The 72,089-nt window shown below is 37.4% G+C and overlaps 1 protein-coding gene across 3 annotated transcripts; it reads left to right on the forward strand.

Annotated features, from left to right (window-relative positions):
* The first annotated feature begins 3,665 nt into the window (after positions 1–3,665).
* ANKRD10 (ankyrin repeat domain 10) lies at positions 3,666–52,880 on the forward strand. Of its 3 annotated transcripts, none has more exons than XM_072621965.1 (6): positions 3,666–4,194; positions 13,728–13,880; positions 17,283–17,374; positions 30,680–30,915; positions 46,408–46,503; positions 51,167–52,880. In XM_072621965.1, exons 1-6 carry the CDS (start codon positions 3,982–3,984, stop codon positions 51,640–51,642), a joined length of 1,266 nt encoding a protein of 421 aa, XP_072478066.1. In that variant the 5' UTR covers positions 3,666–3,981; the 3' UTR covers positions 51,643–52,880. The 3 variants fall into 3 exon arrangements, with proteins under 3 accessions (XP_072478066.1, XP_072478067.1, XP_072478068.1); XM_072621966.1 differs by lacking the exon at positions 3,666–4,194 and adding an exon at positions 4,430–5,290; XM_072621967.1 differs by lacking the exon at positions 3,666–4,194 and adding an exon at positions 5,302–7,799.
* The last annotated feature ends 19,209 nt before the right edge of the window (positions 52,881–72,089 follow it).

A 72,089-nucleotide genomic window follows, 5' to 3' on the forward strand; every position in this document is an offset into this window, starting at 1 on the left:
TTTGTCTCTCATTCTTTCAAACTCTCCTCCCCCAGCCTAGTTAATGAAGAATAGGTAAATAAACTAATCCTTGCTAATAAGGTAGACAGCTAATATTAGCCAAAATAATTTAACTAACCAATTCACCAGTTTTTCTACAGGTTGTTAAGAGTAAATCTAGTGGTGGAAATTTTAAACATGGTGAGAGGGAAGGAGGCAGAAATGATTAAAGAGAATATACTTTTGAAAGTGCCTTCCAAGTCACAAGATGCATGAGTTAGATGCCCACTTCCATGCGCCATTATAGTTGATTGCTTCCATCAATAGAGTAAGCTGAATTTTGTTTTGGTTGGGAAGAGATCACAGAAGTAACTTGTTGTAGTTTCTATAAACTATATCTAGCTGTCTGTTAATATGGCAATGAACTTATATTGTTTGGTTGGAAATAAACAACCAAGATCTCAGCTGACAGGGTGAGGATTCTTTAAGTAACAGTAACAATTCTCTAAGGAGTTTTCATACAAGGCAATAATAATGGAGTATTAAATCATTTAAAACCAAAGGATTAGGCTCAGCTTCTTTATCTGTAAAATGAGAGAGTTAAACTACATGACCTCTAAGATCTCTTCAAGTTTTAATTCTATGATTCTACAATTAGCTGCTGAAACAGGTTAAAGTATAAAATTATTTTTGAAACAGGCAATGTAAATCCTGAATTAAAGATGTAAAGTCAGTACTTAAAAAACTTAAAAAAACCCAACAGCCTAGCTACATAATTAGTGTGAGTACTCTGCACATGTTCTGTAGATCATGGTCTCTCCACGATATAGTTGTTATGGGGGAATAAAGTATCTAACGTAGGCCATCTTCTCCTCATGCCCATCACTGAATACTTTCTAGCTTCCAGTTCTTTAAGAACCTTGAGTCACCTCAGGGCAACAATGAGGCATCACATAGGTTATTAAACAGCTCATTTGGGGGTTTTCCTATTTTCTTCTTTGTATCTGAATAACTGCTTGGCAATTCACATGATTACATTTTCAAGTGACTTTAGTCAGGTTTGCCTCCAGCAACAGAACCCCCCAAATTACAAATATGTTGGAGAATCACTTAAACAAAAACTCTAAGGAAGGCTCAACATGATATTTAGTAACCTAGAATCATAGAGTTGAATGAGCCTGGAAAACCTTTTAGCTACACTGTAATTAAAGTAAATGTAAGCTAAGTGAGATTCACAGCTGTGGTTTTCCATATTTGTGGTTGGCTGGGTTAGATGTGGCATTTTCAGGACATAGTATGCAGATACATCTGTCTGTACGTCTATATATGTATATGTATTACGTCTCATAACAAGAGTATGCCCAGCAATATTGCTTCTAGGACTGTATCCCAAAGAGGTCATAGATATGGGAAAAGGACCCACATGCACAAAAATGTTTATAGCAGCTCTTTTGTGGTGGCCAAGAACTGGAAACTGAGGGGATGCCTATCAACTGGGGAACGGCTGAACAAGTGGTGGTGTATGAATGCAATGGAATACTATTGTGCTATGAGAAATGATGATTATATGGACTTATAGGAATTGATATATGACCTGATGCTGAGTGAAATGAGCAGAACCAGGAGAACACTGTTCACTTTACTGTGCATCAGTTTATGTAAGTCTTTCCAGGTTTTTCTGAAAGCATACTGCCCATCATTTCCCATAGCACAATAGTGCTATATTCCATCACAATCACATGCCAGAACTTGTTCAGCTGCTCCCCAATCCATGAGCATTCAAATTTCCAATTCTTTGTCACCACAAAAAGAGTTGCTATAAATATTTTTGTACAAATAGGGCCTCCCTTCCACCTTTTTTTTTTTTTTAACAATCTTTTTGGGATACAGACCTAATAGTGATATTGCTGGGTCAAAGGGATGTACAGTTTTACAGCACTTTGGACATAGTTCCAAAGTTCTGCTCACCAGAATGGTTGGACCAGTTTACAACTCCACCATCAGTGCATTAGCATTCCCATTCCCATATCCCCTTCAACATCTGTCATTTTCCTTTTCGGTCATGTAATTCAATCTGACAGGTGAGGTGGTACCTCAGAATTGTTTTAATTTACACTTCTCTAATCAATAGTGATTTAGATCCCTTTTTCCTATCTATAGATAGCTTTAATTTCTTCTGAAAACTGCCCCTTTACATCCTTTGACCACTTATCAATTGAGGAATAACTGGTATTCTTATAAATTTGACTCGGTTCTCTATATATTTGAGAAATGAGGTCTTTATCAGAAACTTGCTGTGAAATTTCCTCCCTTAGCTGCATGGGTTCTGTCTATGTGAGACCTTTTCAATTTCATGTCATCAAAATGATCCATTTTACACCTCTGAGCGCTCTCTATCTCCGATTCTTCCCTTGCCCACAGGTCTGACAGGTGAAGGATCCCCTCCTCCCCCACCTAGTGTCTACACCGTGCGCCTGTCTGGATGTCATGTCGGTTCAGGGCTCAGTGTCTGGCCTATGCCCGGTCTCTGCCAAACTCCTTCCCAGTTTTTGTCCCCGGAGCTGGGGCTCTGGGTTTCTCAGGCACTAGGCTGCGTTTGTGCTCCCTGCTCTAACAGGACCAAAATGCCGAGATGCTTTGGGGGTCCTCAGTCACGGAAGGCATCCTGCGGGGTCCTGCGGGCTTCATCTCTTTCGCCGATCCACTCCAGGACCAGCCTGTTCTGAGGAGCTCTGGGTCCTGGGCCTGTGTTTGCTTCCTCATCTGTAAAAGCAGGGAACTCAGTGAAATGAATAATTCCTTCTTCTGAAGCTCTGCTTCGTCTAGGCAGAAGCGCGCTACTTGAACAACCAAAGGGCACCTTCATGGCTGACTTGATGTACTTTTCTTCAGCAATTCAACGTCATTTTCCCCTTGAAGGCGCATGATGTACTAGGTCCGGGGCCGCTCCTAGGGCTGGAAGGAGCCTTCAAAGGCCTCTGTTCCGTCCGGCCCAGGTCCAGATGGACGGCACTGAGGCCCAGGGAGGTGGCTCGGCCCCGGGCTCTCCCTAGTGGGGCCGGGACAAACCGGGGGATTTACGCCCGCGCGGCCAGGGCCGCCGGGGCCTCCGCGGGGGTTATTTTAACGAGCGGCCTAGCGCCCGCCGGCGCTTCGTGAACACGACACGGAGGAGATAAAGTGCAGTTTGGAAGCCCGGGCGCCACCCAGGTAGCCCGCAAACCTCCTCGGCTGGCGACAAGGTTTCAGGAAAAGCTGGGGCTTTCCGGAAGCCGTTGGGGAAGGGCCAACCAAAACACTAAGCCCGGGAAAGGACGAGCCCAGGAAATCCCCCGGGGGCTTCCCCGGCCGACTCGGCCCCCGGACGCGCCCCCTCCGGGCCTGGGACCGCCGGGGCCAAGGCCGGAACCCTAGCCCACGCGGGCCCGCATCCTCCCCTCCCCCGCCCCCGGCAGCTGGGCCACAGCTGCGGCTCCGGGGCGGGGCGGCTTCCTCAGCCTCCTCCGCCCTCCCGCTCCCTCTATAACCCGCGCTCCTGCGGCCTGCGCCCGCACCGCGGCCCATCCGGAGGGCGGTCGGGGGCTGCGCGCGTGCGTGCCGCGTTCCCCCGGAGGCGGCCAGCGCTCCCGCCCCCCGGCGCTCCCAGCTCCCCCTCCCCCCGGGCTCGGAGGCGGTGCGGCTGCTCTAGGCCCCGCCCCTCGCCCAGGGCCCGCCCCGGCCCCGCTCCCGGCCTCCGCGAGCTGCCGCTCCTCCTCCCGCTCTGAGGTTTCTGGGCTCCGCTCGGCTCCGGGACGCAGCGGCGGCGGCAGCGGCGCTCGCTCGCTCGGCTCGGGTCGCCCCCTTTGTGCTTCGGCGGCGGCGCCGACCCCAACCGCGCCTGCTCAGCCTCCCGCCGCTGCTCTCCCGGGCCTGCGCGGCCGCGATCGATGCCCAGCGGCGGCTCCCGCTGAACCGCATCCCCGCCGCCGCCGCGCCGCCTGCCTTCCCCGTGAGCAGAAGACCATGTCCGCGGCTTCGGGAGCCGGCTCCGCCGTCGAGGCGGGTTTCTCCAGCGAGGAGGTGCTGACGCTCCGCTTCCCGGTGCATCGCGCCTGCCGGGACGGGGACCTGGCGGCCCTCTGCGCCCTCCTCCAGCACACGCCTCGCGCCCACCTGGCCGCGGAGGACTCCTTCTACGGCTGGACGCCCGTGCACTGGGCCGCACACTTCGGGAAGGTAAGCGGGGCGGGCGGCGGCCGGCGGAGCGGCCCGAGGGCTGGCCTGGCGGCCGCGCGTCCCTTCCCGGGCCGAGCGGGCCGTGAGGGGCGGGCGGGGGCGGGGGATATTGCTTTGAGGCGCCATTTTCTACAGTTCTGAGCTTTTTTTTTAAATTGCCCTTGCGTGAGGAGTGATGGGGCCCGAGTTGGAGCTACGGCGCGCGGGCTGATGGAGCCTCCCGGCGCAGGCGCGCACCTCCCCCCCCCCCAGCCCGGGAAGCCCCTGGTGGGAGGGGGCAGTGGCGGTAGCTGGGCCGAGGAGGCGGGCGATGTCGCGCCTTGTCTCGAATGGGAGTCTGGAGCGGATGGACGCTCTGGGGAGGGGGAGGGGATGGCGCCCGCCGGATACCTAAGGATCCGGGGGGAGGGGAGAGCCACTTTCAAACTTGGGGGCGGGCTCCCTTGGAGACCAGCCTTTTGCCCTCTCCTTGACCCTGTTGCGGGGAATGGGGTGACGGTGCGAGTAAGACAGGCTCGCGGGGGCGGGGCCGGTGGCGTGCTCCAACTAATTTCTTTTTGAACTCCTTGGAGGCCCGGAACAAAAGGGACGGGCGGGGGAGGGGAGAGCAGCCTGGTTTTAACGGCTACCCGGGAGGGGGGGGAGCGGCTGGAAGCGGCCGCGGCGCGAGAACGTGCGCGTGGCTTCCGTCACTCAGGCCCTCTGTGCGCGCGCCGGGCTCAGCTACTTAATGGGTCTGGTTTGGTGCAGGCCTTCGGGGAAGGTCTCCGCCGCTAGCCCAGTTAACGGAGGCTCCTCGGGCGGTGGTAGCGGAGCCGGCTCGGCGCTGACGCCCAGCCTTTCTAGTAGTGTGGGTTATTATTGCCCAGTAAATTCTGTGCTAAAGTTTTCCCCCCAGGAAGTAGCCCAAGAAGCTACTTTGGGAGCGCCTGGGGCGATGAAAATAGACCTTTGAGGTGTACTCCTCGTAGTATATACTTTTGTGCCTGGCGCCTGCGCTTCTCTGGAGAAGGCTTTGCCGCGGCCTCGTGTTGACTGTTTATGGCAACAAAGTTGCCATGTGGTGTAATAGACTAGAGTCTGCGGTATGCTCCAGGTACGGCCCCGAACAAGTTGGCATATCTACATAACATTGTAAAGTCATTTACTGGCTTAAGCTTATGGTCTGTTTTTAATATATTAAAACTCCTGTCTAGAACGGTTGTTTATAGTTACCGGGACTAAATCGTAATAAGTATTTGGATAATTACTTAGGATAGTAGTCTCATGTTATTAATGGCACCTACCTTTGTGATGAAATTTTTCCAGTTAATGATAGAAGCCATAATTCAGTTGTGCAATGAATGCAAAACTGTTCTCAGATTTAGAGACGGAGAGGGGACCTTAAGAGCTCATTACTTTTAGGAAAACTTTTGATAAAAGAACTTGAATACATTCCTATTTCGAAAATTTTAATTTAAGGAAAACTTGAAGCTCTCTTGATTTTACCCGTAATGGTGCAGTATAAGACAGGCTTTGAACGAATAAACTCTAATGCTGCTTATACATTCTGATCTAACAGCCATTTATCGTTAATCACAGCAGACTTGATTTTCTCCAGTTAAAGCATGGTGAATGTTATTCTTTTGTGATGTACCCAATTATTGCAGGCGCCAGGTTTAGGATCATAACATTTTTAGTTGGAAGGGACCTTAGAGATCACCTAGGCCCAAAGAGGTTAATTAAGTGACTTTCCCTTGGTCACAGGTAATAAGTAACAAATCCAGTATTTTTTCCATTATACCTGAAGTTCTTAATGATCAGTTAGATAAGATTTGCTGGTATATGTGTGGTAAAGTTTTCTTATAAATCTAGTAGACTAGCAAGAACATTGAATTTGGAATCAGAGACCCTGAGTTAAAAGAAATGTTTCATTTATTTTTCATTCCCAAGGACTAAGGTATTCACGTAATTCAAATTTTCCAGCCAACTAAAACTTAGCTCTCTTAAAAGTGTCACCTTCTTAAAACAATTTTTGAAGAAAAACTCACTCATCTGCCTTTTTTACTAAACAAAATGCTAAACATAACATAACTTACTTGTGTGTGCCTGATTCAGGATCGTTACTTATGAGTACCCTGACTGTTTCTTCCTATCATTATGACCTTGGATATATTTAACCTTTTTAAAAAGAGGGAATTGAAATAGATATTCTACAATGTACCTGCCAATGTTAAGAATGCTATGGTAATATGTACAGAAGCCCTTAGTGTTTGTTTCTTAAACTAGATTGGTGAAAACCCAGATTGTTGTCTTTTTGTAGTTGTATTTTTTATTACTGTATCCTTCTTTTGGTTAGCTGTGGAGCTGATTAAATTCTCTTCATGAATCTAATCTGATATAAATCATTATTAGATGAGTTTTATTATAGCTATTTTCCTCTTCTCAGAAGTCTTTCACTTTTTAATTGGAGACTGATATTATATGTAGGATTCTGGATTCCTAGTACTCTCAAGAGTACGAAGCACTGTTTTTAATTGTAACCTTGGGCAAGTCACTTCATGCTGGGCTGCAGTATATCTGTAAAAATGAGGATGGGGAGTGTGAAGTGGAACAGGTCCCTTTACGTTCTAAAACTCTTTTGAGCTTTACTGTTCAGGCTGACATCTAATTTAGTGGAATATCCAATATGTATATATTTCTGAGGTTTGGTCTGGATCAGTGAATCCCTTCACTGATGGTGATCATTAACCTAACCTCCTGTTACTGTTTACTGATAGTTACCTAGCTAGAGAGAGTCAGTGGCAGCACATGACCCCAGGTGTTTCTGACCTCTGGACTAGCTGAAGTTTTTGCTGCATATTAAATGTAGAAGGGATAGAATTAAGTGTTTTTCTGTTTATATGTTTCCTACTTTAAGCCAACCAGATATTTAATATTCAGCTTTATGAGCAAGAGAAATTATAGGATTCTCTAAGCTTTGCTTTAAAGCTAAGCTCTGAATATAAAAGTGTGAGTATGGGAGTGGTAACATAGACTAGATGATTTCTAAGAGTTCTTAAAGATTATTGATTTTACATAAATTTAGTGTTCAGAATCTCACACCGAGTAGCATAATTAATTTTTATATATTAGTACAAAAGCAAAGAATTTAGACTCAAAACTAGTCAGAGTTGTGATGACTACTTTGCTAAGTGTGAATTATACAGTGATTCTTAAAAAAAATCAAGTTACAACTTTCTGAAACAAATTGTGGTGAAAAGTGATGTGAGTTTGTAACTGAAATGTTTTCTTAGGTGATGAGTAAAGGCAAAACAGAAGATACTTGTTTTAAGTAAATATATAGTATGAAATAGTGTAACCTAGTTTCTTTTCAAGAAGGACTAATATTCCATTATCTCTTTTGTAATGACTTCAGTTATTTTTGTAATGTCTTTGGTTCTTTTTATAATGGCACTATCTTAGTAACTAATTGGCTTATCATTTTTTATGAGGTGAGAGATGATTTGAAGATACCAGAGAGTGTTGAGATTGCAATTAGGAAGGAAGCCAAGTTAGTCTCTTAAGAATGCTATACTGCTGCTTTTTTTCCTCTCCTGCTGCAAGAGGAGCCGGCCGCCACCATGGTGAGTCTTCCTGGGTTCTAGACGCCATCTGTCTGGCATCTGTGCCATCCTTTCACTCTGATCTCAACTCCTCTCTCAGCCCGTCTCCTGGAGGCTTCTTGTCCACTCCGATGTTGAAACTAGCTGGGGAACTGCGCTCCATGAGCAAATGACACGGTAACCATCAGAACCAGGAAGTTCGTGACAAACAGACTTCTTCAGTGTAAACACATGGTAATAGATGTCCTTCATTCTGGAAAGGCCACAGTGCCCAAGACTGAAATTTGAGAAAAACTCGCAAAGATGTACAAGACAACTCCAGACATCATTTTTGTCTTTGGATTCAGAACCCATTTTGGTGGTGGCAAAACAACAGGCTTTGGCATGATTTATGATTCTCTTGACTATGCAAAGAAAAATGAACCAAAGCACAGACTTGCAAGGCATGGCCTGTATGGGAAGAAAAAGACATCAAGAAAGCAGCGAAAGGAACGCAAGAACAGAATGAAGAAAGTCAGGGGTACTGCAAAGGCGAATGTCAGTGCTGGCAAACAGAAGGAATAGTGCCTTTTGCACTACGGATGTTGTTTATCTGTGAAGATAATTTTTCGTCAGAGCATAAATAAACTGTAAAAACTTCAGAAAAAAAAAGGAATGCTATACTGCCTTGTCGAACCCCTGTGGGCATAGATCACTGGAGATGTGCTACAGCAACTCCTGGCAGAGCACAATGAACAGTTTTCAAGAATGTTTAAAGTTTTTGTAGGGCCACTTGTGAAAACTATATTGATGTTTTTTAATAACATGTTTATAAGAGGCCAAGTGGAATATCGAATAGATAGAGCTAGTGCCTCAGTGAGAGACCTACCTGGGCAAGTCAGATAACATTTTGATGTCTCATAACTCTGAAGATTGAAAATGACTGAGCAGGTGTTGATCTTCATCAATAGAGAAAGCTCCTTTCTAGGAGTTTCCAATGCCATTGAAATTGTTAGTCATCCAAAAAAAGTGTCCACTGTGGCTTACCATAGGCGTTCTGACTTCTAGTATTACCTTTAAAGCAGTCTAATAATGTTATAAACAACGTCTGCCTGTCTCAGTGGAAAGAATCCCATGCTGACAAAAGTGCTGCTCCTGGAAGACTACGTGTTTGTCACACAGTGGCGGGGGAGGGGGGCAGAGTGAACCAAAAATTAGTGTATATGTCAAGATCACTGTCCTAGGATAACTGTAGCAAGAGACCAAGTAAGTTGATTTCAGTCAGATTTTTTTTATGATTGCATCATATGTGGAATGTTTCTCATTGGCAGAGCAACTTTTCAAAGTTCATTTTTGCTTTTTTTTATTTTAAAATGACTTTAAAATTTTATTTTAAAATTTTTTATTTTAAAATGATTTTTTGTCATTATGGATTAAAAAAGTGATAAAAACTGTCTTCACAACAAAACCGAGGTAACAGTACTGCAAATCATACAAGAAGTATTCTTCTTACTCATAATTTACTGCTTCCCAGGGTATTTAAAGCATGAACACATTCTATTACTTATGGATTATGTAAGATTTTGAACAGCATATAGAAAAGCATTGCTCTCTAGGTATTAAATAAAAGCTGAAATGTGTAAAATATCCATATATTTGTTCATTTAATGATGAAAAATACACTTTAAAACAAATGTAACCTGTTATGTATGCATCATGTATTAATTTTTCAGATTGGTGATCACTGGTACTTTATAAGAAATTCTTTACATTCAGTGACTCAATATTTTAAGCAGCTAAAATTTTTTTTTTAAACTTTATCTATGCTTGTAAGTATCTGAAAAGTTCTTTTCAGAATTGGCCTTTATAATCCTCTGAAATTTTTTAAAGGTGCTTTTCAAATACTATGTATTTGATATTGTAAAGGGGGCAGCTAGGTGGTGCAGTGGATGAAATGCCAGGCCTGGGGTCAGGAAGACTCAAATTCAGGAGTTCAAATTTAATTTCAGGCACTTATTAGCTGTGTGACCCTGGGCAAGTCATTTATTAACCCTGTTTGCTTTAATTCCTTATCTGTAAAATGATCTGGAGAAGGAAATGGCAAACTATTGTAGTGTCTTTGCCAAGAAAACTCCAAATGGAGTCATAAAGAGTGACACACAACTGAAATGACTGAACAACAAAAATATTGTGAAACTATAAACAAAAGATATAAAATTGGAAAATAATTTTATGAAGAAAAACAGTATATACCATTAAAACTTAGTATTCAATTTTTGTACTTAACATATTGTATAAGCTAACGCTTTTAGGCATGGTGGAAACCTCATCAAGAAATGTCGTCTTGTTACATTCAGACATGTCTGGCTCTTTATGACCCTGTGGACATACTGACTGGGTTTTCTTGGCAAAGATAGTGGAGTAGTTTGCCATTTCCTTCTCCACTGGATTAAGGCAAACAGAGGTTAATTGAATTGCACCATAGCTCATAGCTATACCTAACTCTGCTGTCCATAGGAGTAAGTCTTTGGTGCTTGTATTAATAACAGGCAACTTCTGTGGAACTTAAATGGCGAGAATCCAGGAGACAAACGTTGACTTATGCTTTTATTCTTAGAGACAGTTCTTGAAGGCTTTCCCTTTTTCTCATTTGTTGTATATATTAAGTTGTGATCTGTTCTTACCGTACAGTAGTACATTAGCTATATCCCTCCTATGGAAGAGCTGGAATATTTTCCTATGATTTCATTTGACTGATATAAAAACCTGTGGTTTTTATTTACCCCCCCCCTCCCCCCCAATTGTTAACTGTGGCAGTTAGCCTTTTAAGCATGCAAAATATCATTTCCTCATTTCTGCCTCTTGCCCTCTCTGGCTCCCTTTATGTCACAGCTAAAATTCCACCTTCTACAAGAAGCCTTTTCCAGTTCTTAATGTTAGTCCCTGTATTATAAGACTAAATGGTCTTCTATTCATTATCTCCAATTTATCCTCAATATAGTTTTCATGTTTGTGTGTTTTCTCCCGCCTTACCCTAACATACTGTGAACTCCTTGAGCATTCTCAGCTCCCCCTCACCCCATGCTTAGATTAGTGCCTGGCACTTAGTAGGTGCTAAATAATGCTTGCTGACTCAGTTCATTTCTTGGGCCAGGTATGTTCTCTTGGCAGGAAGACCTGCTTAGAGTCCTCCTTGAGACTGCGCAATGTGATATAGGCTATATGCACGTACAGTCATTAAATACATTTCCACATTAGTCATTTTGTGAAAGAAGAATCAGAACAAGTGGAAAACCACAAGAAAGAAAAAACAAAAAAAGAAAATAGCATGCTTTGATCTACATTCAGACTCCGTGGTTCTCTCTCTGGGTGTGGATAGCGTTTTTCATCAGGAGTCTTTTGGAATTGACTTGGATGTTGCATGGCTGAGAAGAGCTAAGTCCATCAAGGTCGGCAGTGTTGCTGTTAGTGTGTATAATTGTTCTCCTGGTTCTCCTTCACTCTCAGTTCATACAAGTCTTTCCAGGTTTTTCTGAAACCTGCCTGCTCATAATATTTCTTGTGGAACAATAGTACTCCATTACATTCATATACCACAACTTGTTCAGCCATTCCCAATTAACTGATGGGCATCCCCTCAGTTTCCAATTCTTGGCCACCACAAAAAGAACTGCTGTAAATATTTTTGTGTATGTGGGTCCTTTTCCCATTTTTATTATCTCTTTGGTTTATAGACCTAGTAGTGGTTTTTCTGGATCAAAGGATATGCATAGAGATAGCCTTTTCCTAAGGGGAACAGGAGGGGAAAGTGATACCACTTTCTGAATATCTGAATCACACAACACTAGCTAGAGGCTTTAATCCAACCATGTTTTCCTTTTAGCCATTCCCTGCATATAGATTTTAACTAGATGCTATGTAACCATACACTATATAAAAAAAGAGGATTCTCTTCCTGTAAAGAGTAAATTAAGCCAATAATTCCCTCTTCACAGAAAGAGGATAAGACTGTTCAGTATTCCTAGGAAGCTAGTGACTGGCGCTGAGCAGATGATAAAGGAGAATTCATAACCTTTGAGATAATATATAAAACTGTTAATTCAGAAATACTAATAGTGGTATTTTACATTCAAAAGTCCAAGTTTCTTTTTTAAAAAAGGAACTCGTGTCATGTCAAAATTTGTGTAAAGCTTGTATATGCCATTTAACAGAGGGTGGCTTCTAACCACCACTACTTCCATGCAAAGTTTTTCTTTAAAAAAATCAATTAGATTGGTGGAGAGTGAAGTGAAGAAAACCAGGAAAAAATTGTACGTAGTAACAGCAATACTATGCAGTGATCAACTGCAAATGACTTAGCTAGTCTCAGCAGTACAGTGTTCCAGGACAATGCCAAAGAATTCGTGATAAAAAAAATGATATTCACCACCAGAGATGGAACTGATGGAATTGAATGCAGATCAAAGCACATTTTTTAGTGTGTGTGTGTGTGTGTGTATTTTCCTTTAGGTCTACGTCTTTCACAACATGACTAATATGAACACTTATAACCGATATCAGATTGCTTACCATCTCTGGGAGGAAGGGCGAGGTGAGAGGGGGAGGGAGAAAATCTGGAACTCAAAGACTTCTTTTAAATGAGTGTTAAAAATTGTCTTTAGATGTAATTTTTAGGGAAAAGAAAATATTTTGTTAAGATTTAAGTTAAAATCATTGTCCTGTACTATGTGCAAGCACTGGGTACAGTTATTAATATTTATATAAGAGGTTATCCCTGAATCTGGTTGGTGTTATGTTACACATGCATAAATAGCTATCATGCAAGGTAATTCAAGATGTCACATCCATAATTAGTACCTACCAATCTCCCAACAAAGTCCTTTGTAAATTGTAAAGCATTTTGTGATGTGAGTTACCACCAAGTGAAGTTAGGGGAAAATAGGAAAGTTTTCATGATCATGATTGAAACAGTTGAAGTGAGCTTTAAGATGATAGGTTTCACCATGTAAGGTAGAAAGAAGAAAGGCAGTTTAGAAATAGGAAATACTATGAGCAAAGGCATAAGGCAGAGATGGGAGGATGAGAAATAACCCAATTGAGGTGAATGTAGAACGTGATTGTCAGTGATATCAAAATTCTGACATTTTGAGTGGTGAGCCTAGATAATTGAGAGCCTTGAGTGCTGGTAAAAAGGATTTGAACTTTTTATTGTAAACAGTAGGTAGGGAGTCATACAAGAGTGACTTGAGCAGATCTATGCCTGAGGAAGGTTAGTCTGTTGAAGGGCGATTTGTAGTGAGGAAGCAACTGGAAGACCAGTTGGAATGCTAGTGTAGTCCAGATGGTAAGGAAGGCTGCATCTGGGACTGGGTGGTTCCAGTGAGAAAAGTCTGAAAGAGACATACATATGTCCAAGCGATATTGAGGAGAGTAAGAATAAAATGCACAAGACTTTACAACTCTGTGTGGGAGATTTTACAAGTAGGGTGGTACCACTTGAAAATAGTGGTCAGTTAGAAAGTTAAACAAGACTTTCAGGAAATGAAATCTGAATTTGGGATATATTGTGGCAGCAGAGGAAGATGATCTTCTGTAGGCTGTTTAGAGCTTGAGAAGGAGCTCAGAGTTAGAGATACATAGATTAGAGGGGTTTCAGTGCAGAGATTATAGTTGAAGCCTTGGGAGTATATACAGAAAATTTCTAATTTAAGAGTGTACCAGTTAGAATGGAGTGGGATATGAACAGGGTGCTAGACTGAGGGGAAATTTACCCTTCTTTAGAGATGACCATTTGTGAAGGATGTCGTACAGGGGGTTGTTGCTCCAGAACAGGTTAGACCAATGATCTTTGAGATTTCTTCCGAGTAGAATGGGACTCATCGGTAATTTGGGGCAAATGTTTACAGGTATATTTAATAGTACAATTAACGTAAGTGTTTTCTCCCTTTTTCCCCACTGCTTTTCTTTAAGTTGGAGTGCTTAATACAGTTGGTGAGAGCTGGAGCTACTCCGAATATCTGTACAACACGATTTGCCCAAACACCTGCCCATAGTGCTGCTTTTGGAGGACATCCTGAGTGCCTGATCTGGTTGATCCAAGCTGGAGCCAACATTAACAAACAGGTATTGAACATGACTTAACTAATTTTTTTTCTTTTCAGTTATGACCAATTTGCACTCTGGTGTTTAAAAATGATATTCTAACCAGAGTTTGAGTTTTATTCAGAATGCTAACTGGGATTTATTTTAATTGAATTATTTTGGATGAGTGCCATTCATGAATCTATTTGTAAATACAAATACAGATTAGGAAATGGCACGTCTAAGAAACAAGTACTATAAGTTAACATAACCAGATTTACAAAAGAGTATGGAAGAAAATTGGGAATATTCTGTGGCTCATTTAAAAACTGGAGAAGATAAAATGACCAGTGTGTGTGTGTGTGTGTGTGTGTGTGTGTGTGTGTGTGTGTGTGTGTGTGTGTGTGTGTGTGTGTGTGTGTGTGTTATAAATACATACATGCATATCACAAAGACTTGGGTCCTTACTCTTAAGGGCTTTCTTTCATCAAGATAGAAAATAAAAACTTTTGTACCTGTCCAATCCCTACTGTTTGTCTTTTTTTTTTTTTTTGTCATTTAATGTTTAATATTCTTTAAAGCTAATTGAGAAGAAGATATGAAGAGGAAGAATGTTTGCAGAAAAGTAAATGGAGTTATATTCAAGCTAGTGGTTTAAAAGTTTATATCTTGAACTTATTTCTGAGTAGGAAGAAAAACTGTCCTATTTCTGGAGAAATTTAATCCCTGGTTTGACTCTAGTGTTAGCGCTAGTATTTGCCAAGTGGAGGGAATAAGCAGTCTGTCACTTAGTGCAACTGGCTGGCACTCCTCACTAATCTGCTTTCCTTTTTCCTTCCTTCTCCCTTTGTACTTCATTGTTATTTCTTCCTTATTCTCCCCTTTTTCCTTTCTACCTATATTTAGGAAAAGCGTACAAATGTGCCCTCCCCCCAGATGACTCTGGGCAGACTGGAATTGTGAAAAGCAATGTACATCATTTTTTCCCCAGATAAATTGTATATCACTTGAATTTCTGTAAATAAAATTACTTAGATATATGTCATAGCTAGTTAGATAAATGACAGAATTTCCATGGTAGGATGTAAGCCTCCACTTAAAATGCGCTTTAGAATCCATGGAGCCTATCTTCTTTTTCCCCTTATTCCGCCCTTCCAGCAGTGTCTCTGCTTCTTATTCTCCCCGTACTCCAGTTTGTCCTCTCTTGCTTCTCTCATTGCTCCTTCCTTCTCCAAAAGTGAATGCAGGATCTCATCAGGCATGGCTGTTCCATTGCAGGTCCAAATCCGTTCCTGTCCTTCCTCTGTGATTCTGCTGTGTAGTCATTCATAAACTCCCCATAGGATCTGTCAGTGTATAGAGACCTTGTAGGTCTGCTTACATTCCATGAGGGCTGGTGCAGCTACTTTTTGTGGGTAGGTCATTGTTGGAAATTAGCTGCTGCTGCTTTGACCCAGGGTGTGTATCTTCATTATTACCCTTGGAGTCATTTGAGACTTTGATTCTTCACAGATACTGGGATTCAAGATTTGAAGCCACATAATAATGTCAGTCTCTTTTCAGATGACTTCATGCTTCTCATCAAGCTGTAGAAGATTACTAAGCTTCCTTAGTGAGATGCATGGTTATTTAAAAAATTAGCAATCCATCCAAAAAACCCCAAAGTTAATGACAAGTGCTCAGCACCCCCTCCTTTTGCATGTAACTTGTATTTACTTATCTGTGGATGTGTTGAATCTTTTCAGTAGACTGTAAGCACCTTCATGAAAGGCTTGATTGCCCCACTTTTGTGGTCGCAACACCTAGCATAATCCCTAAGAGTTAATCAACAAGTGTTTACTAAGTGCTTATGATGTTCTGGGCTCTGGGGATGTACAGAAAAAGCAAAACAGCCCTGTCTCCAAGAAGTGCACATTCTATTGGAGGGAGAAAATGTACATGATGTAGAGAGGACAGATGGAAGGTTTTAGAAGACAAAGTGCGGTGACAGCTACTAGGATCAAGAAGGGTCTCTTTCACAAGGTTGCATTTAAGCTGAATTTTGAAGGAAGTCCGGGCACTTGTCAGGTGAGAGAATCCCCTGCCAGGGGGACAGCCATTGCCAAGGCACAAGAGGTAACAGGGGGTGTTGGATGTGAGGAACAGCAGGGGGGGCTGGACTGTAGAAGGCAGGAGAGGTGGGGGCTAGACCAAAGGGCTTCAGAATGCCACAACAAAAGGAAAGCAAAAAATACACTTTTTGATAAATGCTTGTCAATTTGTTTTTGATTTTTAAAAGAACCAAAGTTTTTTGTTTTTAATTTCTTTGTTGATTCAGTTGTATTTTTCTTTTGTGGGTTAGTTGCACTTAATCGCTATACCGCAACAAACAACCTCATGCCTGTGCTGTATACTTCCTTGTCTCTTTGAAGATGGTGTATATGGCAGTCTTTTGCTGCTAATGTAGCCCCAGTCTTCATTAAGGATTCAGTTTTCCATTATTGGCATATATGTAGAGTGAATAAATATTGAGAAGTAAAATTCTGTCAGAGAAGGTTTAGAAAGGGTTTTAGTTAGGCATTTGAAGTTGTTAATGCTAAAATCTTGAATATTTTTGGAGTAAGATTGGTTCCTTCTTCTTGGTTTCTGAGGTAGAAAGGCATATTTTTCTTTCTCCATTACATATTTTGGCTTCAGGTTTTTTAACCCAGAGAATTGAGGACTGTGAGAGGGCATTGGCAATTAGAGTAGATGTCCATATTTTAAAGCAGAAACATGATAATTCTAGTTGCCATACAGTAAGTATTTCAGGAGATAATTAACTCACAGAGAGAGGCAGCATGGGACAGTGGTGAGGGAGTTCACCTGGGAGTGACAGATTGTGACCTTGTGACCATGGGCAAGTCACTTAACTGGTCCGCTCTAAATACCTCTCCATTGACTTTATGTTTCAGAGACGGTTCTGACTTGCCTTGTGGAGGCAATTTCCTTATCTGGAGTTCTCTATTGTAGTGCAATCATAGGTGTAGTCCCTGTCCCCTATTTTACTCAAGTTCGTCACAAAAAGCTTCTTCAGAGATTTTGTTTTAGCACATTTTTTTTCCTTATCTGTTACCTGTTTTAAAGAAACTATGGACATTTATACAGTTACTGTTTCTTTCACACTACTGGTGACTCAAATCTTTTTTTTTCGAGGACTATTGACATCTGATAAAATGGGCATTTGGAATTTTTTGTTGTCTTAATTTTTAGAAAGGTTGCTCCTGGGTTCATTTTTCTTCCTTTTTAAAAGATATTTAGAGTAGATGAAGTTTGTATTCCAGCAAAAAGATCCTGTTCTTTCTTTCTCAGACTTACATTTTTGTCTTCTTTAAAATTTGGCTAACAGTATTCTCATTGTGAAAGTCCACTGTTTGTTAGATCAGTATAAGGAATAGTTACTTAAAGTGTTATCTTTATTTGCAGGATTGTGAGGGTGAAACTCCTATTCATAAAGCTGCACGTTCTGGTAGTATGGATTCTATAAGTGCTCTTGTGGCTAATGGAGCTCAGATCGAGTAAGTGCGTTTTATGTTTTTTAACTGTGAAGCGGAACATACTTCAGAGCAGAGTTTATTGAAAGAACACTAGAATACTATGTTTAAAGTTTTCTTTTTTTAAGTTAGATTAATTAATTTTTTTTTACCAATTAACCTCTGACACAGAAGAAGCAAAATTTTCTGTTAAAAATTTTGACTTTGTTTTAACTTCACATACAATTCTGTGGTGAGAGGCAGTGTAGTGCAGTGGAAAATATACTAGATTATAGAGTCCTTAGTTCTGCATGACATGCAGCCTTGCCTCAGCTTTCTTCATCTGTAAGATGAAAAGGCTAGATCTAAGGCCTTTCCATCTCCAAATTTCTAGATTCTAAGTCACATAACCTCTCTTATCTATGTCCTCATCTTATGAAATGAGGATGATTTCTACCTTATGCTTTAGAAAAAGGCTATTGTGAGAGTTTTAATTTTTTTCCCCAGCTACTTAGAGGAGCTGTGTGGACATGTATTTTTACATATATATATATAAACACACTCATAAAACTTAACTGGGGTATTGACACAGTGGTACCATTATGATTTTAAATTTCAACACAAGACCTTATAGGTCTTGGTAGAGAAATTTTGATACTTTAGTGAATCTTAAAATACACTGAGAGCATATGATTTGTACACAAGTACTACTAGGTAACTGCATTTGTTGTGTATTTTAGGTGTTGTATTTGCATTGTATTAATTTTTTAGAAAGTTAATTTTTTTTTAATTAAAATTTTGTACTTCTGCAATTTACAGCATTAACAATGGATACAGCTGTCAACCTTAGTCAAATGTGAGCTATATAGCTTATAATAACCACAATAACTGTATTGGCTTTTCTTTATTATAATTTTCTGAATTAGTTAAAAATGGTTTTTGTAAAGTAAATTTCAAACTTTCCTAATTGGAGACATGAAAATTTGGCCTTTGAGTGAAATAAGTTACATATATGCAACTTCGTTTAACCCTTTGGTTTCCATTTACTGTTGGCTATGCCTCAGTTATAAAGATCTACCTTAAAGTCAATTTTGCTTTGGATGTTGTCAGGAAAGCAAAACTGCATAGTCTAATATGGTTTATGTTCTAATACTAAGATGATATATATGTATGGGATTTTCTTTGATTTAACACTGTTTTACAAAAGCAGGCTATTGAAATGAACTTGGGAATCACAGAAACTTTATTAATTTGTTGTACTGAAATTTGACTTGCAGTTATCTGCTGCATAGAATGGCTACATTGAAAGAAAACGTAATTATTAACAATATCTATGTAATTTTTTTTCCTGAGGCAATACGTTTCCATGAAATCCATTTTTTTAAAATGTCCCCTTTAAAAACAACCATTTAAAAGGGGTTATTTAAAGCCATAGTTCTTAAAAGTTACCTTTTATCAGGAATATCTAAGTTTAAATACAAAAATAATTTATAGAAATCAGCATTTCTGTACTTATTTAATATAATCTCTTCTATTGAAATTATTTTTTATAAAACCGTTCTGATGCCTTTAGCTTTTATTGGAATATTTTCATTCTGTAGCTTTTGGCGTCTCATATTTTAATAGATAATTTAATCATTTGAACCAGTAACAACATTATTTTTTTATTTTCAACAAATATTTATTTTTGTCTATAGATTATTTGCAGTTTTGTCCTTGATTCCAAGATTCTCAGGTGTTTCTTTCCCTTCATTATCAGCATAGTTTGATGGGACGTGGCTTCAGCTGCTAATTTGTGTGTTTTCCTTCTCACTATGAAACCTTCACTATAGTGATTTCCTTGATTAAACTTTTTTAAAAATGAGAAGTATTTAATCCAAATGAGAAACTATCCCAAAATGATTTTTTTCTATAAAAGTTTTATGACATGATGATATTTCTGGGTTTTTAATTCTGCATAGTTCCTTGGAATAAAACTTTGAAATTCCCAAATGATTCTTAAAAATATTTTTATCAATAAGTTAATTAGGAAATTATTTATTGATTTTCATTCCACAAATTTTTGCTTTTTTGTGGTTTTATCTCCCAAACATAGCATACTGAAACTCCTATAATATTTGCTGTAAGTCTACTATTTATATATAATGCTGCTTAAATATATGCAGATTAAAATGGGCAATTCAGTTAAATTTTAAAAGCTTTAGAATAGAATGGATTAACTTGGAAGCCTTTATTTAGCTGTCTTATATTTCCATACATACTGGGCTAAATTATATTTACTCTTTTTCCTTTATTAATATTTAGGGAAGTGTTTTAGGTCTTGTTTGTACATGGAAAAAGTAAGTTTCTTTCGTATTTATTTCATTCCAATTTTGCTTTCTTGTAAATATCCAAGACCTTAAAATTCTGTGCTTTATTGGTTGTCATCAGGTAGATTCCCCTAAGGGCAAGCAGGAAACTTGTGAATAGAATGTTGCTATCTAACTTGCCTGTTAATGTAGGTTGCAACTATAAGGTAACGCATATCAGCTGCCGTGTATCGTATTAAATTTTCTAGCACCACACGTGAGTATGTTCATTGGACTTTATTATTTTTGTATTTGCTTGTTCATTGTAACCTTTGGTGCCATGTTTTCTTTTTCCTTTGAGATAAACCTTCTTCAGGCCTGAAAATGGGCTTATCATAGATACCTTAAATTTATCTGTACAATTTGGCATAAGGAGTTTTCCTCCCTGGGAATTGCCTATATCAAATAAAACACAGAATCACCCCCTTCCTTCCTACCTCCCGGAATATTAGAATGTAACATTTTTTCCTTATAAATTTAGAAATTGAGAATAAATTCAGAATTTGATAATATGATGATTCTGTTTGTACACTTTAAGTTAGACCTCTGCCAGAAATTATCATTTAGGTTTTATGTTTTTTAGTGCTTAGCATTGATATTTGTTTGATTGTGTGTGTAGGGTTACTTCCAGCTTTCTAACACAGCTGCCATTTAAATATTACTTGTTTTACAGACTGTATCCTGTAATAGAGAGACTGACAAAGTCAAAGCATCTTTTTCCTTTGTTCTCTGATCTTTTTCATAAGTTTCCTTCTAAATAACCAACCTCTGGTAATGGAGAGGAAAAAGTTAATAATTTTTGATTATTGGTAGTTTTAATGAAGTACAAGTGTATCTTGATTATCTTTTCTTTTCTCTTCTTCAGGAGGAAACAGTAACCCTACTTGCTCTGTCTGCTGTTTTAGTTTTCTGAATAGAAATGAAATAGGATACAGTTGAACTTATAGGATGTTTACTCATGCATCGTGGCTAGCCTTGCCCATCATAAAGAGTAAAATGCTCAGAATGAGCCATGAGACACATTTTATCCCATCTGAGTCTTGTGAATTACATGTTTGGTGGCTTTGGCCAAGCCATCAAGTACTCCAGTTATAGTGGAGACAGCTAAACTTTGATTGCATAAAGCTAAAATGTATTTTCTTGACACTTGCAGGTGATTGGTTTGGTGCTAAATATTAATGGAATGCATGCATAAACCATTTTGCAAAACAAATACTTTAGAATTATTTTTTCCAGGTGACATGATACAGGTAGAATCCTAGTAAAACAAACTTTAGTGAACTGTGAGAGTTAACTGTTTTAGAAGTTGATTCAAACTTTACTTAAAATAAGTGGACTTTTGGTGAAGTTGGGGAATACAGTGTTTTAACATGATTTGAGAGACCTGTGTTGTAGCACAAAAATCTTGCCCTCTGCATTCGGGTCTTATAAAATGCTATATTGAAAATTTTTTTGACACAATCTGTTCCAAATTTGTATCTCATACTTGCAAATAAAGCAGCTATCATTTAAAGCAAGAATACAAATTATGTCAGCTTCATTTCTCTTCTTCTGCTTGTTTTTTGATTTTCCAGACATTCATTATCTATAGGAAAGTTCACATGGAGTTAAGGAAACAAGCATTTAAGATATTTTATCATTTTAAAAATGTTCCATGTGTTATAAAAAATTGTAGTCTTCACCTTAAGAGACAACACTTTATAACTTCAGATGTATGGGATTTCATTAGATTGGCTGTTTTAAAAAAAAATTACTAATTAACATAGGTATGCCCTATAACAGAAAGGAAAGATTTGAAATTTAACAATTTTTCTATCTGGTGTTAACAAATTACTGTTTCGATTTGGTTCTACCCAAATGGGCTGGGTAATAAAAAATTTTAGATGGCCTACATTATCTAAAAGTTTGAGTACATGGGGTATCACACGCAGCTCATTTGTAAAACAGTCATCTGCTTTACTAGATTTTTCTTCATTATTTTAAATTCTTAACTCTTCAGTGATTGACCTTGGTGGTTTTGAATAAAAGTAATAGCTTTTGTCACAGAACTAAAGAAGCCTGTGCTCCTTTAGAGTCAGTATTTTAGTGATTGGGTTAATTTTTATCTAATACGCAAAGTTCTTGAAGTTTTTGCAGTGATTACTCAGTTAAATTATGTGTTCCTTCAGATTTCTTTTTGGGGGGAGGTGTTACTATTTATCCAGAGCTATGCAAAGGACAATCCTTTATAGAGATTATTGAACCAGTTAGTTGAATCTTCTATTTTTCCTTATTCCTTACAACAAAAATCTAATGTCAACCATTGTTTTCCATTTCTTTGTTTCAGTCTCTATGAAGGAAGTGGTCCTTCTCTTTACAATAAGGCCAACCCCTGTATTTATGTCCTTGGTCCCTTTCACCAGATCTCCAGCATCTTAACTCTTCAGTCTTTTATACCCATCTTCATTGTTTCTTTGTGCTTTAGGTTGCATGAAACTTGAGTTTCAATTCTGCTTAGCAGCTTTGTGACCTGGGCAAGTCATTTTTCTTGTCTGAGCCTCTGTGGTGAAATAGTTCTATACCAGTAGCACATAGCTCAGGGAAGTGTTTGGAGGACCAATTGAGATAATGATTGGAAAGTGCATTTAGAATTTGAAAGCACTACATAGGTGCTACTGTTGTTGGAAATAATAATAAAAGTAGTATCATCAGTGCTGCCTAAAAGCATGTCCAAGGGCTTCCAAAATCATGTGGAGGAAAATTAAACACATTTCACTGAATCTTGCTGTCCCCTCAAGCTGTGGTCCTGTAACCCATGTGTTTTTAACTGATAAACTCTTCGCGCTCTCTGGGCTTGTGCTTCCAGCCCTACTATCCAACTGAAACTGTTCTCTTGATCATTACCGATAATCTCTTAACTGTGACATCTGGGGCCTTCAGTCTTTGTTTTCCTTGACTTCTCAGATTTTGATACTGTTGACCAGCTTCTTGTATGTTCTCTCCTCTGTTGGCCTGTACGACACTGCTGTCTGCCTGCCTATTTAACTATTCCTTTTCCATCTCTTGCCCTCTCTTCTGTTCTTTTAGTACTGTTATTGCTCCCAGGAGTTCAAGTAGAATTTCTCTGCAAATAGTTCCTCAAGTTGTATTAACAGTACATTATGCATATACACACATGTATAAGTTTATATCTATATACATACAAAACCTTAATCTCTTCGCTGAACTCCAGTGATGGCATATCTAGCTACATGCTGGTCATTTTTACTTCTACTTTGTGTTATAGCATCTCACATTTATTTTGTCTACAATCTGTCTTCTCCCCTATCAACTCTTCCTTAACCTAACCCATCCTTATTTCTGTTGAAGGAACCATCCAGTCACTCAGGTTTGCAACCTCAAAACTATGACTCTTGGCTTTCCTGCTCCCTCCCTCCTTTCTCAGGTGTGGTCAGTTGCCAGTTTTTGTTGATTCAGCCTCTGCAGTATCTCTTGTATCTGTCCCCATTTCTGCTCCCATAGCCACCCTTGTAGTTCATCTCTATACTAGATGGTTGTGGTAACCTACTCAATGTTCTGCCTCCTTACAGTCTTCCTTCTCTCTAATCCAACTTCCACATAACTGTCTGGCTGTGTGACCTACACAAGAACATTTAATAGCCTTTAAAAAGGAATTAGAAATTCTGCTTGGCATTTGAAATCTTTATTCTGACCTCCCTTTCTAGAGTTACACACCATCTCTGTGTCTGAATTGTATCGTATCTTCATCTCCACCTGTAGAATCTCTAACTTCCTTTAGAGCTCAACTAAGACACTACATTATACAAGAAGCTTTTTTCCTACCTGTCCCTCTTCATCTCCAGTTTCATGTTCTGTTTTTCAGGTTTCTTGTATTTATATTTCCTGCCCCATGTCTCCCAGTACAATGTAAAGTTCCTTGAAAGTTTGGAGACTGGTATATTTTTGTCTGCGTATCCCTGTACTTGGCCAGATTCTTAAACATAGTAGATGCTTAGATAATATTTGTCTAATTGAACCTGATTGTAATTGTGATTATTTCTAACTTTTCTTCTTTTTAATTCCTTTAGTTGTGATTTCCAGGTGCTTTCAAAATTTTATTAGCTATCAGTGTGAAGGCATGCATGTTAAGGAATTATTTATTTAGGAGTGAAGATAGAATCTGTATTTACATGCAGGTTGTGAGAAAAGGAAGATCTATTCTTAATAGTTCAATCTAGACATTTGACTTGAGGTGGAGGTTTTTCGCCATAATTATCTGGAATCATATGCATGCTTCACTTTGACTGATAAACATTTTTATAAGTCTTGATTCTAAATGAAGCCCATATAACGTAGGTACAGATATTTTCTCTTGGGATTAAAAACTCTGAATTACAAAATAGAAAATGCTACTTTATACCTGTCACCGCTGAAATGATCAATCTAATTGTTCTTTTAATTAAGCAAAATTTTAGTAACTACCAAGGCATACAATGTTGGTAGACAGGGCTTCTGCACTAATGGAATAACAAATCCTTCAAGTTATTTTAATGTAAGCAAACCAAATTTGACTTCAAGTATCTGCATTACAAGATCAACTTCAGTTATCTCAAACTTGAAATGAAAACTTGGCATCAAGCGTCTTTTAGGTAGAAACTTTGTAAATGTTTAGTTTCTTCTTATAAACTGTTACCTACAGAACATGTATGTAAGAAATTCTTCATATCTATTTCAAAATTTTTATTTGGATACCAAAGGGTTAAAAATATATATTTAATATACATGTACTTTTCAAATTATTTTACTGAAAAAATTGACTAGTATGCTAATGTTTGTCTCTGTACATATAGACATAATGTTTTGATCTTTTTTTTAATGATTCCATGTATTTGCTTATTTTTGTCTAGGAATAGTTACTAATGTATTTGAGATACAGCAAACCAAATTATAAAGTTACCAGAATCGTGAGTTGACTAATGGTTTTTAGTCCATACTGTTAAATTTTATCGGAATATTGACAGATTTAAATTGGCTTCATGCTACAAAAAAAAATAACGGTATAAGAAGGCAGTGTCCTGTCACAGTATCTCATGGTTAAGGTGGTCACATGACAATGGCTTAAACGCAGTGAATAATGTGCTCCTGCACCTTATGTATGTATATGTATTTTTTAATCTAAATGTTGCCTGCAAATATGTGATCCCTTATGATATAAGTTTCCTGTTTTATGAACCCTTGCCCGTTTTAAATCAAAGAGAAGATTCTGAAACTGTAAAAACTACACATGTCAATGTTTTACAGCTACGTAATTCGAATTGACTTGATTTTTTCAAGTAATCCTAGAAAGGGGGAGCATTCCATATAGAAACTGCTGAAACTGCCACAGGTGCTTCTCCGAAAACCTTACAGTTGTGGCATTGAATGTTCAGTATCGCTTCCTTTCTCCACACAAGGCATACTGTTGAGGTATTTGTTGCGGTGATTGGTTTTAATGCTAATCTAGGAATTCAGATATAGAATCTTTTAGATTTGCATGCTTTGCTTACCCTAATTTATGATATCTACCTTTATTTGTAAACTAAACTAACAATAGTTAAGTTGAGATCAGTATTTTAACAGAAATATTACATTGATATTCAAAAGATGTGGTTTATTATTTTATATTGTCGCATGGCATTAACAGAAAATGTGACTGAAAGTGATGTGAAACTCAGGTTTTCAAAAAAAGCTTTTTTAGTAATTCCTTGTAAATACTGAGTTTTTTAAAAACTGCTAAAAAAAAAAAACTTGGTTTTATAAAGAAGTCTGTTTATACATTACCTTTATTCCTGTGACACTATAAGTGGAAAATATAAAGAGTTACTGGCAATATATTTCTTTTAAAGGGTTTTTTTTTTAATTACTTAATGCCCTAATACCCAATTTTGAGTCAACATAGCCATGTTTAACTCTTGTTAGATGCTGTATCCAGTATAGACTTTTCCTTGTAAATAATATAAGTCAGTACATAGGGAACATAGTCTGTCCAACAAAGTAAAGAGGGGATCTTTCAGTATATATTTTTTGGTCCTGAAATTGAGCAGTGTAGTTAACCCCCATATAAAGTTAATTCATGGTTTCCCATTCTTTCTACAATAAATTCAGAGAAATCAAGAAAGCAAGGTATAGGGAGAAAATATTTCTTCAAATAGTCCATAATATAGACGCACACACACACCAGTCTTTGTAAAAGTATATACTCACAGTAGTCACAAATTTGGATGATAAAATATACATTTCTATTTGTATCTCAAGCAGCTGTCTCTAAAAGTTACTATTTTGTTCCTATCATTTATCTTAAAAATACTGTAGAACAGTTATCAATCTTAGGTCTAGTAGTTGTAATATTTTCCAGTTGTAATCCAAAATTCAAGACAGCTTATTAAGTAGAGTTTTTAAGTTTTTATTTTAATGCTACGTAAATCCAAGGCAGATTGCTTTTTTTAAAGACATTTCAAGTCTAAGGTGTTTCTTCTCTTTTTAAATGTTTTGTCTTCAGAGATGTAGTCCCAGAATAGTGTATGTCTAATTTCATTATCACTTAAGTTATCATTAAAGACAGTTCTTCGAAACTTTTTTTTTTTTTTAAAGCTTTTGTGTAGGACTGTGGCTCCAATTGCTTTTAATTTCCCTTTGGAGTACCATAATATATACATTCTGAAACAATAACTTAACTAGTAGAGTTAAGACTTAACTCCTCAGACTTAAAAAATATAGACATGAAGATCATCTTGGGATAGTTATAAAAAATTATAAAATTGAAAGAAAGACCTAAGTGCTCTTTTTTTGGATATTAAATTTATTCTGTAATAATAAAAAGCAGAAGTATTAGGAAAGAGTATCTTATTAAGCCAAATTTAAATTTTGTTAAAATGAACGAGTTTTGAGTTACTATTTGTTCTGTTATCAGACATCAGATTCAAAAGGGCCCTTTATTTTCTTGCCAAACTTTCTAAAGTGTGAGTGTTCTAAGTTATGATATATTTTCATAGCAATATTTCTGTTTTAAAGTAACATCTTTTTTATAGAGAAGTTATTAAAATTGGATATAGATTCATTATATAAGAAACACACTGAATACACAAAAAGTATATGCTTTTGTGACTTTTAAGGGAAGAAGAAAAGACAGCACTTTAAGAGACAAGAGAGTAGAAGAGGGATGTGCCAAGTCCTGCTTTCAGCTGTGCTGCTGCCTGTCTTGGTGGCCCTAGGCCATTCATTTCACTTCTTTGGGCCCCAGTTGCCATGCCCATAAAATCAAAAGCATTGGGATGGCAGGTGCAACATTCTGCAGCTTTGGGCACTCATTCGACTGTTTTTCTTTTCGTCCTACGTAAAATGGCGTGTTTGAAAGTAGCTGCTACGGAAGTATCTTAGGAAATGAAACACAAGACAGTTTTTGCCTGGTTTGTTTTAAACCACTGTTACTGCAAAGTGATTTTTAAAGTACATATTAAATCACTTAAAGGTTTTAAAAGAAAAGAACCCCAAAGAAATAGAAATCCTTAGTACTGCCAGTAAGTGTTACTTGTGTTGTCTCTAGACTTCTGGGGTATTAAAGATTACGAGCGTCTGTGACATGATTAAGGATTGAGATTGTAAGTTAGATCTGCAGTTTAACAAAAAAGTCATTACGTAACCTTTATTAAAACACATGGTTAACGTAGTTAATGTTTTTTAACTTCATATTCAATAAATACTTGTGTGCCCAGTCCCTTGGAATACAAAAGACATGCTCTTTTCCAAAGGAGTGTATTACCTAATTGGGAAGACAATACATACAAATGAAGCAATCAGTGAACAAGATATAGTATTCCCAATTAATTACATGCAGATATTATAAAGTGCTAAGTTATGAGAGCAAGCAGTTGAAGAATAGGACATTTTATGATAAGTTCAGTACAGATTAAGGGCAGAGTTAAAAAGTTGCATATAAAAACTAGGTATGTATAAATTGCCAAATACAGACTAATAATTGCTGGCATTTTAAAGTTTACAGAGCACTTTCTATATGTTAGTCTTCTTTGAGCCTCACAAGTCAGTGAGGTAGGTACCACAGTTGGTATTATTCTATTTTGTAGGATATCTGATAGATGAGAAAACCGAGGCCTAGAGAGGTTAAGTTGAGTAGCATGAGAGACGGAAATTTTGGTAGTTCATGACTCCAAGTCCAATACTTTATATACAATACATTATCCATTACATTATATCACACTGCCTTCTGGCCCAAAAGAGGACAAAATAACAAAAACTAACATTACGTTTTATGTTTAGTGATACAAACTTATATCATCACCAGTCATTGCTTCTGAAGTACTAGTGCTGTCCTATCTGTTCTTGGGTTGCAGAAATTTGAATCTTCTAAAGGAAATTTTAACTCTTGTTTCCTGATTCTTGGCTCATATAGCCCATGTGTTTCTGATTAATGTTCTTTTAAGTCTACAAGTAGTTTAGGAATCAGCAGAACTCTGTTTCACCCTATTAATTCCTTTGCATTTTCTCATCTTCTTAAAAGTTGTTTTGTGAGAAATTGGAATGCATTTTAAGCTTTCTAGTTGGACTTAAGTGACTTAATCTTATCCAAAATGAGGGCTAATGCCAAAATTCTGTAAAGGCACGTCCTTTACTTTGAAGGAGGAAGGAGGTTATAGGAAAACAGTTCCAATAATTACAATTGTGCTCTCTCAGGCTCTTAATAACCTTTTTCTTTCTGGCAGTAAACATTCTTTAGGATGTTAAAGACCACAGGAATGACCATACCAGGCAAACTCAGGATCCATCACGCCCACTATTCTGATTGATGAGCACTGAAGGCTATTTTCTAGGAAGATGTTTTAGAATTCCAGCATTACTTCAAATCACTTGAAGTCATTTAAGTCTATATTTTCAACATTAATAATTTTTGGGGAGTATGTTCTCAAGAATTCCTGTGCTATATGGCATTATTTGACTCTTTCTCCTGAATGTGTATGTCCTCAGGTTTTAGTGGGGAATGGCACTTTGTTCTTGTATCCCTGGATCTGGAGAGCAAGCCAGGGTTCACAACCTTTATAAATATCTTACACAACTTTTCTAAACTGGAGTCTTAATCTTTTTATTATGCATTTATGCATTAGCTCTTACATTCTTGGTCACGTTGCCCGTCTTTCAGCCTTCCCTGGGTCCACTGTATTGCTATTTTGAAGTGTAGTCAAGCACTTCATTTTGTACAACTCCCTTTGTAGAAACAACCCTCTAGAGTATTCTGACTTCATTTTCTTTGCTTATCCAAACGTACCTTAAATTTAGATGTTGATTAAATTAATAACATTCATCAGATTTTATAACTTTAATAATTGGTGAAATTGTCAGTGACACTCCGCAGTCGTGATAGACCTGACTTGTTTTTACTTGTAAACCTTTCCATGAAACTGGAGAGTTTTTCTAAGTCTGTTTATTTTATTTTATTTTTTTTTGGTAGAATTCTTACACCTTCATTAACATTTTTATTCTGAAACAAAGCCAAAGAGGTGAAATTCTTCTAAAGCACTTGATTTTGATATTTATAAAGCTTTGATATTTAAATTGACCTTAAGTTTTTCTCACTTAATCTCATATTTGAAGAACATTATTTTATTACTTTTTTAATTGTTTGAGATTCAGACTTCCTTAGAAGTTTGATGAAGGAATAATTTAAATCTTGTGGTCATCTATGCACATGAAATTCTGTTTTGTTTTTGATTCTATGACTTTGGAATACTTGGCCTCAGGATGTTACTCATTCTTATTAGTGACTCCAGGAAATGATTTTAGATTAAGGGCTTTTTAAAATCTTTACCTGAAAGCAATTTCAAATTGTGGCACTTAATATTTAATTGTTCCTTTTAATCTTGCCCCTGCTTTATAGTGATGGAGAATATTTTAGTTTTTTACTTATTAGATATTTTGGACCCTTTAGCTAACTGATTTTTTGCTTTTTTACAGGTTTTTTTTTTCTTCCACAAAACAATATGTATTCTTGTCTTCCAGGCAAACTTCAGCGTGGAATAGCTTTGTGCCTTAAATTTCCATTTGCTATAAACTTCCTGACTGATCTTTTACAATTAATTTGTGTTTGAAAAAAGTAACAGGCACCTTACTGAGGCCTTCGCTGTTACAGTTTCCATTTAATGCTTTGTTCTCAGTTTTCATTTCGAGATAACTTCATTGTGTCTTTTTATTGAAGATACCAAAATCTTGATTCTTTGAAGTGATACATGCATGTTCTCTCATAGAGGATTAGTTATTTGTAAGTGAGTAAGAAGACTTTGCAGAGGGAATTCATTCAGATTGTCTTGGCCAGTTTTTCTAACCAGGTAATCATCTATGCAAGTTTAGTTTCTAAGTAATACATGGGATCTTTGAATAAAATACCTAGGGTATCTGTTGTCAGAGTCAAGGTAGTCGCCCAGCTTTCCACTTATAGTGTCACATATCGGAATACAGTCTGCTGTGAGCAGACCTAAACTTGATCATTAGATGGAATAGTGATTACTATATGAATGCCATGGACAATTGCTAGTACATGTTTGTTTTGATTATTTAATTAATTTTTTACTCAAGATGTAGAGTATTGGATTATAAAATAAGTATAGGCAGATGGCAGAATTCAGGATTCAAGCTTAGTCTGAAATTAGTATAAAGTTCTTATTCTTCAGATTAAGCATTTTATTATGCTATTTATGTTAAACAGGAATATAACTTTTTAAAGGGAGTTTAGAATATTGATTTTTGTCTTCATACACTGTCTTCCAAATCTTGCTTAGAAACCAGATGTATAAGAGCAAAAGTTAGTTAAAGAACTAAGATGATTTATTCTTTAACGAAAATTTGCTGTAAATTTGTTATAGTCTTTCTCTCTGTCTCTCTCATATCACCTGCAGATAGTTAGTCAGTAAGAACAGCAGGTGCAGCAGCCAAGTTAAACTGCTAATGGAATGTAATTCAGTTTCTTTGTATTATGCAGCTTAAGAAATGCCAGTGGCCTGACGGCAGCAGACATTGCACAAACCCAGGGTTTCCAAGAATGTGCCCAGTTTCTCTTAAACCTCCAGAACTGTCATCTGAATCGTTTCTATACTAATGGCACCTTAAATGGGGCTCATCAGAATGCATTTCCTAATCATGTTAGTGGTGGGACAAATCGAAAGCGGTCCTTTGAAGATGTCGAGTCTCCTGGAATAAAGAAGGCTAGAACTGAAGGTGAGGCTGCTTTAGAGGTGGGGAAGAAACTAGTTTTAATGAGCACATTCCTTTTTTGCATCTTCACTTATTCTAGCCATAAAGGCTGAAAGCTCCCTTAGACATCAGTGGGAACTTCACAGACAAGGAGATCATGCACCAAGAGAAGTACTCTTGGTTACCTTCAAGTTTTCTTCCATGTAGCTGTGAAGACTGGCCTTTTATGAAAAGGTGGAATAAGAGGGAAATTTTAACAGGCTCAAAACATGCTGAAGAACAAATGTTAATATATTCTTGCTCCCACTCAAGTTTACTTGGGGTTTTTGACATAGATTATAGAAATACTTTCTGTCTTGTACTTGTCTTTGAAATATAACTATTAAAAAATTTTGCCATTGTGCCTGGTTTATTTGTTTTTTTACTGAGCTTGTGAAGAAAACTTTCTGGTAGTATGATAATATGACCATTTTGACCCTCTGGTAGACAAAAATATACCCCCTTACATAAATTGACCTGGTCTTTCAATGGTGCACTGTGTGTCATTTTAACACAGTATTCTGCATATAAGGTAAGTAAACTTATATCAATTGTGAGTGGCTTTTTTCTCAGACATTGTTCTTTAAATCATAGGTATCCTATGCAAACAGTTTACTTATTTTAATTCTCCGTTCTAAGCTTCCCTTTCAATAGTTTTATATGTGCTGTACTGCTTTGAGAGAGATTAAAGACATAGTTGGACTATTTTAGCCTGTATAAAAATAGTATCTATAGATTAGACATTGGCTCTGACTTTTTATTAAGCATAAACTTATTAGTCAAGTTACTCATTTGTAAATAACACCACAATTAGGAAATAAATAATAATTTGATTATAGAATAAGAATTCAAAAATATTTTGTCAGGGTAAGACTGGAAAATCAGGAAGAAGAAACAAGTTTAACTGCAAAATTCTGCACATAGTTAATAAATTAACTGTATAAATGGAGGGTCCACATAGCTTAGCTGTAAGATCAGTATGATTTGACTGGCACGGTGATAATCTGCTCTAAAAGCTAATGACATCTCAGGCTTCATTAACAGTATCTTGGCACAGGGAAGCAGATCAGCATATTTGCAATGTTCCAGATGCCACATTTTGAAGGGGACATTAACAGAGTGGAGGGGATATAACCTCAATATTTTAGTTGGAGTTAGGTCTTTGTCTGGTGCAGTGCAGTGGATAGAGAAGTGACCTGTTATCGAGTCCCACCTAAGTCATCAGCCAGTCCTGTGACCCCAGGTAAGTTATGCAGTGGAGCTCTAAAGCGAGCTTCCTCTCCCTCCCTTTTGTATAGTGCTAGAGAGCAGAATCAGGCTCAGAGAATGTAAGTTTGCAGAGAATTTCATAATGAAACCCACAGCCAGGACAATCATCACCTCTCACTTGTACTATTCACATAGTTGGTCTGCCAGCACCTAACCTCTCCAGTTCCTCTTACACTGAAGCTTCCAAATTGATATTCTGAAAGCATATATCTGATTATCACTTCCCTGCTTACGAAGCTTCATTGATTTTCTCTTGTCTCCAGGAAGTGTTATTTTCCCTGTAATAGAATGGACCTTCACAATATGAATTCAACATTTCTTTCTAGACTGATTTGTATCTACTTCAATGTTTTTGCAACATGAAATGAGAGAGAAGCAATCTCAACCAGGAAGACCTGGTTTTAAAGTCCTGCCTCTAGTATATATTCTCTGAGACTGTAGGCAAGTCACATAACCTCCCTATGCCCCAGGAACCCTGTAAAATTGTCGGTTTCAGAGGAATTGATGATCTACCTTAACAAGGGAGTTTCCTCATCAAGACTTCCCTATACCAATGAGTCAATGAATGCAAGTTCAAATGGCAAAAAAGTTTACTTAATCTTGTACATGTTTCTCCTCACCAGAGTGTAAGTTCCTTGAAGATAAGAATTATTTTGATCATTCTGCCCCTTTCCCAGACCCAGTGAATCGCACAGGGCAGGACTCACAATAGGCATTTCAACAGATTATACTGAACTGGGAGACAGTTCTGATTACGAGACCCTCTACAAGTCCCTTCCCTCTTCTGATGCTCAGTTTTTCCAATGCTAAAATGAGAAGATTTTATTAGAAGACTCTTTGCCTGTCTAATGTTCTACAATATGACAAAGGGCATGGGATCTACAGGCAGAACCCCACAGATTCTTAATGTGCTCCTATTAAATACAGGGGGCCAACTGGGAGCTGGGAGAGTTGCTATTTGAAAAAAATTGTGACAGAAGTAAAGAGGAATTGGAGGAAGAGGAAAGGATTGATGTTTGAGAAGGAAAGAAAGCACCATTACAAGGAGAGAAATAGGAGAAAGATGTGCATCAGTGCCTTTGAAGGCCAAGTGAGACGTTAACATTTGGATCTGATTTCTCCCAAGAAATTGTTTTTGCTTGTCTAAAAAAAAAAAATTATTATTTTGATCTTGACTTTATATTCCCAACACTTCGCATAGGTGCTGTTTGTTAACTTTTTAATGAACTAAAGAATGATGTAATCATTGACAGGAGTTCCCTGTCAGTGGATTTAATCCACAGAGTTTGTAAAGTAGGGATTCTGTATCAAGTAGAAGTTTGGAGTAGCTGACTTCTCAGGTTTTTTTTATTCCTAAGGCTTAAATGATTCATAAAAACCTATTTTAAATATGGCATGGATTGTAGCTAATAAGTTTGGCAAAGCTTTAAGTCATTTAAAAAACGTAATTATGACTGCTTACTGTAAGCCTAAGGGCAGAGGTTTGGGGAGGTGGCTGGTTAGGTTGTGTGTAAGTCAAAGGAACATATTAGTTTGTTTATCATGAGACAGATTTGTGTGGTTTAATTAAACAGTGAATCTGATATGAGCATAAGAATTCTTAAATATCTTCCATTAGTATTTGAAAGGTGACCTTTAAATCAAATCAGTATACTGAATCTGCTATTTTTCTGAGTTACAGGAGCTTTCCTACCCAAAAACCCCAAAATTTTGACTTAAATTCTGTCCATTGTAATTCCTACCTTTATCAGTCCAGGCCTCTCCAAATGAGCATTTCTGTATTAAATCTGTACCAATGGAGAGCAAGCCCATGTACAAAGTTTGCATATCCAAGTGAAATTTAAAAGGTAGATACGTTGTAGATGTTGCGATCTACATCAGATCGACAGATACGATTGTCGTTTCAAAAATGGTTTCCCAGCTTTCTGCTTTGATATTCAGAAGGGCCAGTCTCTGATATGTTGCTTTTCCTCAATTCCTTAGGAATTCTAGGAGTTTGAAAAATAGAGTGTTCCCCTGCTGTGCACTTTGATTCAGTTTATGACCGATTTGGGGGGTGATCTCAAAGATAAAGAGTCTTTAAGTCTGTGGTTAGAATGTGGAAAAACGGAGCTAATGCGTTTTTCAGATGAATATTGACTAATGGTGTCTTTATATTTGCTTATGGCCCATATTTCTGACCTAATTCTTTTAAAGAGTTCATATTGTCTTAAGACCCCTTGTTTAGTACTTCATATCCTGGGTGTCCATGAGACGGCAGTTACAGATATATGTGTTTAGGTAAACGTTTTCCAGCCAGCAATGTCAGTGGACAGAATTCACAAAAGAATGGCACTTGTTCCACCAACATAGTAAGCATTTAATAAATGCTTGATTGTTTAAAAAAAAAGCCCCAAAACCACCCTAAATAAGTATATCCTTGTGCATATAATCAGCAGTCACAAATCAGACATGAGGAGAATCAGTAGCAGCCATGATTTGGCCCTAACCTATCATATATTTGATTAAAGTTCTCTGACATTTTTTAATAGGGTGGTTCCTTGGGCTCTTCACGTAGTTAGCACATGCTAGTATTCTTGTTCTTTTATTGTTTGATTCCAGGCACATTTTTGATTGCCGCAATTTGTTTTTCGGTCAGCATACTGAAGGCATAATATGTAACTTTAATTTTGGTACTAAATCGCAACAGTTATTCAGTGATAACTTGGGGTGTATTCTTCATTACTATTTATTTTGGTAAAATAGTCCGCTCTGATTCATATAGATTTATTGTCATGACATAATTTTTATTTTTTTAGTTGAAGAAAAATGCATTTAATCATTACACAATATAAAAGCTATATTACATACCTAAAAAGGATTGTGATATTAAGACATACACTTCCTTTACTGTATCATATAGAAGTATATAAAACTCATTTTCATCTCCTGATGTGAACTTTCCAACCAGTTCATTTCTTTTTAAAACTTTTAAAAATTTGTTTTCAGTTTTCAACAAGACATAATTTTTAAAATAAAAATTCTTAGTTGAACACTGTAATACCAGGCTTTTGATGTCAAATTGGCATGCAGTAGAACTTTCTAAACTGGATTTGAAGCCAAGACAAAATTTATTTGTCTTATTCCTATTTTTGGCTATTTAGCCACTTTAACCTGGGGGCATAGGATCTTCATTTCTCTTCTAATTTTGACCCCTCTATTTCTATAAATAGGTTTTAAGAATTATGTGTCTTATGACTAAGTTGACAGTTTTTGAAGAATGACTAATTTTTAAAAACATTTAAACACGAAAATCTACAATGGAGAAGAGGAATCAGATTAGTTTACATAGAAACATGCTATCAATTTCTACCAATGTTATCAATTATCTAACAATCATTTTTATCACCTATAGCAGCATTGTCCTATACTTTTAAAAAGTACGTGTCACAGGGTCATAGGTAGAGAGGCTCGGAAAGATGAGAGCGCTCCTCTTAGGCAACAGAAAGAATCTGGGCCTGTGAACTCACTGCCTCTCTGGGGGCCCTTGAGATGACTTCAGAAAGTATTCACATAAAAATATGGATTACAGCACTTAGGCATTTAATGTCATCATCTAATCCAGCTGTGCATTTTATAGGGGAGGAGCCAGAGATGAGGTGGCTTACCAAAGAGAGTGCAAATTAGAGACAGCGAGCGGAGTGTGTCAAACATAATTAACCTAGCTAAGTGTTATTTGGTGATATACGATGGATTGCTGGTTGGATATTTTTGTATGTATGTGTGTTGACTCAATTTTTTTTTGAAACAGATTTCCCATTTTTTCCTTAACATATTTTTGAAAAACTAAATAGAATACTTTATGCCTTAGTATTTTTTTTTTGTTAGATCTGTTGCTGGATGAATGTAAACTTTAATTAGAACCCAAGTAGGTTTGACTGGTTAAGAATTTGGCCAAGCACCTCAAGTCATCTGAGAAATGTCTTGATTCTGTGATATTTAAGGATTCATTGCAAACACTGTGGAACTTCAGTTTCAAATCTTTCATCTCCATGTTTTTCCCTGAAGGCATGGAGTTCAAATAACTACTTTTTGAATAGGGTGTTTTGTAATATTCCAAAAGACTTACTGTTCTATACGTGTTCCAAACTCATTTATGGAATGTAATATACATGCGTAATTTATATTATGCAATACTGCTGCTTTTTTTTTATACCTGTTATTTTGATTTTCCAATTATTTGAAATTTCCTAGATTAGCCACAGTTTTGTAATTTTCTTTCAACGGAATCAGGTACAGAGAAAGGAAAAGGAAATTACCGTATTCTCTGTATGTAGATATGCAAAATGGAGACTTTTGAAGATAGGCTAATTAAAAAAAACTAAACATTTCTGTGAATTTTAGGCAATTTTATCTGAAATGCCCAGGTAATTTACTGAAAAAAACTTATTGTATGCTGCCACAGTTCTTTAACAGTATACTCATAACTGAAATTTTGCTTTCATTTGCCATTTGATTGCAATTTCCAAGTTAACTTTTCCAGTTCTTATTCATTCAGATTGGCTGTTAGTGCTCCAAATTGATAGTTTCATATTAAATATAAGAAGCTGCCATTTTTATTTCATATGCCAATGATCCATAAAATTTTTACATGCATATTTATAAAGGAATTACCACTGTATGTTTCATATAAATATAGGTCATAATTGCTTTTGAGTTATTTTAGGTTAAATGAAAAGGAAGTAGTGTCATGTTAAAGAATAAAGTCTCGAGTTCCTTCTTAGATCATTGGAATCAGTTTGTATAGAAATAACATTTTCTGTGTTTTGTCAGATCAAGCCAGTTCCTGAAAGACCACCTTTAGAAATGAAAAATCCTCTACCTTCATCCCCTGCCCACAGAACTTGATAAATTTTTCATTAAAATTCTCTTTCCTAGCTATGTTTTATAGTATTGATTTTTTTTGTTTACAATCTTAATTCTGAAAGGACCCTAGGAAAGTCGCATGGCCCGTCATTCTTTAGATAATAATACGCTTCAATTATGATAACTATTCAAACAGCTGTCTTATTTTAATACGAATGAGATTGTGTTTAATAGAGTGTTCCCTTTCTTCTCCATCATATAAATACATGCCATTTTGGTTGTAAGATGTCAATAGAGAGGAACCTGGTCTGAACAAACTACCTTTTGAAGGGATATTGTTTTAATCAGCGCAACTGCCATTTGATGGCATATTCTTGGTTATTGCATTGTATTCTCACAGATGTAATCCTGTGTATAGAATAAAATAAAAGTCAGGCTTTTCAGAGAAATTAGTCTTAGTGGCTAGTTAATTTTAGTTGAATGCCTTCCTCTTAAATGTGAATTATTTAGGTATTTCAGATGGTTTAAAGTTGAAAATATCTTTTCCCCCTGTTTACTTTGTTTTATTGACCAAGAACTTAGGACAGCCAGAAGACAACTGAACCATCTTCATATAAAATTTAGGATATGAATGTAAAACAAATTTTAATTCTACTGAGTAGGTGGATTTCAAATAAACTGCCAAAATTAGCAAATATTTTAGGAAAAAGCTGATTAGTTTTTCTTTATTTTTGGGAAATAGTTTCTTTCCCCCAAATGATTGCCTTTCCCAAAGTTTTGAGTTATTCATGATGTCTTAACACATTTGAGTTGCAGTACTACCTCTTTGCCTCATTAATTAGTATGAGTAGACAAAGCTTAGGGAGATTCAAACAAAAGAGTGTGAATACCAATTAGATTTGATAATAATTCCCTGCTGGCTTATAAATGTTCAAAATGAACTCTGGTAGTTGTGTACAAATGCTGTATGGTTTTAAACCAAAGGCTAAACTAAGAATATTTCTGGGACAGCCTTTTTAGTGTCTGTTCCAAGAGTAGCGGTCACCTACAGTTAATTGCTTAAAGCTTTAATTTGTAACTGCCTTTTCTTTCTGCTTTTCTATTTTGTTTTTAATAATATTACAAAGTCAGACTTCAATTATACAAAATCATAAATTTTATAGTGGTGTCTATCAAACTGAGACAACACATCTTACTGTGATGCACACTCAAAGTACCGTTGTTTAAATGCTAATTCACTAGTCTTTACAGGTATTTTTTCTGCTACTTTACTTGAACAATATGTCTTATCTTTTAGGTAACGGGTCTTATTTTCTAGGTTGTGACTGCTTACAAAATAATTGTTACTTCATTTCTTCTGTTTTTTTCCCATTATTTTTATAAGATGTAAAATACTGACCTTAAAAGATTTGTTTTAGCTTTTTTCAGAGGCAGATTTAACTTAATAAAAACAACACAATTAGCCAGTTTTATATAATTAAAAAGAATGAAAGTTAACTGCGTGAACCAACACATGTTTTTTCTTTGTTTCTTGAAAGCAGAGGTTTTTTTATCTTTTTGTATCTAGTGCCTCTAACAATGTTGGGCATATAGTATGTGTTTAATGCTTGTTTATTTGCTATTAGCTTGTGGACTAAGGGTTTATGGGATTTTGGTTGCTTTATTCTATTTTATAGAATTATGCCCATGTTAAATGCATTACTACTTATGTTGAAATCCCTCTCAGTCAAAAATATTCAATGAAAAAAATTGACCAGCAAGGAATGTATTCCAGTGCAAAATATGATTCAGAAACATTAACTTCATTGAGTCATTGGTCTGGTAAAAATATTTGATGGATATTTTGTCACATTTTGCGTGTATAAAGCCTTACTGATCATTAGTATGAATTACAAAGTGCTTCCCTTGCAACTACATAGCAAGAAAGAAAAGTGGTTGTATGCGGTGGTTGTCCATAGCATGTAAGTTTCATGAGGGATTATTTCCTTGTCAGCATTTATGAATGAATGCTCCTTTCCCAAGTATGTGTTAGAGCTGTTGTGAATTTACTGTGGCCTAAATCACTGCTGTGTTGTATTTGGAAGTCTTGGAGGCCAGAACGTTTTGATTTTGAACAGGAATTCTAAATGATACGTAGGTAAGTTTGTGTTTCTTAAAGTCATGCTCAGATTCCTTTGTAGGTTAAAGCTCAGGAAAGCATGTTGAGCTTAAAAATAATATCTTTACATAGACATGTAACAAAAAAATAAGGATGTCCTTTGTAGATAATTATTTTATCCTAGTCTTTGATTCCTAAGAAACCTAGAAAGGTTTTTAGGTATCTGCAGCAGTATTCTTATTTTGGAGGTGAACAGGCAGGTAAACATAAACAGGTAAACATAAACAAGCACGTAAACAGGTGGATGGAACATTGAACTTGAAATCAGTAAGATGAGTCAAATCCTGCCTTAGAGACTGACTAGTTGTGTGACCTGATTAATTCACTTAACCCTTCAATTTCCTTATCTGTAAAATGAGGGGTGTGGAACTGATGGCCTTTAGAACCTCTTCAGCATCCAAAGCTAAGATGCTAAGAGTTTTAAAGCAGTCATTGGTAGAGACTTCAGAGTCAAATAGTTAAAATTGTGTGTGTGCGCGTGCATATGTATGCATATGCCTGGCCTGTAACCTGGGCATTATGCTAATTGCTTTACAAATATTTTATATTCCCAACATCCTTGGGAGGGAGCTACTATTATCCCTCTTTAAGTCCATCTGTCAAGTGTGTGCTCTAGGAGCTATGGATAAAAATGTGGGAAAATGTCCCTGCTTTCAAGGAGTTTATATTTTACTAGATGAATATAACATGTCCACAAATTACCAGATGAATACAAGTTAGAACAAGGTAACGCAGCATTAGCAACTAAGGGTGTCCAGAATGGGCCCTTGAAGGAAGTGGCACCTGGGCACTCTACCTCCTGGCTGACTTCTCTATCTAGAATGTACTCTTTCCCCACTTTGTCTCTTAGAATCTAATTTTCTTCAAACTTCAGCTTAAGTTATACCTCCATCATCAAACTTCTGATATTCTTAACTGTAATTGCTTTTCTCCTCCCCAGTTACTTGTTTTTTTGTTTTTATATGCCAAACTCCAGAATGAATGGTGGTTCCTTAAGAGAAGGGATTTTGAAACTTTTGTCTTGGTATATCAATATATAGTGATGTTAGAACTGTGGAAGATGCATTGGAGAAGAGGTCAGAGTTCCAGGAGGCTGCTTAGGCCCTTAATAAAAGGATTTGTTCTGTGAAGTTTGGATTCAATCAAAGGGCCACACTTGAGGACCTAGAGGGCCACATGGTGGCCTTGAGGCTTCAGGCTCCCCACCAATGGTTAAGAAAAGTTATATAGAAAGCCTAGAGAAGGATGGTCTTGTTAGTAGTCGAGAGGAGTCAAATGTAAAGAGATAATTGAGATAAAAATGGACATGACAACTCATGATTTCCAGGTTGCAAAGTTCTGTGACAGGAAGAATGGTGGTGCCATTTAGAAAAAAAGTTTACGAAGAAAGATAGTGAATTCCATTTTGACATGGACAAAGTTTGAAATACTTATGGGTTATCTAGTTAGAGTTGGCAAACAAGCAGTGATGTGTGACCAGAGTTCACAAGAAATAAGGACTGAATGTGCAGGTTTAGGAGGCCTGTAGTAGCATTAATATATGAACCCCTGGGAGTTGAGATGGCCCAGGACTCAGGGTATGGGTGTGGGTTGGCAAAGAATGCTTTTTAGTACTGAAGACTGCCTTGTTTGGTGACTCTGTGTTAGGCTTTTTTTCTTGGTTACTTATGTTACAAGTAGCATCATTACTTTTTTCTTAATCACAAAGTTCTCAAGCTTGCATGTAAATGCAGAACATTTTAAAGTGCAGCATTAAGAGGAGACTATTGTAAATATGCCTCAAAAAGCATAAATTTTTGCTGCAGCTGTAGCTTATTGATCCAGTCCACGGGAATTCCTGCTCATATCCTTCCACTCATTCATCCTTAGATTGTTCTCTTGTTGCCCGCCTTAGTAAAATGTGAGAAAGAATAAAAAGCTACTGCCTGTGATCAGAAATGGATGGTGGATAACAGGTGGGAGGTTAACAGCAAGCTTAATGTTACATGTGCTGTTGGAGAGGAAATGGGGGCCAAGGCGACACGCGTTGAAAATAGGAACTTGTTCATCAAATCTTAATGTTATGAGCAGTATTCCTGCCTAAACCAGAAAAGGCAGTAGTAGGCAAAGCAGGGTAAAAGAGGATTCGACCCTTTGGTCTGCAGAGCTCCTTGGGCCTGTGTCAGGCAGACTGACTACTCAGCTGGACTGTCTTAGAAACAGCGTCCTCCTTGCTGGATGCACATACCTGGGCCCCTTTGCTTTTTGTAGCATTAATCAAATCAGTATTGCCTTTGCTTCCAGAAGTGGTTTACCTACTTCCTTGTGTTTCTATCCGCTAAAATCATACCTTTCCAAACCAGAATAGGCTTCTTGTCTCTTGGCATTTGAATTTAAGCTTTTCGAGGGTTGGAGCTTCACCCCTTTAAATCTGTAGGTGCTTTAAAAGTACTTTTTCATTTATTTGAAGTCAGGCAAAAGAGCCAACTAAGCAGAGTCATCCTGTGGGCATTTAAGGGTGGAAGTAGATGGAGGCCAAGAAACAATGGGAAAGACCTGCAGATTTTTTTTATACATATAACCTTTCACTGTCAAGGGCAGTAAAGGTGCTACGTAGTCACAGATATATGTGGAGATGGGACTAAAGAGAATGAAGATGGGGAGAAGTAGCTGTATTGGAACAAGTACGTAGAAGGGATCCATGCTGGCAGTTTGTGACTATATTAAGGGATCTGGAGAATAAGAAGATTAAAATGTGGAAAAACACAATACTGAAAGGGATGACCAAGACACCAAGTGTTGACATGTATACTTATTTATTTATAAAAAGGTTTTTGAAACATCTCTCCATGCATTGATGGCATCTTTTAGTTACTATTAGGGAACAGACAATATCACAAGCAATCTGCTACCACTGTAATTAACCAAAATATGTGAAAAATGCAAGCTCTCAATTACAGGAAAATACTTTATTTGGTGGAACAAAGCGTTACCTTGGAGACTTTAAACCAGGCATCTCATTGCTGCATCTGAATCATTTAAGATTCCCTAATATATAAAACAACTTAGTTTATTGACCTGATGGTCATAAACAACAGGCCTGAAGTATAAAAAAAAATTGTGACTCTAGAGGAGATGGAACAGAGTGCAAGTTGAAGAGCGTTCCGCTGGTACATGTCCTCTAGATGTTCCTGTTTGCAAATGTCTTATGTTCTTTGGATCAGGCCCCGGAAAATTGCTTGACCTCTTTGAAGACATCTGTAACAACTCAGGAATGTATATTGCCCAAATTACAACGTAGAGTTGGATAGACAACTTAGTGAAAAGATTAGTAGGTGAGTGTATATGTATAAAATCAGTTGACATGGACATGGAGTTGGGTCTAGGATTAAACAGGAAAGCATTGCTCCTAGAAGTGGGATTTGCATCCACTTCCTATTATTTCGAAGTAACCCCGCAAAGGTGGATTGTCTAAAGTGTATTACACTTCTCTTAATGACCTCAAGTTTTCTCCAGAAATGAAGGCCTATCTTTTCAACACTATGCTGTCAGTGTTTTAGCTCCACAAAACAATATAGTCTCCAAGGAACTGCATTTCACAGGACAGCAATGGAAGGTACATAGTGGATGTGAGCAGGCTACAAAAGTAATGAAGGAGAAATTTCCAGAAGTAACGAGTCTTGATATTTCGGATAGAAATAGGATATGAGCTACTTCACAGGCGGAAAGTCAATGTGCTTCACTTGTATCTTTTTAATGTTAGAAGATAGAGGCTCTAGTACATTGTGTGGCAGAGGCAGGATAACTCACAGGAAAAATGGGTGCTTATGGATGGGTTGCAATCTGCATCGCTGGAGGGAATATCCAGATTGTTGTTCTCTATGCTTGTCAATACAGTCAACTGTTCCACTTAGAGCATACACAATATTCCTTGTTTGCTAACAGTAGCTGGCATGTATATGCTGTGCACTCCCACTTACCTCCTTTGTTCCGTCTGTGAGATGGGCGCTGTTTTCTGTGTTTTATAGGTGAGGGAGCAGTGACTGAAAGGTGATTGTTGCCCAGTACCTAGGTTCCCTTTAAAGTCTAGCACTCTGCTAGCCCTAATATGCCACCTCGTATCATGTCAAGTTATTGCTTGTGCACAGAGAAGCCTGTTTTCTAGTGACCTATATGAAACAGTCAGTTCCACTGTTGTTATTGTTTGGTCTCCTTTTAAAACATTTAGAGAAAAATCTTGTGTTTTTGCAGACGACCTTTACCTTCGCACCTAACATTTAAAGTGACTTTTCTGGAAAAAAATGAACTGGGAACCTTGATACTTTTCCAAAATTTCTGAGAATTAATCTAACTTTAAGATATATCTTTTGTGATGAGATGGTATAAAGCATCTTTCCAAGTGTAGAAAACATTTAACAACACAACAGAAGTGTCTATAAAATGGGACTGGGGAAAACAAGTTAATGGAAACAACTCATTCAAATCCTGCCCTTTGGTATTCAGATGTGGGTGACTTAAATGCTAGAGTGATTTTTTTGAAAATTTGCTGGAAGCTTGCTAGAATTTTTTTAATAGAATAGTATACAGGAAACACTTAGGCCTTTCATGTCATAGGTACTTGACACATATGCTAGCAAGTACTGAAAAGGGGAAAATAAAAAATACACATACTGGAGTCTCCCAGTATTGACTCAAAACCACATAACTTCTAGCTTTGTCAGAAATTATTTTTACACATTTTGTGTGCTTCCAGCATTATTCTGGAGGCTTAACAAGCAGTCAACTAGAAGTCCTCTTGCTTAGCTTTTGACTGTAATGAAGTCTGTCTAGATTGATGTAACTCACTCTTAAAGTGGTGCCTAAGTATTACCAATATCTTGTCGATAATTTCTTTACATGGGCCTCCCATTCAAAATTTTCTTCCCAATCTCATCCTGTGTCCTACAAAAATAAGGAAAAACTATATACATGTTTCATTTGGTGCTTTCATATGTTCTGTTCTATAGCCACATTATTGCCTGTGTTTGTTTTTTGAGTTGCTCTGGAAATTCTGTCCATTGTTTAGGAAATGACAGTCTTTCATTCTTAAAAGATTCAATGCTTATTGGGTGATTATATTTCATTTTCCCCTTCGGATTAATTTTTTGCTGCTTATGAACTTAACTGCTTTCTTTTTGGAAGCTTGAGAACTGGAAGATAACATTGCTCTAAATGCTTTTTAAAAAAAATAGTTCTTGATCATTATGTAAAGTTAAGATGGACAGATTTAGACATTAAGAATTCCCAGTTTGGAAATTCAGAAAGGTAGGCATTAAGGGGCATTAATGCTGCGTCCAGGTCTAGGCTGTAAAATGAGTTCCTTTTTGATGATCCAGTTTTGGAGTCTTTGAAATGAGCTTTTGGCATGATAAGAATCTTTATTATAATGGAAATTGAAACTGATATTTTTCTAAGATTACACATAGCTTTATAAAATGTAGATATCTACACAGTTGGCTTGGATTTTCGTTATCATTTATTGTAATGTAAATGTTTTATTCAAGAATGAATAGCCCTCATGTTCATAATAAAGTATATCATGTCAGCCACTTGGAAGACTGTTCCCCAGGGAGGAGGGGGAGAAGAGTGTGGGAGAGACAGCTTCAATCTATAATTAATTTCGGTCTTTAAAAATATTTAATAATGTTCTAACCCTGTGTCAATGCAAAGTCACTTTCCTCTTCCCACCTCCCAGTTTGAACGTAACTAAAATTTTTATTATTTTGAGCAGTTTGCAAATTTAGGAATAACATCTTAGCTTTCTTCCTCTACCTTTACCCCATTTGGTGTGGGAACGAGTTGAAGCTTCCTCTGTACCTCCCCACTTCCTTGTTCCTTTGGTGTAATTGTGTACGATTCTTTTCTTCTGATTAAGTTTGTTTGCACATTAACTTCACCGTCACTGACTTCAGCACAGACTTGGGAGTAGTTTCCAACTGCTGTTACTCTGCTGCCTGTGCTTTGCTTAAGTGATTCATGTCTCCAGTAGTACAGCAACATGGCATATGTAGGATTTTTTCCTTCCACGTATTTTTGGACCTTGTGTTCTATTCCTGTACATTAATTTTTTAAATTGATCTCTTGTTCACGCATCACTTTCATTTATCAGCATTTCCCTTTCTGTTCCCTCCCCCCCCCCCCCCTGCCGGGAGCTATCTGGTATAACAGGATTTTTAAAAGAAAGGGAGAAAAAATAATTTGGCAAAACAAACCAGCATATCAGTCCACAAACATACTCTCCTAATTGCCAAGAAGGGAATAAGGTGCTTCCTCATATTCAGGGTCAGGTTTGCTCACTATGTTTACAGAGTGTCTGTTACTGGACTTTATGGGAATTATACTTGACCTCACTGATTCTACCTTTGTGTTCTTGACTTGTCCATATTTTACTGACTTCCAGTTAACTTTCCTAGGTCAGAACAGTTAGTCTCACATTTCCATGGGATTTTCATGAGTGGATTCAGATCAAACCAAGAGAAAGGAGGCACTACTAGGGGAAAGGCAGCAGGCAGTGAGAGTCAGGAGAGACTTGGCCTCAAATCCCTCTTAGGATATCTTAGAGCTGTGTAACCAAGGGAAAATGGCCATCTATCTTTGTTTCTTCATCTGTAACATGAAAGTAATGCCTTGTAATGCCCAAGGTGTTAGTGAGGGAATGTATCAGATATGAAAGTGGTGCATAAATGCTGACTTCTTGTTTGGTGAGACATTGTACAACCTCGATTGAAACTCAGTAATCCCTTCTAAACATTGGCTTATTTGCACATTTTAGTTTATGCCAGCTCCTCTTTTGGATCTCTGTTGGCTCAAATTAGCATGCTTATGACAAAAAAGTAAAAATATAACAACTTAAAAACACTTTGTATCATTAAATAATTTCTGGTTGCTAGAAATTTTCATCCATGGAAGCATGTTGAAATATATCACCATTTCTGTTGAGTGTTTAAAATTTCTCTGGAAATAAAAACTTAGAATGGAAACACAGTATGCTTCAAATACCGTATCCCATCAAGTAGAACCCAAGTGGGTGTTGCTACTTCCAAGAAAGGGGTGTGTGTCTGTGTGTGTGTAAAATTAGGCATCACACTGTTGTATGCTTTGAAAACATGGAATCAGTATTTGTCTTGGTGTTTTCTTTCATATGTGTGGAATAACCTAAAATCCTATCTTTTTTTTTTTTTAACCAGCTCAGAGCTTTCTTTGCTCCATACCACAAGTGAACGGAGGTGCTGATGAGGATGCTGACTCTATGCACATTGATAGAGAGTTTGCTGTTGTATCAGGTGGGAGTGGACAGTTTCCTGTTAACTGCAACCACATTCAAATGGTTGAAGACATCAGACAACAGGAGAGTGGTTCTATTGGACCAAAAGAGATAGAAATCTATACAGTTACATCAATGCAAACCCCTTGTCGTTGTAAGAATCAGTATGCCTACTATTTCTAAGATACAAAACTTTCTTTGAATTTTTTGCCCGTTGTTGTCCAGTGTCTTGGAAACTTGTATTACTCTGAAGCCCGTTCTTTTGGGTGTTTGTGGACACAAGGAAACATTTCTTGACACACTTAGTGTGGATATATACGATAATTATGAAGTCACTCTTCCTGTTTTGCTTTGAGGCTTAAACTTAATGTGCCTTTATCTTTTAAAGAGTTTTTAATTTTTTTTAACTTTGAAATACTTTTTGCATCTCACACATAGTGTACTGGTAGTGTTTTCAGGGTAATATGTACCTTAATAACAGATAGCTCTAAAGTAGTTATGTTAATGTAGAAATTGCTAGAGGATTATGGTTAGTGAAAAAGCAAAAAATGAACCTATTTAGCTTTCGCTAAAACAAACTTAAATTAAAAAGAGGGAGAAAAAACCCCTAAGTATTTGCAAAACTTATAAGTTTTTTATGTCTGATTTCATAGGCTTAGAACTGTTTGTAGTAATAGTTAAATGTACACATTTTGAATTTTCAAATAGCAACAGGTTTATTTCATAATAGTATTCTAGAATATTCTATAAAAGTTACCACAAATATATCTTGTTATATTAGTTTAAGAGCTCTTTTCTCAGTCTTTCCATGTACTTGAAAGGTTAAGACTTTGAAAATTTTATTAATGTAAAAGTGATGCTTACAGATGGAAACTAATTTTTATTATTAATGTTGTTTTTCTATATTCCAAGTGCATCTTTGAGGATAATAGAATAGATCTTCTGTTTTCTGAATTAACATGAAAGCCATTTTTAAAAAGTAAACTTTAAAAGGAAGCATATATATGCCTATATATCTTTTTGGAAATGTAATATGATGTTTTTAGTATATTAAACACTAAAGCCATACAAGTATATTAGTAAACAGTTTCTGTAGGTGTAATTATCTTGTTAATAAATAATCTGAAATCCTAGGAACTTTTTTTTAAAGATTAGATAGGGACTCCCAAATGGATGATGCTTTAATTAAAATAGTAACCAAGTTTACTTAAGTTATATAAGATCTATATAACCAAGCAGATGGATAAATACCAAAGCTATTCCATAAAGCAAAACGTAATAAAAGAGAAGCACTGAGATAACCTTGTAAGTCAGATATGTTGACCTTCAGCTGTTCCTGTGGGACTTCCTAGCAGTTTACTTTGCTGAAATTAGAAATCATTCTCATAGTTCAAGTCCGTTTCAGAGTAGACAAAAACCTGCTCAGCTCTCTGTGCCAGTAGGCACATTATTTTTTTTTTTATCAGTTACAATTATTAGCCTCTGACATTTTTTTTTTAAAAATCCTGAAACAGGAATGATTTTCACTTATTTTTTAGCAATAATTAGTTTTTCACTACTACTCTTAAAGTTTCAGGGACCTGCTATTTAGGAAAATGAACCAAACTCTGCCCTCTTATCCTAATTTAAACTTCCAGCTAGTCTCATTGAACTCAACAAATTAGCCACTTGAAATGTATTCTTCTAATGTTTATATTCCTAAGTATATTATACTTCTACCCAGAAGCTTTGCCAGAATGCTGCCCTTTATGATCTGTGCCGTGGGAGTGTTACAGATCTGCTTTACTTTATGCAGTAGATGGAGGCATTCCTGAAAAGTGTATAAATCAAATTTTTTAAATTGCTGGGAGGGGCTGAATATCTGAAGGAATCTTATTGTGAATCCTTTTTAAAGCAAATACTTGCCCCCTAAGTTATCTCTTTGTGTAAATCTGGATTTTCATATATTGGGTTGGCTTAAAGCGAGGTACACCTGTATAGGTGAGACCCTGCTATAACAAGATCACTCTGGTACAGGTGGGCCCCGCTTTTAGATGCCATGCATTCCTGGAGGCTGCATCTTAAAGCAGATCCGCCATAAGGCAAAATCCGGGCTGTGTATGTGCTGTTGCCTTCGTCTGTTCGGACATCGGTGGAAACTGTGGAATGAGCAGGTAAAGGCAGCCAGAAGGGAAGTATAGGTCTTTATCAGGCAGCATTAAGTGAACAGAATGGTCAGATGTTGAGTGGCAGATTGGGGATTGACTGTACTAACCAAGCCCCTCTGAGCAGGATCTGAGATGGTCTTGTCATTTTATTTTATTATGTTAAAGCAAGATTCTGGTGGGTTTACAATTTTTATTTCCCTTCACTGATAGTGTTATGAGGCTGTATTACTTGGCGTGGGCTTTTTTAGGTTGTTGATCCCTAGAACTAATTTGCTTTAACCTAGCTGCTTAAGAAAAACGTTAATTCCTTTATAGTAACTTTTAATTCCGCTTAAGTCATGAAAATAGGCTGCCCAGCTTCCCCGTGTTCTTCCTTAAAAAGTATATCAGATCAAAGTAAGCTAGGTTTGAAGCAACAGACCCAATTCTTTGAGCAATTGACTAGCTATTTTAATTACCTTTGGGAACCCAATTACACTGTCTGCTATTTCTATCTCGTTAAAGAGATTTGGATAATTAATCGGACACATGAACTGTCAAGGTTTTTATTTTTCTTTCTTTTTCTCTTATCTTTCAAGTGGATACTGCGGCCCCATGGCCAGATTTTATCTTTAAGGAAAAGTGGCTTTGTTTTTGAAAAACAGGAATTACATAGTTGTCATTCTTGGTAGTACTACTAGGTTAGGTCACATCTACTCTTGAATTTAATAACAGCTGATACTTCCATTATGCTTGGCTGTGAGATATGAAGTGAAACTATTATCATCCCCATATTATAGATGAGGAGACTAAGGATGAGGGTGGTTATGTCATTTGTCCTGGTCAGTCAACAGAAATGACCAAACTGGGATTCAAAATTCTCCTTTTTTAACTCCAGATCTTTCCACTATGCTGTTGTCTGAGACACTGTGCTATAGGTTCAACTTGAAAGATCAGAGAAAGTATCCATTTTCCTCCATTTTAGCAGATTTTTATGGAAACCATGGTCTTGATGAATGTATTTTTACCTTTAAAAAGGTTATAAATTTGTTACCAGACAAAAATTGACAGCTCTTGGGACATTGTAATCTTTGTCTATCTTCATCCTCCTATTTATTTTTTTGAGAGGGGTGAGATGGGGGCAGGAGGTGAAGATGGAGCGTAAATGTGCAATGTAGAGAAGTACTTAGATGGGAAAAACCTAAAAGTACGCACTTGGATAGGGCACTGCTATGCAGGTAACAAGGTGTGCATCAAATGCTTCTGTGTGTGAAAAGCTTTTAGAAGTGGTCATTGGGAGGCGACATTTTATTATAATAGAGCAGCACTTTAAGTGGCAAACCTTACTTAATAGTCCCAGGTTAGAGGCAATATTAAACTACTTTATTCTCTGTATTCATGTCTACCTATATACTTTTGATTACAAAGTACAGAACTGTAATATGTATTGGTCTGTTCCAGTACTTGTAATGGGTATTTTTTCTTTATCGATATTTTACTGAATAAATTTTTGTATTGAGCTTCAAAAATCAAATGTTCCCCCTACTTATTTTTAAATGTATCCTAAATATAATAATTTTAATAAAATTCAGAACTAGTCATTTAAAATGGCCTTTTGCATGGATATCAGTAATATTTCTCTGTTTTCTTTTCGTAAGCATTCTGGCTTGTGCATTTTGCATATGGATTATGTCCGTTTTGAGTGTTACTTAAAGAAAACTGTTCCTATACAGTTTGCATATGCGTTTTCCTAAACTGTTAGTCTGGACTTGCTTTACAACACTGCATCGTCTTCTGTTTTTATAGAAAGCTTCTGTAATTAACCTGCTTCAGTTACTTTAAGGACTGTTTTTCTTGATCATGAATGAAGTGTTACACTTCATTTTAATCCTTTGGGAAAACCATTTTGTACTTTTTCTTGGAAGGGGTGGGTTAGGTCCTTGACTTTATAAGCATTGGAACCCTTACATGTTAACTCCCTCTACCAATGTAGATCTGCCAGGATTATAGCCTTTAAGTTGCCTGGGGATAATAAAAAATTAAAGGTCTAGTGCACCCAGTGATAAAATCATTACTTGTCTGGGACTAGACTTGAACCCAGGTCAAGTCCTCTCTAAGGTGAAAGCCTGAAGTGTATTTTTCAAAAATCAAGTTTGGTTTTTACTTTTGAGTCTGATAGAATTTACTCTTCTAGGAATTTTTCAAGTATAGCTGAGAATGACCCAAAAACAGTTGTTTTGAAAACTCCTATAAAATAGTTTAAAGATTGCTTTATAAAGTGAGTAACGATAGCTCAAGTCTCTCAGTTTGGCCCCATATCTTTTAAATGCCAAGTTGTTTTTCAAATCATAACAGTCACAACTTGTACTATTTTGTCGTTTGTTTTTAAACATACCTATGCAAGGTATCTTGAAAATTTAAAAATAAAAAATACCTTACAGAAGATCTAATTGATTTTGAAAAATAAAGAGGTTTCATTTAAGTACAGCCAAGTTTTTTATGTTTTTCCCCCCCATTGATTCTGAGTTTTGGTGACAGGTGTATTTCTTAATGCAGATATGAATAGCAGTAGCTCCGTTTTGAATACGTTGACAAGTGGATATGCCACCAATGGACATTTGGACTTCCCTTCCACGACACAGCTCAATGGGATGGAAAACAGGAATGGAGAATGCTTAACAGCACCTAATGGATTTAGCAGTGGATTAATTCCAGGACTGACATTTGCAAATAGCCAGAAAACTCCCTCTGTTAATGGTGCTGAAGAATCAGAAAAGACTATGAACATTTCTCCAGATATGTGTGGCTCTCTGCACCTGAATGGGAGCCCGAGTAGCTGTGTAGCTAATAGACCTTCCTGGTTAGATGATATTGGAGATAATTTGCACTATGGACATTACCATGGGTTTGGGGACACAGCTGAGAGCATCCCAGAACTTAATAGTGTTGTGGAGCATTCCAATTCTGTTAAAGTGGAGGAGAAGTACGATAATACTATCTTGGGCACAATGCACCTGTATCACGGTTCCTAAAAGTCAATGTAATTTTCTTCATTTGAAACACATTGATTCATTCTGTTAACTGACTTTTGGGGAGGATATATCCATGTAGCATTAATCTGGAGAGGAATGCCACAACTATCATTTTTTACACTTTGATTTTTGGGAAAAGTAAAGCTTCCATTTGGTGGTTTCCTAGTTAAAGTGAAGTCTTAGTCTGTTGCATGAGTGGGACTTGGTGATTAGGTATTGTTACAGTGGGATGCTCTTTCAGAATTAAGTTCCTTTTTAATATTTACTGGTCACCAAGCCCAATACTATCACCAAAAATTGATATTTTTCTGTAAAAACTGAGTTGTACACAGTGAAGATAGAAATTGAGAGGCCAAAAATGTGTCCTAATTACTTTCCTTAGTTTATTATACTTGGACGTAGCTGCTTTCATTTACTTTTCTAGTTGAGCCTATGGTAAGAGAAGACCCATGCTCTCTCTTTTTTAAGGTCTGAGCTAATTCAACCTTAGAATAGATTTCTCACACCAATTTGCAATGTTTATATGGAGGAAAGGACTTTTGCTTTGAGTTCAGTGACATTTGAAAATGAGTTTCCATCTTTCATATGGTAAAATTTATAAGTGGATATGTATAGTCCGTTCTTTGGTGTCAGTTACCAAATAAAATCTTTGGCTTATGACTTGAATGAAGTAAAGTGGGTCAGAGCCCAGTATTTTGTTGGAAACAGATACAGCCTGGAGTTAATCCTATGTTAGAATAATTTTACCTTGCATTTTTACTTTATGTGCTTAATACTTTACTGTAGATTGCCCACTGAAGGGATGTTAGCACGGTTTACTTTATATGCAATGAAAATTACTGTTGTTTGTAGAATTTGTTAGGTCTGAGTATTTCAATTTGACTGTTTTTGATACATGTTGGATTTCCCTTCCCCTCCTGCACTCTTGGGGAGTATATTCTGCTTTAGACTTCTTCTGCTGTGTATATCTAGCTAGTTGAGAGACTCTTGAGGGAATCTCACACTGAATTTGTATTGTTTATAGTTTTATACAAGTCAACACTGATGCAGCTAGTAGCGACACTGTGCAAGTATTGTAATGATTTTCTGCTTTGATGCTTTCACAATGAAGAGTGGTGTGATGGAGAAAATGTCAAATGAATAAACCAGTGTCCTGAGAGAACTATACCATCCTTTTTTCTTTGTTTAAAAAGGGACCTTTACAAATTGAATAAAAAATAAATTTCTTATATGCTCAACTTTCCATGGGGTTGCGTTTCATTTTCAGTGATTTTATCCTTCGTGCCACCAACAGGGTTCATGTTAATGCTTGTTCTCAATCTCTGGTACATTTGACCATATTATCCCGTTTCCTACAGAAATAACGTTGCTAGAAAGATCTCTTTGGTCCTTCAGCTTGTTAGATAAGATTGTGTATATGTTGCATATCAGCTTTTATTGAATCAGCAGGCTCTCTTACACTATAAAAGGTTTCTCTGATGAAGAAGTCTGGTAACGTATCAGCAGTTCTGCCTTAGAACTAGGTCTGGTTTCAATTCCTGACTCCACATTTGCTGAGTGATTATTATTAATTGAGTGATTATAAGTTGTCAGTGAACCTTCCCAAGCCTGTGTAAAATGGGCCTAATGATGCTTGTACTTCTTACCTCATGGAAATGTTGTAAAGAAGTTACTTTGCAAAGCTTTATATAAATGTTTATCATTACCCTAAATGTTTGTGCAGGTATCTAGAAAAATGTAGGTCATATTTGAGATCACCAGTAAAATAACCTATTGCGTTCTTAGATATACTTTTGAAAGCATTCAGAAAATTTTTATGAGATAAATTAGGGTATAAGTCCTTAGACAAGGAAGAGTAAATATATTTCTTGAATAAAAGGAATATGACCTTGTTAAAAGCATTTCAGAGGACACAAAGAGCTTAATGTTCCCAGAATTTGCCACTTTAGTGAACTACCTGAAATGCACTGAAGTTCACAAAACTTGAATCTCTCTTTTTCAGGATCATTGTTCAGGATAGGATTTTTATTTCTCAGAGGAAAAACTAGTGATAAAACAAATTTTGTATACAATGCATTATTGGTCATTTAGAGTAGGTCTTAACTGTTGTAACCATCAGCTCTCTTAGCTACCTGGGATGCTGTTCAATGTTAGCTCTTTTGCTGCCTTTTTGACATTTTATTTTAACTATAATGTATGAATTATGGTTGAATTACTTTTGGCTACCATTGGAATATATTAATATTACCTTGTTTTCTGGTTCAGGTATTTGATTTCAGCTTTTATTTAAATGATCATCAGCATTTTCAAATTTTTCACAAATATTTAAGAAACGAATGACTAAAGCATTTATTAAGCACTGAGAATACAAATAGAAAAGACAGTCCTGGGAGCTCACGTTCTAATGGGGGAGACAAAACATCAGAAACTTTTTTTTTTGATGTTGCAAATACCCTTGGGTGAACTTTAGCATACAATGCTACTTTTGTCCATTTTTCTCAATATGAATTCTGCTTCATTTATAATTTTCTCATTGTACAAGAATCTATGGCTCCCAAATTTAATTTAATAAAATTGATCTCTAGTTCAGAGATTCCTGGCTTCATTGCTGTGGGATCTTTTCTTTCCCATATAGAATTCCAGAAATGCTTTTGAGTTATAATTTAACAGTAAATTGCCTGTTTAATTTTAGTCACTTAAGTTTTAAGAAATAATTATTCTATTACTAAGGGTTTTTTAAGGTTAGAGGAGTGGCAATATGTATAGATTCCCTTGGTTTTCTAGGTATTGTATGGACTGTTGAGTTCATCTAGGCTGCCTTTCCGGTTTCAAAGGGAAGGAAAGGAGCTTTTAGTAAGTACTTACTATGTTCAAGGAACTGATACAAGAGTAAAAACAAGGTCCCTGTCCTCAAGTAGTTCACAAGCCAGAAGCGTTTGTCACATTTACCATGTGGCAGGCCCTTTGCTAGGTGCTTTCCAAAAACTTCATTTGATCCTCACAACCCTATGTTATCCTCATTTTACAGCTGCGGGAACTGAGGCAGACACTGTCTCAGCCCTGGAGTCCCACGGCTGGTTAAACATCTGAATGTAGTCTACCCCCAACCACCTTTCTGCCTCCAGCACTGAGAGGGGGGAGGGATTTGGAAGATTGAGGAGCAGAATTTACTCGGTGAAAAAAGACAGAGGAGTCTTTGTGAAAGCGGAGTGGAGAGGAAGGGTAGAAAGCCAAACAAGTTTTATGTTTGAGGGTTGGGGGGACATGGGGAGAGGAGGGAATCGATCAGGCCTGTCCTTGAGAAGATCTCACATCTAGTTAAATGAGAACCAGGATTCTGCGGGGTCATCATACTTCTTATAGGCATTGCCGTGAGTGGAAGTGGGGAAAATCACTCCAATGTCCACTTATTATTCACGGGCTATATACCAAGTACTGGGCATTGGAAGGGAGAAAAAAGCCATCCCAACTCACAGAGCTTACCTTGGGTTATGGAGGGGTTGGTGTGGGAATTGAAAAGTACATAACTGATGGAAAGAAAGTAATTTGAGCTAGAGAGGAAAGGGCATAGCAGAGTATAGGGAACTGGGGTGTGGGAAGCCTTCGTGGAGTAGGAGGTAACCCCCAAACTCAAGGAAAGATTGGGGTTCTCAAAGACTGAGAGGCTATTTTGTACAAAGGAACATGTTCAAATGTACCTGCTTCTAATGTCTTTTATGGTATAATTGGATTTTTATTCTGTTGGGTGAGCAAAGTTCCATCATCAGCAGAAATGTTTTAATATGGCATTGTAAACCATTACCTTTTTTAAAAATACAGCCCTCCCCCCCACCCTTTGAACTAGTATGTAACCTTCCATTCTGATGATCTGTTTGCTTTGACCTTTTCGTGCCTTTTAAGAAACGCATAACTAGTTATTGCCCAAGATAAATCAGGTTTGGGAGAACCATTACGGAAAATACCAAACCAGATAAATGCTTGATTAAAACCTAAATTTGCACTGGTTCCATTGTTGCCTTTATCCAGCAGTTTTAAAATGTTCCCCACAAGAGGAAAATGTATCAAAAAGCAGCAAACAGTACAAGGCACCTTCTGTTGCAAACAGCAGGAAATCTACTGGTTAGGGGTAGGGATAGAGGGAACCCCACGTATATACAGAACAGGATTAGAATGAAATCAGTTGAAGTGCCCTCTATGGGTTACGTAAAAAGAACAAAAAATTTAAGAATATGCTGCAGTAATAAATACACATTTGCATTCATTACTTTCTGGGGGCACTTCCAATAATAGTTACAGTCAGAATTTGCTACAAAAGAGTAATTTAAAACAGAAGGGAGAAAAAACATTTGCAAAATATCTGCTTAAAGCCGTAGTATAATCTGGCTGCCTGGACAAAGTTAACCAAGCAAGGACTGCTTAGATAGAGTGGAATGATTACTGAAATGCTAGGTTACAGAGGATGCTGAATACCTTGGTCACTCAAACAAGTACAACATGAAAAATGGATAAATGTAAAAAGCTATTTTTAAGCACGTAGTATATGTCAACTTTCGTGCTGTGTGTTCATCCTTTGTTGCCAAAGAAGACCATGCCAACAGAGAAATAATGGCATGACTTGCACTTGACTTTGTTTTGAGTGAGGGAGGGCTGTGTGGGTCACCAGCCTCACCTCTTCTCCAGAGCCATCTGAATCCAGTGACCAGATATTCATGAGAATGATGAGATGACCCAGGATGAGGCAATTGGGGTTAAGTGACTTGCCCAAGGTTACACAGCTAGTGAGTGTGAAGTGTGACTTTCATGCTGAACTCTGGGAAAACGTACAAAAGTAAGACATACCATACTCTCAAACAGCTTTCTACTTTCTATACGTATCAGTTCATATAGGGGACTGGTAGCCCAGGAATGCTGTTTTCTTCATTCACAGGAAATGGTGGAAGCGGTCTTAGGAGAGTTGATTGAAGTACTCTTTCCAGTGGCAATGGAGGTACTGATGGAATTACAGTATGAAAATTGGAAAGGGACTTGAGGAAGGTTGTTCAGACATGGTAGACTGGATGGCAAGATGACCACGATAGAATGTTAAGGGAAAATGGAAGCAGGTATGTGGCTCAGTGCATAGAGTGCCGGTTCTGGAGTCAGAAAGGTTTGAGTTCAAAGGTGGCTTCAGACACCGTGTGATCCTGGGCAAGTCACTTAACCTCTGTTTGCTTTAACCCAGTGAAGAAGGAAATGGCAAATCACTCCAGTACTTTTGCCAAGAAAACTTCATAGATAGTATAGTTCATGGCATCACAAAGTGTGAAATACAACTAAACAGCAATAAAAAAGTGGAGTCTTTGAATACTTGATTGAAATAGTGGCAATGTTGGTACTTGCTGCTTTGATTATAGTACTAGAACTGGAAAGGGATTTGGGAGAGGATGTTCAAACATGGTAAGCTGGATGATAAGACGGCAAGTTGGCACGTTAAGGAAGCATGGCGAGGGCAGGTTAGGTAGAGCGGTGTGGTGTGATGTGAAATTTTCACCAGTCATGGTGCAGCGGGGAGTGGACCCAGGGTATGTGTTCCAGAGCAGAGAGAGTTAAGTTCCCCAGCTCAGGATGTCTGGAGGTCCTGTGCCCTAGGGGTTGTGGTGGGCAGGGAAGATGTCGTGAGAACATAAGATATAGCCATCTCAGCCAGAAGCCATGCTCCTTGAACAGCTGCATGGTAACTGTCCCTCTGTAACCTGAAAACACCAATGCCTCTGATCCATTTACAATATAGTTGCTCTAGAAACATTAAATTGTCAGTGCTTTCTAGAGGCTGATGGATTGGCACTGGTCAGACTGGAACATGTCATTTTTTTCCCCAAATAGATTTTCAGTTTTCATACTCAAGCTTCAAACCAAGAGGCATATTTGTGTGGGTGACATTTGCCAAGTACAATGTTTGTGTAAAGAACGCCCTGTCACATTTGATGAGGGCCCACCGAGGCTTTTTTTGATGGTAGAAAAGGCTTTTGTGATACATGTGAACAGGGGATCCATAAATCTAAAGCAATAATTGTTCTCAGGTATCCTTTAATGCTTCATATTTCTCTTCTGGGTGGCACTTCTGAACTAGATACAAACACAGCCATAATTCTCCATGAAGGACTGAGAAGGGAAGCGAAAACAGTAAAGGAAACAGACGAAACTCGGTCATTTTCAAACCACAAAGATGATTAGTCATTGGTCTTATTCATATTTTGACAACTCTGTCACAGTTCAATACTTTCTATATGCCTTTTATTTGTGCTGGGAGATAGAAGGTTTTTGCTTGAAGGTGGGGCACAAGGGAGGGGGTTGGTCAATCTACTTGTCATCCAATTCAAGGAAAATTTTTTTTTAAATACATTTTTATTCATAGCCTAAATTTCCCCCTATTTATTACTGAACCCCGCTGGAGAGAGCTTTCCCATATAACAACAACAAAAAATATCAAAACCACTCAATACAGAAAAAGAAATCTGATTATATGTACAATAGGGAGGATCCCTCCACCCTCACCCCCATTGCACTGCAAAGGAGCGTCTTCTCATAGTTCTTACTTGGACATACTTTGATTCCTTGGAATTTTGCAACATCCATTTTTAGTTGTTTTGTACTTCTCTTTCATTTACATTGTTGCAGTCATCGTGTATAGTTGTTTTGTTGTTTTTTTCTGTCCAAGGAACTAGAACTGGAAAGGGATTTTGGAGAGGGTGTTCAAACATGGTAGCCTGGATGGTAAGGTGGCAAGTTGCAATGTATTCTTTTTTTTAATTCAAAAAGTTCTCTTTATTTTTTCATTGCTAATATTTTCCCTAAGTCCTGTATACTTGGTTCACTTTTTTCCAATTTTTTTCAGTTTTCATTTAAAGTTTTGAGTACTACCAGGAGAACTTTGTGCACAGCAACGACCACAGTGTATAAGAGTTTTTTCTGGTAGACTTGGATCTTCATAGCAATGCAAGGACATAAAAAAAAATTTCCTAATGGTCTTCTAAGGCAAAATGCCTTCCACATTCAGAGAAAGAACTATGGGATTCAACCGCTGAATGTAGCAGATCATTGTGTGTGTGTGTGTGTGTGTGTGTGTGTGTGTGTGTGTGTGTGTGTGTGTGTGTGTGTGTGTGTATTATGTTTTGGTTTGTTATATGATTTCTCCCACTTATTTTAGTTCTTCTACACAGCATGACTATAGTGAAAATGTATTCAATAGGAATGTATGTGTAGATCCTATGTAGAATTGTATGCCATCTTGGGGAGGGAGGGGGGTGATGAGGAGTAAGTAGGGGGGAAAATTTAAGTTTTACGGTAGTGATTGTAGAACATTAAAAAATAAAAATAAATTTTAAAAAAAGTTTTGAGTTCCATCTCTCCTTCCTTTCTTCCCTCACCTTCCTTCTTCTTGAGAAACAATCAGATTTAGGTTATACATGTGCCGTTGTGTAAAACATTTCCATATTAGTCATGTACAAGAAGACTCAAGAGAAAAAAATGAAAGTGAAAAATAGCATGCTTTTGTAGTCTTTGGGGATTGTGTTGTTGAGAAAAGCTAAGTCCTTCACAGTTCTTCATCACACAATGTTGCTTTCACTATTCAGTTCACTTCACTATGCATCAGTTCATGTAAGTCTTTCCAGGTTTTTCTGAAATCATCTTACTATTCATTTCTTATAGCACCATAACATTTTATTGCAGTCATATACCACAACTTGTTTAGCCATTCCCCAATTGATGGACATCCTTTGATTTCCAATTCTTAGCCACCACAAAAAGAGCTGCTATAAATATTTTTGTACAAATAGTTCCTTCTCCCTTTTGGGGGATGTCGTTGGGATGTAGACCTAGCACTGGTATTTTTTTTCCCTTATGGTATTTTTTTTCCCTTATAGTATTTTTTTCCAATTACATGTAAAGTTAGTTTGCAATATTCATTTAGGGAAAAACTATGAGAAAGAAAAAACAAAACAGAAAGTGAAAATATTATGCTTTGATCTGCATTCAGACTCCAGATTTTTTCTCAGGATGTGGGTAGCAGTTTCCATCATGAGTCTTTTGGAGTTGTCTTGGATCATTATATTGCTGAACAGAACATGGCTGTTGCTGTACACAGTGTTTTCCTGGTTCTGTTCACTTCAGTCAGCATCAGTTCTTGTAAGTCTCTCCAGGTTTTTCCGAACTCTACCTGCTCATCATTTCTTATAGCACAGTAGTATTCCATTATGTTGGTATACCACAACTTGTTCGGCCATTCCTCATTTGATGGGCATCCAATATTTGCTGCTGTATTTGTGTACATGTGGGTCCTTTCCCCAGTGTTTTGAATGTTTTTCGATGTCTAGTAGTGGTATTGCTGGATCAAAGGGTATGCACAGTTTTGTAGCCCTTTGGGCATGCTTCCAAATTGCTCTCCAGAATGGTTGGATCAGTTCACAACTCCACCAATAGTGTATTATTGTTTTCCCACATCTCTTCAATATCCAACATTTTCCTTTTTTGTCATATTAAATATATATTCTAATACTTCTATGATATGCAAGAGGCAGTGCTACTAAAGGCATTGGGACATGAGTTGGGCTGGGCCTAACAACATGAGACTGTACATAGTAAAAATGGAGCCAAACAGTGAATAAGTACGGTCTCGTCTGCATGGCATAATGCCATTTACATAATACAGTTTCTTTGCCATAGGTTTTCAGCGATTATTTCCTTCATCCCTAAAACAGAACTATGCAAAAGAACTTAAAAACAAACCCCAACATTTGGTCCCCACGGATGCCTAAAATTTCACTATTAGTAATTCATTCTTTTGGTTTAAATTGCAAATATTTATGGTAGAATTCCATTTAGTCCTTAATATCCTAGTGTATGTTTATAACAATTTCCTTTTACTTCACAAATGAAAGTTCCTCATTCATGAAGCGGGATGCCTTCCCACACCTCCCCAAAAAAGAAGCCATGTTGAGTCCCATTTAGTAAGGTCATTAGGCTGAGTTTGCCTTTCCTATGTGATCAGTGCCTCAGGGTCATTAGTTTCTGAAGATTGCTTGGATGTCATGTCACTGATGGTTGAAAATGGTATTACCCTTGCATCACGGGCTGCTGAAGGTGACGCTACCCCTCCAGCAAGCTTCTTACCTCATCCATAGGCTCACCAATGGTTGGAACTTTAATAACTGAGCTGGTTCCAATTAACTTCATCAAAAGTTGTCCCCAGGAATGCACCACTCTTTTAGCCAAGGTATTATTGCTCAGTGGTACCCTGCTCTATGTGACCCCATGGACTTTATCCATTCAGTTTTCTTGGTGAAGATACTGGAATGGTTTGTCTTTCCTTCTCTAGTTTACAGATGAGGAGCTGAGGCAAATAACGGTTAAATGACTTGCCTAGGGTCACACGGCTAGTCAGTGTCTGAGGCTGGATTTGAACTCAGATCTCTTCCTGATTCCAAGCCCGGTCCTCTATCCACTGCACCACGTGGCTGCCTGTTTGGCCAAGGTACAAAATGTAGTTCCTTTGTACCCATGCCTATAGCTTACATTCCCCCAACGGTCTACAGCATAGCATAGAGTCTATGCAGCAGCAGCATCGTAGTCAATATGGATACCCACATACAGGGCAGATAGATGATTCAGTAAATAGAGTGCCAGGTCCGGGATCAGGAGAGCTCCTCTTCCTGACTTCAAATTTGGTTTCAGGTACTTCCTATCTGTGTGACCCTGTGCAAGTCACTTAATCCTATTTGCCTCAGTTTCATCAACTGTAAAATGAGCTAGGGAAGGAAAAGGCAAATAACTCCAACATTTTTCCAAGAAAATTCCAAATGGGGTCACAGAGTCAGACACAACTGACACAAAACAATGTACACTTCTATCACTTTACTATCATTAAAAGAAATTCTAAATGAATATATATTCGTGTGTGTGTGTGTGTGTGTTGTCTGAGTATGTCTAATCAAATCCAGAATGGATCTCTATTATTTATAGGATAAAATATATTTTGTATTTTAAGATAATATTTCAAAACTGATTTAAAAATATATTTGAGATTTTAAAAAATATTTTCTATTTTAAAAATTTTATAGGATGAAATAAGGGATAAAATCCCTTAGCCTTTTGTAACCTGGCTCCCATCTACCTGTCTAGCCTTGTTCTCTATTTCAGCCTAATAAGATTGCTGACTCTTCTCTAGTTTCAGTGTGTAAGTTTTTTCAGGTGATCCTCCATGAATGGCATCTATTCCTTCCTCATAATATCCTGCCAACATCTTTTTCCTCTCTTCAAAACTCAGCTCTGCTGCCTCCTCTTGCATGAAGCCCTCCTTGATCTGCCCATCCCCTCTAGCTCATCTCCTTTCTTCAGATCTCCTGGAGCTCTTTGGATCTCTCACACTTTACCTTGTATGTATTGTTCCTAGTAAGTAGAGGGCAAGAATTGTGCCATTTTTCATCTCTGTATCCCCGGTGCCTAACACTGTGCTTGGTGAGCAACAGTTAACAAGCTTTATTAAATACCTTCTACTTGACAGGCACATAAGAGATATTATCAAAATGAATATTTATTGAATTGTACTAAGCAGGGATGGGGAACCTGTGGCCTTGAGCCCACAGGTGGCCCTCTAAGTCCTCAAGTGCAGCCCTTTGGCTGAATCCAAACTTTACAGAATAAATTCCCTTAATACATGGATTTATTCTGTAAAATTTGGACTCAGAGAAAAAATTGCATCCAAGAAGGTCACATGTGGGGCTGCAGGTTCCTCATCCCTGAACTAGGGGCACCAAGAGCACCCTCTGCTCCGCCCTGCAAACAGGGAGCAATACTTCCCCATGTTTTAATCTTCCAGAGTCTTGAGACTTCAAGATGGAGGAATCTAACCAAAGCCTTTAATTATATCTAAAAAGTCTCCCTCAACATGGATGGAAGTTACATTTGTGGGTTTATTTTTAGGGGGAGGGGGAGGATTTTGCCAAATAATGGTTTGGTAGAGGTAATTTCCCCCTTCAAAATACAAGTCCTGGGCCCTGATAATTCCTTCAAAAAATGTTTCTTTACTGTGGGGTTTTCTCTAAAACAATTAGGCAGAAGAGTTAAAAAGAAACAGACCTCTATCTAAAAAAATGCTTCACAAACAGGACAGCACTCTAGCAAAGCAGCATTCACATTTACAAATAAGCAGAACTATCCTATGAAAAGTGAGTAGTAATTAAATTTTTTAAAAATAGTATATAGAATTTTGCAGTTTATCAATTGCTTTCATATTTGGAGCACCTGACAACACCCCACCCCTGCTCACCAAGTGGGTCCCTGAGGTTCTGAGTCACTCAAAAACTTGGCTCATGAGCCACCACTTGTGTGTTTGCCTTTATTACTTTGCTAAATGACTCTTAGGAATTAAAAGGATTCTGTTTCCTACCAAGTAGTGGGGATCTGAAGGAGTGTGACTCCTTATGTATGAGGAATCTTTCTGGGTATTTACCTTTTTAAAAGGCCAATGACTTGGCTTAACATGTTCTCTGATTTGGTTTGGCTTAAAAAAAAGGCATTAATGTGGCTTTGAATGGATGCTGACCCAAGCCCACATTTGATGTCAGTTCTAGGTTCAGCTCATCTTGGTTTTTTAAAACATGCTCTAATATTATAAGGATGCACTGAAGTCCTCAATGCTTTTAAACGTTTTTTTTTCCTCAAGGCTATAATTGAACAGCAAAATTTTCCAATGTGATTTTTACAAGCCAGAAGAGATGATTTAAAATGAACTATTGTATTTTTGTGTACCAAAGTGTCATGCTAGTTTTATTTATTGTTGAAATGACATTGTGAAATGCTCTTTGATGCTACATTTTTTTCATTTGTTTATAGCAAAGGCATTTAATGAAATAGCACAATAAGAAAGAAGGCGAATAAAGCACTTATTAAACAACCTTGGGCAGCTAGGTGGTACTGTGGATAGTGTTGGACCTGGTGTCAGGAAGACCCCAGTTCAAATCTAGCTTCAGGTGTGTATCAGTAAGGACCCCAACGTACACAGGGGGTATCACTGTATCACAGATTCTTAGATCTGCATTAATAAAAGGAAAGGCAACTTTTGAAGGGTTAACAATCACTTTAATTAAGCACATGTATCATTCTGTAAATTTATTCCCTAAATGTTCCATTTAGATATTTCTCCAACAGTGGCTAAAACATCTAATCACCTTCTCTTATTAATCTTCTAGGCTTTCCAGATGTCCAGTTTGTCTTTTTTTTTTGACAGTTTTCTCCTCTGTGGTCACAGACTGGCAGAAATTTAAGGAGCATCTAATATAGTGTCAATTTTGAAGTGAGGAACCTATTTACAATTGAACTCCATTGGTAGAAGTCTAGCAGGTTTTTTTTTAATTGTCTATTTCTTTTACAGGGAGTGATCAAAGAAGAAATTGAGTCGTTCTAGCTTAAATATTAAGTGAATATTGTACTGGAATGTTAACAAAAACTCTATTTCAATAAATTGTGACATTTTCCTTGTTCAGGATTCCTATAAATGTTATCTCAAATTGTCTTGGGACAGACATGACCAAGGTTAAGAAGTAAGTGTTTGAGAACAGGATTTGGATTTCTGAACCAAGGAGTATAACACAGAAATGGCTCTTGTCCAGAATGCATCTAATATGGTTTGAGAAGAGCATTATATATTCAATTTTTCCTAGAGTCTTGCAAATCTCATCAAAAGGACTTTAAGCTGAAAAGGAAAAGAGAGAGAGAAAACTTCATAGATATATGCACCAAGCTAGATACCACAGAGTAGCTATAATGTAGGAAGGATAGGTAGGTGGTACAGTGGATAGAGTGCCAGGAGTCAGGAAGACCTGAGTTCAAATCTGGCTTCAGACACTTACTGGCTGTGTTACCCTGGGCAAGTCACTTAACCTTGTTTGCCTCAGTTTCCCCATCTGTAAAATTAGCTGGAGAAGGAAATGGCAAACTATTCCAGTATCTTTGCCAAGAAAACCCCAAATGGGGTCATGAAGAGTCAGACATGACTGCAAATGACTGAACAACAACAAAATAAAATAAGAAGAGAAACACCCAGAAATACTCAGGAGACAAAACCTGAGAAAGGAACTAGCACTCTAGGCCATGGCTTTAGGCATCTATACACAAATGCTCAAAGCAAGGATAGCAAGAAATATAAACTACTCAGGCAAAGAGACAAATTTGACCTCATGACCATCACTGAGACTTAGTGCGATAGAAACACTTCCGATTCTTGTTAATGAAGGAATATTCAGAAGGCACAGCCAGAAAAGAGTCAAAAGCAACCAGTATTGTGTACTGGAAAGAGAAGACCAGGGCTGAAATAGTGGCCCTGCCCACTTATTGTCTTTGTGATCTGGATCTTTGGTTTCCTTTCACAATAGATGTCACCGTGAAGGGCACACCTTGGGAGAAGGTAGAGTTAGTTATCTATGACCATACTTGTCTCTACCCACTGACACCAGTTCAAAGTTTGACCTTCCCATGAAAGCTCCTCCCCAGTCTCTCTTACCTTGGAGGGCTGAAGAAAGTCCAGGAACCCTAAAGTGACCTGTCCACTTAGAGGTAATGAAGCTTTTTCATAAGTTTTAATCTAGGGCAAGGGTCTTGCTTCTACAAAACTTCCTTTCTATGGAAAGTTAGCATAAAACGTCAGTTATTAACAAAATTTATAAAGTTCTAATCCTCCAGGAAATTTTTTTAACCCAATTTCCCACAGTTCTTTATTGTTATCCACAGGTTCCCCAACCCCACCCCTTTCTTAAGCACACCCTATAGCAAAACAAGTTGCCCAATCTTGATTTTATCTAGATTTTAAAACACAAATAATCAACCAGTAAGCAAATATTAAATAGCCCTTAGTAAAGCACCATGCTTACATGTTGTATGTGACAGTAAAACAAAAGAGGGAAATACAGTGGAGTAAATTCACCAGTGTTCCAGTGGGCTCTTTGAATTGATAGAATTCAGTCACTCTGTGACAAATTCTCTTAGTAAGTCAAGCAGAAAGCCAGGAAAAAGAAGTCTTAGAGTCAGTCCCCTAGAAAATGTTTTCCATCCCCTGCTGCTCCTGCTTCTACTACTGCTCACTCTTTCCTTTTCTAGAGAAATTTTTTAAAAGGGCCACTGCAGATGGAAAATCATCCTCCAGTTTTGATCCCTTGATAGATAGCTTCATCTTTTCCCATTTCTTTCTGGGAAGAAATACAATTCCAAGGGTCATTAGTCCCATAGGCTTTCTCACAAGGCAGCCGAGTCTTGCCGGAGTGACTGTTAATGTTAAAAAAAAAATGAGGGAATTGTACTAGGTGATCTTGAAGATCCCTTCTGTCTCTAAATCTGTGATTCTAGGAAATATTCATGAGAGAAAAATCTAGGTACTAAAGGGGGGGGGGCATGGTAAAGAGTGTTTGAGTAAAGGTCAACAGAGGTAAAAATAGAGGCGATATTGTCTATGGAGTAACGTAGACTTCTTGGACAGGAAGAGAAACAAGATGAAGGTGTTGAGAGGCAGATCATAACCCTGACTAAGAAGGATAATAGAAATGGGAGATTTCAAATTCTGTAGGCACCAGTTACAGCGCTCTCTCTCTCTCTCTCTCTCTCTCTCTCTCTCTCTCTCTCTCTCTCTCTCTCTCTCTCTCTCTCTCTCTCTCTCTCTCTCTCTCTCTCTCCCTCCCTCCCTCCCTCTCTGTCTCTCTCTGCCTCTCCCTGTCTCTCTCTGTCCCCCCTTCCTCACTAAAAGCGGAGCAGCTAATAATTCCTTGATTTGTCTTAATGATAATTTCATACTTTTCAGAGAGGTGGAGGAGAAGCCAACAAAAGGAAATTCTATTCTGGATCTGATTCTTCCTACCCAGGGAGGACTGGTTGCTGGGATAGTAATTACTGGTACCCTGGAGGTGACTTTCATCTTAGAATTTGAGGTTGAGGTGAAAATAAGGGAAGCTTATATACTGTCATATACCCACATACGCACAGATTTAAGAAGGATCAGGGTAAAAAATAAGTAGGAATTTATTGCTTGAAATTCTATAGAGTGAGCCAGCCCAAGAATTATGGAATTAATTCTGAAAAAAAAGAAATTGGCTTAGGAGGAAAAGCAGGAGGTATTGAAAGAGAAAGTGGTGGCTGTCCAGGGCATGAAGCAACCAACTAATATTTTTCTTTCTTTTTTTTTAATTTATATATTTTTTGCTCAATTACATGGAAACAAAAAATTTTAGCATTTGTTTTTTAAAATTTTTGAATTCCAAATCCTCTCCTTCCCTCCCTTCTCTTTTCTCCCCCTCCTTGAGAAAGTAATTTGATATCGATTATACACGAGCAGTCATGCAAAACATTTCCACATTAGCCATCCAACTCAAATTTTTTGAAAGACGTGAACAGAAAAAGAAAGTGAGGGCAGGGAGCCACAGGTGAATACAGTCCTGCAAGAACAGTGGCAGGGAAGTCTCGAGTCAAGAAGGAGCCGAGATTGGCAGGGCAAACAAAATTGTTTCATTTGGTTTGGTTTTGCAGCTATTTGAGGAAAACAGTGTCACAAGGAAGGGTAGGACCACTTGTGGCTGTGGGTGGAATAGTGATAATGGATGATGGCAAGAAAGCAGAACTGTTTAACTTACATTTTTTTTCTATTGCTCTGCCAAGGAGAATGATATTTAAATCAGCGAATAAAGCACTTATTAAACAACCTTGGGCAGCTAGGTGGTACTGTGGATAGTGTTGGACCTGGTGTCAGGAAGACCCCAGTTCAAATCTAGCTTCAGGTGTGTATCAGTAAGGACCCCAACGTACACAGGGGGTATCACTGTATCACAGATTCTTAGATCTGCATTAATAAAAGGAAAGGCAACTTTTGAAGGGTTAACAATCACTTTAATTAAGCACATGTATTATTCTTTAACCAAGCACATTTATCATTTACCTAGTTCAGGGGAGTCAGCACCCTCAACTTCAAAGAAAATACAGAGAAATAAAAAACAACAGACATGGCTTCCTCTGCCTGACCATAACCAATACATACATTACAATTCAACAACTGTCTGACCATAGTTACCAGACAGGGAAGCACCGACATCTGGGTTTTCCAAGTAGGGGAGCTCCTTAGCAGCTTCCCAGAGTCCTCATCTGGTAAAAAACAAAACAAAACACTTCCAGTCCGTAAGCCCCAAAATAAAACTGCACCTCAGAGTCTTGTTTAGAGCGAGAGGGCATCACATCCCTTGAGAATCTGCACATCAATAACAAAAGACGTGGACCTTCCAACAAATCTTCCCAGGCCTGACAAGGGGTGGGAAAGATCTTCCTTAATCACATTATTCAGAGGCACATTTAGTAAAACAAAAACAGCAAAATATTCTACTTTGCTTGGCCAAGGTACTTACTAGCTGCGTGACCCTGGGCAAGTAACTTAACTTGTTTATCTTAGTTTTCTCCTCTATAAAATAGGAATAATAAAAGAAACTATCTCTATCATGAGGATCAAATTAGATAATAATTGTAGAGTGCTTTGCCTGGTGTCTACTATTTAGTATGCACTATATAAATGTTAGCTATTATTCTTATTATGAAACACTTACTGTATGCAAAGCACTGGAGATACAAATAGAAAAGCAAGACAGTTCCTGCTCTCATGGAGAATTCTAACAGGGGAGGGAGCACATCTGAAAGGTTTCACCTGCAAGTCAGATGGAAAAATCCCAAGGCAAAAATAGGTGTTAATGCTTTTTTTAAAAAAATGTTGCATTGTATTCTTATTCATTTCATTAAACATTTTCCAATTGCATTTTAAAGCTATAAATATTTGTTTTAAATTTTTACCCTAGATATTTTCTATTTTTTACATCACCATAGTGTCCCATTATCCTTTCCCCTCCTCCTCCCCACCCCCAAGAGCCATCCCATATAATGGTTTTTTAAGAGAGGAAAAAAAAAGTCAGCATAACTGATTGATACATGGGCAATATATAGCGCTTGTGGATCTCCCACCTTCATGAAGTGGTAGGCTGGGGGTATCCTCCCTTTGAGTCTCACCTGATCTTCATAATTTTGTTACATTAAATTTGATTTTTACTGTGTGTTGTTACTCTCTCCATTTACATTACAGTGGTTACTGTGTATATTATTTTCTTAGCTTTGCTTTCTTCACTTTGATTCAGTTCATATAGATCTTTCCATGCTTCTCTGTGTTCATTACACATGTTATTTCTTACAGCACAGTAGTATTCCATCACATTCATGTACTACAATTTGTTTAGTCATTCCCTAATTGATGGACACCTATTTTGTTTCTAATTTTTAGCCTAAAAAACCCAAAAGAATGAAAAAATAGAAGACAATGTGAAATATCTCACTGGAAAAACAACTGACCTGAAAAACAGATCCAATAGAAACCATTAAAAATTATAGGACTATCTGAAAGCCATGATCCAAAAAAGAGCCTAGACATCATCTTTCATGAAATTATCAAGGAAGACTGCCCTGATATTCTAGAACTAGAGGGTAAAATAACTAGATCTTAAACTATATTATACAACAGTAATTATCAAAACTATTTGGCACTGGCTAAGAAATAGAAAGGTAAATCCGTTGAACAGAGTAGACATACAATTTGCAGCAGCAAATAAATACAGTAACCTTATAATTAACAAGTATAAAGACAAATTTTGGGGATAAGAATTCATTCTTTGGTTAAAAATTGTGAGGAAAAGTGGAAAGCAGTATGGCAGAAATTGGGCATAGACTAATATCTTATACCATTTACCAAGATAAGGTCAAAATGGATACATGACCTAGATATAAAGAGATATTACAAGAAAATTTGAAGACCTATCAGAATTCATTGCCTATCAGATTTATGGATAAGTGAACAATTTGTGAATAAAAAAGAGAGAGGAATGTGAGGTATAAAATGGATAATTTTGGTCACATTAAATTAAAAAGGTTTTGTACATAAAAAACCCAAAGTAACCAAGATCAGAGGGAAGGCAGAAAATGGGGTGGGGGAGCTTTATAGACAATTTCTCAGATAAGATCATCTATCTCAAATATATAAAGAGCTTTGTGAAATCTGTAAGAATATGAGTCATTCCCCAGTGGGTAAATGGTCAAATGATATGAACAGGCAGTTTCCCAATAAGGAAATCAAAACAACTCATAGCCATATAAAAAAACTCTCTAAGTCATTACTGATTAGAGAAATACAAATTAAAATAACCATGAGATATCATTTTACACCTGTTAGATTGGCTAAAATGATTAAAGGAGAAAGTGACAAATGTTGGAGGAGATGTGGAAAAGTTGGGACACTCATTCACTGTTGGTGGAACTGTGAACTGATCCAACTGGAAAACAATTTTTAATTATGCCCCAAGAGTTATTCAACTGCCTATATACTCTTTGACCCAACAATACCACTACTAGGTCTACATCCAAAGATGATTAGGTGAAAAGGAAAAGAATCTATGCATTCTAAAATATTTATAGCAGCTCTTGTTGTGATGGCAAAGTACTGAAAATTGAGGGGATGCCCATTCATTGGAGAGTGATGGAACAAGTTGTGGTATATGATTGTGATGGAATACTGTTGGGCTATAAGAAGAGCTGAGCTTATTGATTTTAGAAAAACATGGATAAAATGACATGAAATAGTGATGAGTGAAATAAGCAGAACCAAGATCATCATGTATAGTAACAGTAATATTGTCTTAAGAACCCCTTTGAGTGACTAAGACATTTTCACCATTATAAATACTCAAACTAACTTCAATGGACCTATGAAGCAAGATGCCATCTGCATCCAGAGAAAAAACTGATAAACAGAAGTATGTATAGAATGTTTTGCATATATACATACATACATAGGTATACGTGTGTACATACATACATACATACATACATATATATATGTATATATATATATATTTGTGTCTAATAGTAGCCATCTCTTGGGTGGGAGAAAAAAGGGGTAAAAATGAAAGTTACCTGATAATTTTATTATACATTTAAAAGGAATAACAAGTTGTACATAATATATTTGCAGTTTCTTGTGCCAAAAAAAAAAAAAGATAACACAAATATTTAAATCAAAGAAAGGTAAACAGAATTTTCTTGTATCCAAAAGGAAAGGTTGCGTTCTTTTTCAAGGGAATCCAAATAAGATAAAGATGTAGTGTTGCTACCTTGGTGACTGCGAGGTGAGTGGACTGGGCACTCTGGCAGGGTTTCAGTAACCAGCAATTGTCCAGGTGCCTGAGCAGCCAAAACAGCCTAAGTACAGGGGTCCTAGTTCCTTTCTTTTCTTAGTGGTTCTCTTTTCCCATGCTTCTTTTCTTCCAAATTTACTTGGCTTCTCATGCCTTACCCTCTCCAACTCCCTGTGACTTCCCAGGCTTCAATGCACGTCAGGAGGATTTGGGTTCTTCCCGGAATCTGAGCTCTTGGACTGACTGAACGGACTTTTAAAGGTCACCTGGCCTCTCATGCTAGACGCTTGTTCACACTTCATAAAGGAGTCAGTTGGTATGGTCTCATTTTTACAGTCAGTTTAACAACTCATTATCTGCCTCTTTTCTGTGATCCCAGCTCAAAAGGACACAGCAATGTAGTTGGAAAAACCACAGGTGGTTTGCTCCGAGTGACTGTTGCTTTAAAGTGCTGCTGCTGATGTCAGATTAATCATTACGTGCCTTGCTTTTACTGAATTGTTTTTCTTTGTTTAAGGCAGGGTTTTTTAACCTTTGTCATGGACCTCATGAAATCTATGACCTTGGCTGGGAAATAAAATTGCATGTCTGTTTCAATAAAATTAGTTTCCTTTGAAATCCTGTATATCTAATTTTGTTAATTTAAAAATATGATTCCAAGAAGGGGTTTATAGACAATCAACACACAGTGCCAAAGGAGTTCTTGACTCAAACAAGGCTGATAAACCCTGACAAGGGGAAAAAGCTCACTGAGATGCTGGTGGGTGGGTGGAGATGGGAAATGACAATCATATGAAGGGTATAAAATGTAAGAAAAGTAGATTAAAATCTAAAGTAAACAAATAAAAGAGAAAGCCTCCCTGAAGACTGGGAATGTCTTCCAATGCTGTACCCCAGAGTTACTATTCCAGATGATTTTGTCTTTCACTTATCTCATACAAAATTCAAATTTAGCCTCTCTGGATAGGGCATTATCATGCCAACCCTGGTTCTTCTTTGTGTAGCACACCTGTTCCAACTTTACCAAGTATTTTAGTTTTAGCTTTTTTCTCGGCCACATGGACTTTGACCGACTGGGCTAAATTAGAGGTCTTGAGTTAACCCTTAAGAGCAAACCATTTGTCTTTTGTAGCATCAAAACCCCATGTAGAACTTGAAATAAGAATGGTGTCTATAGTTTGAGGAATGTCTGAACAAACTAGAATATTAATCTAA

Source organism: Notamacropus eugenii, chromosome 6 (assembly GCF_028372415.1).
Source record: "Notamacropus eugenii isolate mMacEug1 chromosome 6, mMacEug1.pri_v2, whole genome shotgun sequence".
NCBI lineage: Eukaryota > Metazoa > Chordata > Mammalia > Diprotodontia > Macropodidae > Notamacropus > Notamacropus eugenii.

Excerpts from the sequence above, each read along its gene's own strand:
- ANKRD10 (XM_072621965.1), top strand. The coding sequence starts at position 3,982 with ATGTCCGCGGCTTCGGGAGCCGGCTCCGCCGTCGAGGCGGGTTTCTCC. Across the intron at positions 13,881-17,282 it reads GAGCCAACATTAACAAACAG|GATTGTGAGGGTGAAACTCC; the intron begins GTATTGAACATG and ends CTTTATTTGCAG. Across the intron at positions 17,375-30,679 it reads GCTAATGGAGCTCAGATCGA|CTTAAGAAATGCCAGTGGCC; the intron begins GTAAGTGCGTTT and ends TGTATTATGCAG.